General features: G+C 39.5%; 1 protein-coding gene across 2 annotated transcripts; it reads left to right on the top strand.

Moving 5' to 3' along the window:
* Positions 1-22,575: 22,575 nt before the first annotated feature.
* LOC148035837 (serine/threonine-protein kinase Nek3-like) lies at positions 22,576-36,263 on the top strand. Of its 2 annotated transcripts, XM_087677851.1 has the most exons (16): positions 22,576-22,944; positions 23,125-23,291; positions 23,732-24,245; positions 24,328-24,394; positions 24,503-24,568; positions 24,745-24,791; positions 24,890-24,935; positions 25,027-25,107; positions 25,404-25,446; positions 25,580-25,629; positions 25,789-25,870; positions 25,981-26,030; positions 31,863-31,936; positions 32,025-32,076; positions 34,109-34,714; positions 34,840-36,263. In XM_087677851.1, the coding sequence occupies exons 3-16, from the start codon at positions 24,133-24,135 to the stop codon at positions 36,052-36,054; spliced, it is 2,592 nt and encodes an 863-aa protein (XP_087533977.1). In that variant the 5' UTR covers positions 22,576-22,944; positions 23,125-23,291; positions 23,732-24,132; the 3' UTR covers positions 36,055-36,263. The 2 variants fall into 2 exon arrangements, with proteins under 2 accessions (XP_087533977.1, XP_087533978.1); XM_087677852.1 differs by lacking the exon at positions 23,125-23,291.
* The last annotated feature ends 35,826 nt before the right edge of the window (positions 36,264-72,089 follow it).

Raw genomic sequence — 72,089 nt, 5'->3', positions numbered from 1 at the left:
TTCATCATCCAAATATGACCATCCCTTTTGTCTTGCATATCCTTCTACTCTAAGAGAATAGGGTTGGTGTGTAATCACCTTCTCTTCCTCTCCACCATCTCTTTTCCTATGTCTCATTCCTTCTGTCTCATAGCCATATTACACACTAGGCTAAGGCATATGCTCTTTTATTTGCAAAAAGAGATGTCAATAGCTCTTAAAGGTTCATGATTCCTATGGTAGCACCTTGTTTTGCAATGCTTGTATATAGTGCTTTGCTTGATTATTGTGTTGGTATGATAGTGGTTGACCGGTACTCGTTTTGTAGTGTTTGCAAGTATAATAGCACTTGACTTTGATATAATGTTTGATGGAGCACTCAAACAACATCACATCATTGACCACATGTCCAAAGTGACAAGTGAAAAAATGCAATAGGATCAATGATAATCTCCCAAATTCCCAAGTATTCATTCTATAGTAGGAGGCTTAGCTTTTCAAGGGTAACCTAATACCCTAAGAGAATGATGATATTATGGGGATATTGAAAAATGAACCATTAAAAAATCCAATAGAAAAATCTCTACTTACACACCCGCTTATTAAAATGAGTCCATACTAATTGATAAGATGGATTATTGAGTAGGTGCATATGCAAGCACACATTTAAAGATGTGTTATAAGAAGCACATGATGAAATAGTAGGAGGCCATTTCGAGGTTTTGTTATCACAACTTTGGTGGCAATGCTATTCAAAGATGCAACATGATTCATAAAACATTGGGGCTAGTGCTAGTGCACAAAAGTATCCATCCAAGGGTATGAATCAGAGCTAATGCTAGTTCTAGCCTATCAATCCTATGGAAGATAGGGGATTGACTTTGTAGCACAGTATTCCCAAGCATGATACATCATAGTTGCCATAAATTATATGACAAAATGGGTAGAGGCATAAGCTACATAAAAGAATGACATAAGAACAAAAGACAAGCTCCTATAGTAGCAATTGATATCTAAATTTTTGCGCCCAATAGACATCATAAGTAACCAATGAACTCACTTTGTAAATAAGGTAGTAAAGCACATGCTCTCTACATCCTTGATTATTTTCAAGAAGTCAACATCTTAGTACCCAATCAAAAAACCAAGTAGAATAAAAAAATACTACCCTAGCAAACATACTGATAAATGCAATTTGGCTAGGATAACAAGGTAATGGTAGCTTTATGGGCTTACCAACCGCACATAAGGCAACCATGGATCAAACCTCCTTCAGATAGATCTATGACATTGATACTATTCTATCTATAGAATTTTTAATTCCTAGCCTAGATATTACAATACAAGAATACTGGGAAGGAAACAAGGCCTAGATTGAGTGACTCATTGAGTTGGAATAGCTAATTGATACCTAACGTTTAGCCATTCATGCACTAATCATAAAGAAAGGCCACATGAAAGGTTGATTTGACAATGCATGTTAACAAGACTTTGTTAAGGAGGTCTAGGTCTCATCTACTTGCTCAAGGGATTAAGTAGAAGTTAAAATTCGGAGGACTAGGACCCTACTAAGTTCATGCTATTAATCGAACCTAAAATGTGAATCTTGAAACCCTTGATGGGGAAGGGACTTGGGGAAGGGACTAACTGCTTTAACAATAGTTGTATTAAAAAGTAATATCCCCCAAGACATCCTAAACGTAACAATCTCTAGGACTAGCCTATGAAATTAAAGACTAGCACACACAATCGAGTGCATTGTAGTAATGCAGCAAAATAGCCCCACAACAGAATATCAAAGTAGGAGTAGTTGCAATATGAAACATTAGTGATGACACTAATCTATCTTTGACTTGGACTCATTGCCTCATCTAATTTCCTAGTGAATGTTCTTATTGATAAAGGTTCAAAATTTCAATATCTTTTTGGGATCAACTCAGCTAGCCTTCACTCAGTGCCCTTTGACGCTAGATTGAATCCATGTGGAGGTCTTCCTAATTTAGTATTAGGCAAGTGTAATCTAATAATACATAGAGACAACGAGCATATTGATGAATTTTTATGTTCTTTTTAATTGAGAGGACATGGGACATGAAATACTACTAGGACAACCATTAAAGTTTAAAACAGAGTGCCAAGTTGACTATGTCAATGGACTTTATCTTCGGGTATTGTTAGTCATGGAGAAGGAAGGTGAGATGGAGATGGGGAGATAAACTTTATGATGATGGAGTGAAGGTGGACTAGAGGACTATACAACCCTAATACTATGCATGCAAATCACAAAACATGGAATCCATGACCAATTGAAATCAAGAGAGGTTAAGGAATGATACCTATGGTGGTATATGCTGGTGGATTTTCTTCAAAAAAGTTGAAATCAACCTATGCTCCCCCCATCCTTAGTCAATTGGCTAGAGCACCTAGCACCCAAGCTTCTTGTAAGTTCTCCATCCTTCTTAGACTCTCTCTCTCTCTCTCTCTCTCTCTCTCTCTCTCTCTCTCTCTCTCTCTCTCTCTCTCTCTCTCTCAAGTGATTATCAAACCTCTTCTTTCACATATACATCATGTGATTTTTAAATCAATTGTCAATATGCAAAAGCATGCAATCATGGAGCTACAAAAGCATGCAATGGTGGAGATCTAGGCAATTATGCAATCATGAAGATTCCACATGGATATGCAAAAGTGTGAAATTTTAGAGATGATTCCAAGTGCAAGCATAGAGATACTTTGATATAGTGATAGAGGTTTTCTACATGTTTAAAAGACTTAGGCTTTTGCTTCAATATCATCACCTGTAATTCCAACACCTTGCCTTCTCAATATAGTCTAGACAACCCTCCAACCTCCCACCATGTAGCAATCACATGACCACGGTACTTCACTTCCACCCTCCATCAATGTAATTGCACCCCTTTGGTGCCCGGAAGATCTACATACAATAGTGACTGCAGTCCACCTTCCCACTCCAATATGGTGTCCACCACCACTAACGTAGTCTCACTGTGTTCTTCGTCATCCCAACTCAATCCGATGATTCGCGACCAGCTTCTCCCTCGTCAAACTTCTTCCTCTCCATTACCTCAATATATATATACACCTCGAACTACATCTAGCGACCTTTTCTTATTTTTGATTTTTTAATTTTCTTATTTTTGAAAATGGAATTATAGGCCCCTAAAAGAGTATCCACATATATAGAGACAAGGAAGTTCCCTTATGTACAAAAATATTTTGAAAGAGTATCCATAGTAATAGTGACAAGGAGTTTCCACTACAAGATACACGCCTCATACTACCAACATTCAAAGCGACAAAAATATTCATTAAAAAATTACTCCCTTCATCGCTAAATGCGTCGATATTAGTGTCTCCATAAAATCGTCACTACATGTATCGGTATTTGTGTGGCAATTTTCAGTTTTGCAACGCAAATAGCAACGCATATAGTGACGGTTTGTGACACGTATTGCAATGTCACCAATAGCGATGTGTACAATAAATTTGCAATGCTAATAGCGATGATTACAAATTTTTATTTTTATTTTTGTGGAAGGGCATTTTGAGCACTATGTGTTGTATTTATATTCCACAAATGAATTACATGTTAGGTGCACAATGGTCATCAAGATGAGCACAAAGTGTAATTGAATCCACAAGACTGATACATAGAATAAGTACAAGATCGCTGATGAAAACTCATGGCATTATGGCAAGATACAAAGGATGATAACAACATAATACATAGAAGATGCCTACATAAATTATAGGACTAAAAAAGAAGAGGATGTACCCTCCACGAATCCAAGTGCTAGCTATAAATCCTCGCCATCCGAAAGCTCGTCTTGATGCAAAGGAGCATCGAACGGACTCTGTAAAATGAGCAACTACATATCAGTCCACCATACATAATGCATTTTAATAAAAATAGTAACTACGTACAAGAAAGATGATTGACTTACTAGGCCGCTGCATGTATATAGCCTACAATCACAATGCAGTGAGACCATGTCTCTCTACATATCGAGTCTCCAAGGCCGGTGGGATCACGGTTTGCAATGGAGTGCTGCAAAGAAAATAGAATAAACTGTTAGAAACATGATTGTCAGTACAAGTGATATTGCAAGTAAGAAAGTGAGAACAAAATAAAAACTTACAAAGTCCTCTAGATAAGTCCTATGGCCGTCACTTCCAAGATGATGGATGACCCTTGCCTCCAATCGTACCCTCGCTGCCTCCCACTATTATCGCCAATATCCTGGAGAATCTATAGCCTCCTCCCTGAGTCTTTGCCAATCAACTGTGTCTAGCCACTCAGGATTTAAGGTGCTACTCTTGAGTGCCTTGCGTGCGTCCAATCGTCTATGTGACATGTACGCACGCATGCACTCCATCATCTACCCAATGGAAAACCTCTCTGCCACTGCGGTAGGTATTAGAAACTCCTCGTGCAAGGATGCTACTATATAGTTTTACTCCCCTTGGGTATGTTCTTCCAATGGTCCAAGACATTGTGCTAAAAAACTTGTTGGCACAACTCTCTCATGCGAGACATCACCCTTCTCCCCTCATCATTCATGATCATGGCTCCTGTCTTGTCATCTAACGAGGTATACATACCCCTCTGGGGTATGTTTAAGTTGTGTCCTCTCCCACCTATGACCTACGACCTATGACCGCACTCCTAAGGTTTGTCTCTTTTTCTCCAATTCTCTTTCTAGCTCTCTTTTATTTTCCCACTATCACTCTTCTCTTTACTTTACCCTTTTATCCACCTCTCCCTTCACTCTCCGTTTCGTGTTCTCTCCCCCTTCTCTTTCTTTCTCTATTTCTTTTTCTTTGTTGTCCCTCTCTTTACTTCTCTCCGCTCCCTCGTTTTCTCACTCATTCTCCTCTCTCCCTTCTTTTTTTTTCCCCACTATCCTTCTTCTCTTTACTTTACCCTTTTATCCACCTCTCTCTGCACTCTTCGTTTCAGGTTCTCTCCCCCTTCTCTTTCTTTCTCGCATTCTCTTTCTTTGTTGCCCCTCTCTTTGTTTCTCTCCGCTCCCTCGTTGTTTTTTAACTCATTTTCCTCTCTCCCTCCCTTTCTCTCTCTCTCTCTCTCTCTCTCTCTCTCTCTCTCTCTCTCTTTGTTATCTTTCATGTTTATTCTCTCTCTCTCTCTCTCTCTCTCATTCTCTCTTCCTTTTCCTTTATTATTCTCTCTCTCTCATTTCCTCTCTTTCTCCCTCAATGCACCTCATTCTCAAGAAAAACAAACAAAAGAAAAGAAGAAAGAACAAGAACAAAGCAAGAGGAGGCAATGTACTTACCATAAAGGCATGAGGATGGATTCTTCATCTCCTCTCTCTCTCAAACTCTTTATGGCAAAATGTTGTGCTTAGGTTTTCACTATTTTTTTTTTCTCAGAGTGGCGTCGCCACTAATTTGATTGGAAAAACAACTGTTGATATACCCCCATCACTATTTTTTTTTTCTCAGAGTGGCGTCGCCACTAATTTGATTGGAAAAACAACTGTTGATATACCCCCATTCCCTTGTAGTGTTCCTTATGTACAAAAATATTTTGAATGTCCTTGTTGAAGAATGCCATCCTGAAGCTCATGCACTACAAAGGATTAGGCCCAAGGGGAAAAAAACTTACATGCCTGATAAAATTGCATATTAACCAAGTGTTAAAAGACCCACATCTAAAATCACATTTATATCATGTCACAAAAGCACAACTTTTTATGCTAACTTAAACACGATTTACTTGTAATTTTCATGATATTCTAAACACTTGTTTTAATGCACTTTTGCTTGTGATTTTTACATGCTTTCTCACATGACTTTAAATGCATTATATGTGCAAGCAAAAAAGACAAGGAGCTCTTGGTTTCAACATTATGGTTGGAGCCACATGTTTACAATTAACAACTCCCTAGTTTTTGTGTAATGCCCTTCTTACGTACTCTTGGGCATGTCAATTTCATGAATTGTATTCACATATTAAGAAAAGACTACACACATCAATATAGATTGAGATAATTCAATGTACATAATACAAGTGAGTAAAAGTGGTTTGTTTTACTCAAAATGTACAAAAGGTCATGACTATATAACTTTCAACTTTCTATTATGGCTTCAAGTACCTAGCATGCTATCATACATATCAAATGTAATACATTCTATTATCAATCTGATCATCCTCATCCTCATCCTCATCACCTCGAGGGTGTCACCTTATAGAACATGTAATGTACCAAGTGAGTTCAAAAGAAAGGGTATTTTAATTATGTTGACTTAATTTTTTTAAAAATAGAAGGCACTATAAGATACAACCTTACATTGGCGTTCAAAGTGATGTAAATGTTCATTAAAAAAATTGCCCTCGTTGTCGCTAAAAGTGTCAGTATACATGTCTCTACAAAACCATCGCTATCTGCGTTGTAGATAGCAATGCAGATAGCAACGGTTTGCGACATAGATAACAACAGTAGTATTGACACATATAGAGAAATCAAGATGCTAATAGTGATGGTTATTGAGGGAAAAAATTTTGTGGCAAGGCAGCACATATAGCACCATGTGTTATATAATATTTTGCAAAGCAATTACATCTTGGGTACGCAATGGTAATCAAGACGAGTGCAAAAACTACTTAAACCCATAAGACTAATAACTCATAGAATAAGTACAAGACTAGTGATGACAGCCCATAACATTACACGGAACCATGGAGAGAGAGGAGAGCCCAAAGAAACATAAAAATCTATTTGTACTTATCACAAGATATGATTTTATACAAAGGATGATAAGTACATCTAAGGAATAGTACATGAAAGATACATGCATAGATCACAGAGCCAAAAAAGAAGAGGGTGTTTGCTCCACGAATCCAAGTGTGTACTAAAGATCCTCACCATAAAAAAAGCTCATCTTGATGCAAAGGAGCATCGAATGGACTCTGCAAAATGAAATAACTAGACATTAGTCCACCATACATAATGCATTTAAAAAAAGTGACCACAGACAAGAAAGATGATTGACTTACTGGGCCGTCATGTGCATACAATATATGAGTGCAGTGAGACCATGTCTCTTTCCATATTGAGTATCTAAACCTATGGGATTGCGGTTCGTGATGGAGTGCTGCAAAGAAAACAGAATACAATTGTTAGAAACACGATTGTTAGTACAAGTGATATTGCAAATAAAAAAGTGAGAAGAATCAAAAGAAAACTTACAAAGTCCTCCAGATAAGTTCTGTGGGCTGTCACTCCCCAGATGATGCACGGCACCTGCCTCCAATCGTGCCCTCAATGCCTCTCACTGTTGTCGCCATTATCTTAGAGAATATGTAGCTTCCTCCCTAAGTCTCCTTCAATCCTTTGCGTCTAGCCACTCGGGCTTTGAGGCGCCACTCTTGAGTGCCTTGGGTGTGTTCGATCGTCTATGTGACATATATGCACGCATATACTCGATCATCCATCTAGTGAAGAACCTCTCTGTCACGGTAGATACCGGAAAATCCTCATGCAAAGATGCCACTACATAGTCCTTGCTCCCCTTCGGTATATTCTTCTAATGTTCCAAAATGTTGTGCCTAAATACTTGTTGGCACAACTCTCTCATGCAAGATATCACCCTCCTTCCCTCATCGCTCATGATCATAGAACTTGTCTTGTTATCTACGAGGTATCCATATCTTGTTGGGGTATGTCTAAGGTGTGTCCTCTCCCACTTGCGACCACGCTCTTGGGCATAACTAGGAGACCCATGTATATCTGGTGTACCCATGGGGATAGTATCTCTCAAAGTAGCACCCATAGGGATGCTACCTGTGGAAGGCTGAGCAAAATCGAGAGTCACTGGAGTAGATGCCCCTACAAATATGACAAATTCGAGAGATGACAAGTATCCACTAGATTGACAAGACAAAGACATTGCATTGGTGCCTCCACAACACCCACTTAAGCCACCCTCTCTGGAACCTGTACGAGAGAGCAAGGAGTAGCACCCCTCTATGGAACTGACCACAGGCTCATAGCACCCACATCTCTACAACACCCCCCAGAACCACTCCCTCTGTCGGGGGCTAGTCTAGAGCATCAACCTTATCTATTGGAAACTGAAGCATTAGAGCATGATGAAATAGATCTCACAGAATGGCCTGATGATGTCCGAGACATCTCTTGGTCCACCATATCTCTAAATCGGGCCATCTGATCTGGAGACATATGTGTGAATATCTCCCGCAACTTCTCATCGCTCATCCCTTGACTCATCCTGCTCTCCAAGTATAGTCAAAGGTAACCCACACAGATAGGAAATGATGTTAACATAATTAATATAAAGATTTAAGTAAAGCACAATAATACAACTCTAAAAAAAATGATGCTAATTAAAATGCATATTTTGAAGTACCCTTAAATGCGATTCATCAACAAATTGAGTAGGCGGATGCAACAAGTATGATCTAGCCTATGGTCCCACGTCAATCTTCTGGCACAACACCGCATACATTGGAAGGTCTATAGATAGGTCACCTCCACAGAAGGAGGAGTCCACTTCATTCTCAAAGAATTCTTGGCCTCTTGTCTTTCCATTATCGTTACTCGTGTTTGCCTCCTCTACACACTCTAAGCCTGCTTCAATCTCCACCCTCCGCAATATTGACCCCTCCACCTGCATACTCTCCTTATCTATGCTGGGAACATTGCTTTCATCATACACTCTCACACTCCAAGGAGTTGACAGCACAACATACCACCATCGAGGTTGTGAGGGGTTTGGATAGAAACTTACCTATTCAAAATCACATATAAGAGTGATACATTTGTGACTGTTCCATGTCATGAAAAAAATTAAAAAATAGGTCATGCACCTATTCATAATGGGTCGGCAAGACAAACGTATCATATAGATCCCCTCCATATTTTCTTGAAATCTATTTTCAAAAGCCCAGATCAATGATAGACTAATCGAGATGTGGTGGTCGGAAATGGGGTAGAAAAAAGGATGGATATTGCAAAGGAGGAGAAAGTGAATAGTTTTTGTATGTTGCATCATGCATCCATGGAGAAGTGTCTTGCTAGGTACGAGCAAGCCAGGAAAGATTGGGAAAAAGTGCAATTAGAATTTCGACGCAATATGCGCCATCGACCAATTCAATAACTTGAGGGCATGGAGGAAATGCCATGGTTTGTCTATGCGATGGTTACATGGAGCTTTGATCGCAACTTCTCGCGAGGGGTGGAGGTGTCTACTGAGGAATGGGAATTCTCAAGGGGATATAGTTAGAAGGTGACCACATGTTTTATAAGCTATCATATCTAGATTTTATATGCGACAACTGATCTAACCATTTCAATGTATAGTACAAAATCTATAGTGCGGCGTGGTCGCATGAGCGACATTTCCGCATTGAGCGCATCGATAAAATGCGCTCCACAACGAATTGTGGTGTCATGGCAAAGTTCGAGCAAGAGAGCCGACAGTGGGCCATGGATCGAAACACCATTATAGATGAGATGGAGTATTTTGGGAGCTTCCAAAGTGTTATCTCAGCCAATTACTGTAGTTTCTCCATGATCATATTCGATGTACAGTGGTTCAAAATGGTAATATCATGGGATCCAACAAATGGTTGATCTATAAGTGGGTCCAATATGGCAACTTGTAGAAAATCAAGAATCGATGCATTCCATTTGGATTTGACTCCATGTGGACCATTTTCAAATTGTAGCAACTTTGGGCGTTCATTCATGCTGGAGGTCGTCCAAGAAAACCTTTCCTCAGTTCATGAACCTTAGGCAAGAAAGCGGTGTACCCTTGATATACCATCTGCTTCATGCTTTGTGATATTTGGGAGTCTAATTGTGGCTCACACAATGGACATGCATGATACCTTGAGGTAACCAGACTTGTCCCAACACCCCTATTTAGCCAACACAAACTTGAACAAGCTATGTTAAATATCACCAATGACAATGGAAGCCTACTTACCAGAGCACTCCTTGAATCCTGGAAAGTCATGTATGGTCCACATGAGAATGAGTTGTATATTGGCGAGACCGTCAACCATCACACTTGGTCATATCTTCCATGGAGATCCCCTCCTCCCACAAAATCTTGAGCTCATCAACTAATGGACAGAGATATACGTCCATATTCTTGACATCTAAGTACATAACAAGAACAGGGTGGAAAATCTAGAAAATCTAAAGAAAAAGATGGGGCCAAGGCAAAAGCAGAATGGAGAACGAAGGCACACCAATAAAAATTAGGAAACATAAGAAGTGTTAAAAAGTCCTAAATCAAGGAGAGGCGCACAAGAAAAAGTGCAAGTCAATACTTTTGTAAAAGAGTGCAAGGCACACCATGATTTATTTTAAGAGCACAGGCTTTAACCCTTGCAAATTGTAAATGTAGATGGGTTGTAGGAAGGAAGCTAGGAAGATAGGAGAACAATGGGAAAAAGGGCCTAGGCTATGGCCGGCCATGTAAAAAGGGGATGACCGTCCAAAGAGGACTTAGGGCTTTGTATATAAAGTTCAAAAGATGAATGAGAGCCCATTCTTTTGGTGTGTGGCAACAAGAGACTCACCTTATTCTCTTATTCTCTTCTCTTTCTTGCTTGTGTGTGCTTGAGGGAGGGAGTGTAAGAGTGTGAGGGAGTGAGTGTGTGAGGATGAGGGATCAAGGAGGTGAAGCTCTCCATCATCTCCTCTCTTCTTCTCTCCTCTTCTCTTCTCTTCTCTTGTCTCACGTGTGGCTATGGAGGATGGAGCTTGGAGGTGGAGGCTTGAGGATGCTTGAGCTTGCATCAAGAATCATGGAGCTATCGGAGTGCTTGAGAGAGGAAGCAACTCAATCGGGCATCAAGGTAAGCTCACTACACTTGTAGAGAAGGATAACGCATCGGCTATGTGAGAGGTAGCCATTAGTCTCACTTGAAATGCTTGAGCAATAAGTGGTCCGTGGGTCTTGGCGGTTGAACTTGTGCTCGCCTCTACATTTTGGTTTCGTTGTTGTTGGGACCAATGGATTCAAGCTTGAGCGCTTACACTCTTCAAATTGAGCATCGAAGTAAGGGTTTCATCCCTGAACTGGAGCTTGAGATAGATAAGAGGTTTTGGGTCTTTAGTTCGTGCTACAAGTAAGTATTTTTGGTCTTTGATGGTTAGTTTAGTAGGAGAAATTAGTTTAGTACTTTGCTTTTGATTATTGTTGCATTTAGGGTAGGTTAAGGTTAGAAAATCGATTGGAAAAGTGTAGGGTTTGCTACTGTAAAACAGGCCAAACAGAACATAGATCTGTGAAAAAAGGGAGGATGGAGAGTTGAAGGGGGTTGAGGCCGACAAGCGAGGGGGCAAGAGTGGCAAGAACATTGTGAAGGAGGGGTTTAATAGCCAGGAGACTAGGGGGAGCTCATTTGAAACCTTGGTTACTTTTGAGAGAGAGAGAGAGAGAGAGAGAGAGAGAGTTCATTGCATGGACCTGCTTCAATCGCATCGTCGACAAGTTCATTGCCCACTATGGGTATACTCACACCTTCTCCTTCATGTGTAGGTAGGATATGGAGGTGCTCGACTAGTGTGAAGGCGGTTCTGGGCCGAGTCCCAGAATCGGCCCTTGGCCCACTCCCATTTGGCCATTCAGCCCAATTGACTCGGACAGTTGGAAAATCGGCCCTGAGCCCACTCCCATTCGGCCATTTGGCCCAATCAACTTGGACAGTTGGAAACTTGGCCCTCGGCCCCATCCCGTATTTGACCCGTGGCCCACTCCCATTGGGCCATTCGGCCCTCTTGACTCAGATGCCCACTTCTTGGGTTGTTTGAATTAGTCACTCGGACTAACTAGTACTACTCAGCCCGTTCGAATCAGTCATTCGGCCCCTGCAATTCGAACCTATTGGGCCAAGTCTGATTTTTCTAGATTTTTTTGAAAATCGGAGTAGACCACCTAGACACTAGCTATCCGAACATCCGAAGACCATACAGATGCTTGAGAAGCCTTTCTGGCACAAGGAACAAAGGGATCAACGAGACTCGGACATAGAGGCGACACTAGTCAACCATCTAGTGATTCATCCCGACAGCAGCATCGAGTGGAGTCTTAGAGCACTATTGAATCATGACTGAGCGGAAGGAATAGTAGAGAACCTGTAGGAGCTTTTGCTCAATTGCCAAGACCCACAGACCACTTATTGTTTCAAGCGTTCCAAGTCGAGCACTAATAACTACCTCTCACATAGTCGATGTGCCATCCATATCTATGGGTGTAGTGAGCTCACCTGCATGCCGATCGAGTTACCTCCTCTCCCCCCCGCGCACTCCGGTAGCTCCACGATCCAAGTGCAAGCTTCAAGCAAGCTCCATGCTCCAAGCTCCGTAGCTGCAAGCAAGACAAGATAAGAGAAGAGAAGAGAAGAAGAGAGGAGAAGATGGAGAGCTTCTCCTCCCCGGTCCCTCACCCTCACACACTCACTCCCTCACACTCTCACACTCCCTCTCTCAAGCACAAGCTCAAGCAAGCAAGAAGAAGAAGAAGAAGAAGAAGAAGAGGAGAGCCACTTTTGGCCACACACAAGAATGATCTTCTCGTTCATTTTTCAACTTTATATACAAAACCCTAAATCCCTTTTGGGTGGTCATCCCCTTATCCCCTTTTTTACATGGCCGGATGTGGCCTAGGCCTTTTTCCCATTGTCCTCCTATCTTCCTAGATTCCTTCCTACTGCCCATCTACCTTTACAAATTACATGGGTGAGAGCCCGACGCTTTTTAAATTAAACCATGATGCACTTGCACTCTTTTATAAAAGTATTGACTTGCGCTTTTCCTTGTGCGCCTTTTTCCCTTATTTAGGACTTCTGCGCTTCTTGTGTTTCCAGATTTTTCTTGACGCGCCTTCATCTTCTGTTTCACTTTTTCCTTGGCCGTGTCTTGTGCTTTAGATTTTCCAACTTTTCCACCTTGTTCGTTTGAGGGTTAACATAACCCTATAAAGTAGTGGGGATGGCCAAAAACTGGGCATACAAGCCTATTAGGCTAAACCCATGACGAGAGTGATAGAATCATCTAGGCACTTATCTTCTCACTCACTCTGAATTCCAGCCCTCAAAGCACAATTGAGAAAAGTTAAAAGCCTGATTTCTCATAGTGCATAGAAAAGAGCATACATACGCACGCACGCACACATGCATAGAGTGAGGGTAAGTTGAGGATTGATTGTAATTAACAAGGAACACACCCGGACTTAAGAACTTGAAGGACCCCACTAGTAAGAGAAGACCCAAAGATATAGAAAGGAGATCAAATCCCCAAAAGTAGGACCAATCGGAGAACACTGCCAAAAATTTGAACGCACAAGGATGGACAATACTGCGAAAGTGGATTTACTCGATCTTATCGACTTGATTGACAACTTAGTGAAATAGGAAGTCCTAGACATGGAAGAGGGCATCTCATTTCGTAGAAGCAACGAGGAGCTTAACCTAGGAGACTTTCCTAAGGTTGTCTAGCAGTTAGTAAACAAATACAATGCTCAAATCCGGCTAGAGTATTGTAGTAGACCTATAGAGGACATCATAACAGATCTCAAGGAGGAGAGGAAGCTGGCACGTAGGGCTTTGCAAGGCCTGGCCGCGTACAACTAGGATCAGAAAACTAGGAACTTATGCCAAAGCTTAGAAATGTGAGAGATCCAAAGAGTGCTAGCCTTAGTGGGCAGAAATTGGTCAGAGAGCGAGAGAGTGCTAGAAGAAGATCTCACACTGAGCGAGCTCTTGACAAAGAGGTTGCTAGATAACACGACTGTAGAACAAAGCGCTGCAGCATTGGCAACATCACTGCTGATAGGGTTGGGAGTTAACCAAGGCTTTAGGAGCCAATTGAAAATCCCCATGGTAGCAAAGTAGCTAGACAAATGCCAAGCAACCGACGACCCATACAGCTTTGTGGAGCAGTTTGAGCAGGTCTGCGAGGCCAATGGCCTCACTGATCCTACTCAACGCTCCCAAGTCTTTGGACTATGCTTAGGCAGGTGACAAGGGTCGGACACCTAGTACATAAGTCTAGATGCTGCAGAGCATGCCGATTTCAATGGCTTGAAAAATCTCTTCATTAAGAGATTTTCCAAACCTGGGTACTCTGACAACCTACTAGTGCGACTCATGAATGTCAAGCAGAGAGAAGGAGGACATCTGAGATTATGTGACCCATGTGAGGAGCCTCTTCAAAAGAATCCCAATGGGCAAGAGACCAACCAAAAGAGTAGTAACCACGGTGTTCATCAGCGGAATAAGAAGTGAAGAGTTCTACAAAGCCTTGGCTGCTGGCAACTCGAGCTTACAACGAGATGCACTTCAAATATTCCTTGTAAACTAGATTTTCAATGAGTACTAGTGTAAAGTGAGACTATGATGGTGCATGATGGGAAAAGATCTTGCTTGATATAATAAGTATAGGTGCCTTTTCTACAAGATGAATTGGAATTTAAGCATGAACTTCTATATATTTTAAAGGCATTGAAATTATGAATAGGGCTACAAAACAATATGTTTTCACAACATAGAAAGACATGAAAGAATACATATTGTTGGAAGTTAAAGAATGCATAACTGGAATGCATGATGGGCTATCTTTTTTACTGATACAATGGCTGGACTTTTAGCTATATTGAAATTTGAGCTAAAAATAAAAATAACATGATACATGTATATTCTTTGTATATGTTCTAGGTAGACACCAGGTGGTAGCAAAGTTTATGACGCAAGAATATTTATGTGTAGATGACATGACTAAAGTTAAGGTTGATATAAAATATAAAACTATGGATAAAAAGGTGAAACTAGGTGCATTACCCTTGCCTCCAAATAGCGAGGAGATGATTGAGTTAGGTTTTTGTCAGCCATACTTGAGAGAACTGAAAAGGATTGGACATCAGTTTACTACAAAATCTCTCAAAGAGATGAAAATTGGATATGATGATGTCCTTTTACTTGTAAAGGAGCAATGCTTGGTGGATATATTGTCTAGGCATGGAAGAGCTTTTGCATTTCAACCACATGAGATTGGCTGCATGGATCCATGATATAGTTGCAACTATGGTTATTTTCACTATTCGGCATGTGCCATGGAACTTGCGGTGGGAAATTGTAGTTCCAAAGGCTTGTCTGCCTAAATTGATTGATTTATTGAATGAAAAGATTAAGATGGGGATTTTGGAGCCTTCTTCAGCTCTTTACTGTAATCCATGGTTTATAATGCCAAATAAAAATGGGACATTGATATTCATTCATGATATGCATCTGGTGATTTGTTCAAGAGGATCAAAAGAAAGGCATATGGCTATTTTCTAAAGAATGGCTTTCTTTGGAAGCATCCAATGCATAAAAGAGGGACTCCATTGTGAGTAGTGTGTAACAAGACTATTCAACTACACATTATGTGTGAATTTTATGAGAGTCTATGGTTTGGTCATTGAGGAGTCTAAGCTACATTTGAAAAGACCAAAGAGAGATATTGGTGAAATGCCATGTACAAGGGTGCCTTACAGTTTTTTGAGAGGGAGTACATGTCAGATGTATTACTCGATGAGATAACATGATGATTTGCATCCTGCCTACCCTCTCTCTATGCATTACAAATGGATTGTAGATTTGTTGACCATGCCCATGGGATAATGGCAGATGAGATATATTGTGCTTGTAGAAGAGGACCTTACAAATCAAGTTGAAGTTTAGGCTTTGAGGGCAAAAGCTACTAGTGCAATATGCACATCCTTACTAAATAATCTAATATGTCATCATGGATGTGTGGGCAACACTATAACTGATAGAGGAGAGATGGATGTTGATGAGGCTAGAGATTTCTTCTCTAGATTGGGAATCATGCTTGCACGTACATTGGCATATAATCTTGAAGGGAATAGAAAGAGCAAAATAGGTAATCCATGAAATGTTAAGGCATTAGCAAAGGCATGCAAAGAAAACTATAAGAGGGTCATGATTACTATCATATGGTTTATGGGATGATCACATACTCATAGTGCTATGATAGGATATATGCCCACAAAGTTGATTTATAGGGAAACACGGATCATGCCAACAAAGGAGGTAATTGCTACATGGAATGTGCTACCATGGGATGAAGGGATGAGTAGAGAAGGGCTAATAGCTCTAAGGGTTTGCCAGTTGGACAAAAAATAATAGAAACAAGTATTTTTGGATATCTAATATCTTGTAAATGGTCCAAAATTCAAGTCTAAATTGAACTACAAAGTTATAGCCAATCATATGATCCAAATTCCCAAAGATTCATCATTCATTGATTCCTCATAAAAAGGATACCATCTCTGCAATCAAACCCATTCTTTCATTAGATATATATCTACTGTATATATCTTTGCAGTCTTTATTTGCCTCTTATTAGAGTTTAGTCTAGGTCAATTTATAAGGTGGTTTGCATTGTTGTTTTCTTTGGCTTTGCTTTCTTGGGGTTATATGGTCCATTGTAATTACTTGTTTAGCATATTTGTGAGAAGAGACGAAGCATACTTGGTTAGTTATGGCATAGTCTTTATAAAGACAATGCTAATTTGAATGATTTTTTGTTTTATTTTGCATCACTTACACAATTTCAAGTGCTATTCATATTTATTAGGTTGCTTTATAGCTTGCACTACAATTTATGGCATTGCATAGTCAAGTTCAGTTCAACAAAACCTCCCCCTCTCCCTTGCTATGTGATTAACGACATAAAAAAAGTGAATGCCTCAAGGGGTTAGCCTTCATGTTTGAAACATGACTCAATTAATTTCTTCCTCCCTTTTTCACCGTGTGGAAAGAGGATGAATCTCCCTCATGTGGAGGCCCTTACACCTCTCTTTCATCTCCATTCTTGAAAACCAAAATGGGTAGATAGGGATGCACACTTTCTAGTCAAGATTACAATTATTATACATCTGAGGAAACTATCAAGGACAAAGAAAGGTCGAAGTTACCTCTCGTGGAGACCCTTGCCTTCCTCATTCACCTCCTTTCTTGCTAGCCCTCTTTTCCAATACTTAAAATATAGAGAGAAGGGGGTTCAACCTTTCTAAAAAAGTACCAAAATTTTGGATAATACCTAGTGTTGGAAGAGATTATGAAGTCATGTTGATAGGACCTCAGTAATTTGAAGGACATGAAACTCCAACTATTGCAGTGTATGAAAAAGGTGATAGCAAGAGTATTGGGACCATTCCCAATTGATAAAAGTAATGGACCTAAATTACTCCTACTCAATAAGGTTAATCAATGTCAAAGTTCTTTTAGTGTGCCTAATAAGGGCTTATCAATTGCAAGCTTTCTCTTTCTCTTTCTTGATGCATGATTTTCAAGGGTTCCTCTCATTGTCGCATCTTAACTCATAGAGTAGGGTGGATAAAGATGAGGGAGCATTCTAAATGTTTGAGACATTTAAGGAATTTGATGAAAGAAATCCTTTGATTATAATCATAACATGGGCAAGTTATTCTAAAGCTCTTAGGTAAAGATCATAATAATTCACTACTAGGACCTTCCACAATGGTATGAAAAAATGCTATGCCAAGTTTATAACAACGAGGCCACTTGAGGGTTATCTAATGAAGTTAAATTGAAAGGTGATGTAATGAAGTATAAAATACATGTTAAAATATGAGTTAGACTATACGTAAAAGATGATGATGTATGAAGAGTATGGGAGTAAAGTTTGGGAAAGTTCTTGGGGTAGTCAAACCACTCAAAACATAACTATATCAAGTGTAGTTAAGGTCTTACATACAAATTCATTCTATGCTTTTTTGATGCATTTTTAATATCCTTAAGGGAGAAAATGGCTTCAATCTCATGGACTTATAAACCACTCACAAAGTAGAAGAATTTAATAAATGCATCCCTCTATGTGTTTATAGGTCAGAATAACTAATAAACTTTTGGGCTAACCTTATAAGACAAGACCTACTTGTAAATAGTGGTTGTCCCAAGGGCTTTCATAATAGATGTGGTAATGGAACTTCTTATTGTTCCTCTTTTCTCCAAGGAGCCTACCAAGATATGACTATAATCACATTCAATCATTTATGTAATGTTTTGGAGAAATAAAAACCAACAAATCTTCAACTAAATGTGTTCACATGGAACTATGCCTTACATGGAGGATTGGACTTTTAGTTTACTATCAATAATGTACTTGATTAATGGACTTCTTGACAAACTTATGTTGTAACTACCTTTTATCCATTGATAAATACATGCACTTTAAAAGCTCATGTGGGAATTTTCAAGTGCCATAAGCTTTGACACATGTGAGCTTAGCAAGCCTATCAAAGCTTCTCCTTTCCCACTCATATACAATGTTTGATGCTTGTAAGTGGCTCCTACCCTAAGAGACGTGAGATTCATTAGCTCCTTAAAGGCACTCATTTTTTGGCTATATATTTAATGTTAAATGCTTATAAGTGGCCCCTATACCAATAAATAACACACCTTCTTGAAATTTGTTGTGTAGATGGCTACAACCTAACCAACTTTGAATGGCTTCATATATCTAGGTCAAGCATCAAGGTTTCAGTTACTTTTGAACGTATCTATCTATCACTTCTCTTGAATGAAAATAACATGTAGATGTGGTGTAGCAATGAAGACAAAGGAGTTATAGAGAATTTAAATAAACTATGATCCCACAATCACATCCCTTGTTGACTCTCAACAACAAGCATATTACTCTTTGGATTTGAGAAGGGCAATGTATTTGTTACATCATTTACAACTTAATGCTAATGGAAGACCCTTATGACAATGATTTATGAGTCACACATGTGACTCATAAATCATTGTCATAAGGGTTTTCCATTAGCATTGGATTAGGTATTTATTATTAACGCATATCACTTGTGCGGAATAAATGTGTTTGACATGGGTATGTAGACTTCAATTGCAGTTTGATCAACTTGTTGATGTGTTAAAGAAAAAGGAAAATGGTTCATTGGAGCCTACCCAAACCTACCTAACAAAAGAATATGTAAGCTCTTGGATTAGGCGAAGGTCAAGGATTGAAATAAAGCACTTGCCTCTCTAGGTGAGATTAACCTTGAAGCCCACCTATTAACATAAGCTTTTGGTAAGATAACTTGTAAGCTTGCACAAAAGCCTCCTTATAAACAAAAGTAGCAAAGCTTTGTATGCCATGCTCTTGCTAGATTTTTTGTATCCATTTGGAGAAAGGCAAAGGTTCAAGTGGGATGTGCATGATTAAAATACGAAAAGGAATATACTTAGACAATTTAAGATCATATTTTTCTCCCCATTAGATGCTTTACTAAAAAAAAATCAATTGTTCCCATTTGTTGGTTGTGGAGTGAGAAAATGGGGATCTTGTCACTTAATGCATATTTCATCTCAAATCCTTTTGTTACAAGAAATCAAAATAGTCTTAGTGAAAGTCCTAGCATGTGTGGTTCAAGTGGTATCCATTGTTTTGATGCTAAAAGGAGAGATGATTAGAATTCAAATTAAGACAAGAATGGTGATCATTGTTTGAATGTTGGAAGGAGAAGTGATGGGAGTATGAAGCATAAATTTTGAGGGCATATTTCATGTCAACTTAAATTATTCATCTCAAAATGGCCAATAGCAAATAATAGTTTCCACTAATCATGTTTGGTTTTTGGACTTCTAGAGACAATAAACTCATTAAAAATATGCCATTAATAAAATAGGTATATTGATGACTAAACTACAACATGGGCAAGCACTTTCACATTGCCCTTTCCTTGAGTGATGCTAAATTGCTTCTCACATGCATGTAATCTTTCAGTGCTCATATGCACTACCATGCATTTTAATTTTAGTTTCTTCAACATATGAATGCCCAAAGAAGGTGACATACCCATAGACCATGTAAACCTTGTTAGTTTTACAATGCACACCCAAGTGTTGCCTCTTATATGATGGTGTCTTATTAGGCACATGCAATGTACTACAAGGCATCACTAAACAAAAATTGTATTCTAGTTTCCAAAAACAAGAACCAATTTATTTAGAAATAGAAAAATGAAGTCATGTGATGTAAATGAGGACTTCTACTCTAATAAATAGGGCTAAAACTTATTAATGAGTAAATTCCAAATGAATCTACTACCTTGCTTCCCTTAAAAGCTTGTTAATGAGTAAATTCCAAATGAATCTACTACCCTTGCTTCCCTTAAAAACATGGAAGACATTTGTGAAGTTGACTTTTCATATCATGGTTTAATGTGGATTATATGATTTTTGTCTTACGACTAAACAATATTGACACCAAAATGGTAGATGGTAAAATATTTACATCTTAAAAATGTACACAAGTTGTCATTGAGTTTATATTGCTTAAGAAAAAGGCTAGCACTTCAAAGGTTGGGATTTTGGGAGCTCTTGAGCTATTTTAGAGTACAACTTTGGGATTTAAAAAAAGAAAACCAATGAGCGACAGTCTAGTTGGTTGGGCGGGTGTGTGAGTTGTGGAAGTTTGAGGTTCGAATCTCACCATTGGGCAGCTCTATGGTGCACTACTTTCGAGTGAGAAAACAAGGTGATCCCATACATAATTTTCATCAAAAGGCATATAAAACACATTAGAAAAAACTTTGGGATTTTTTTCAAAACATTCATCCAAAATAGAGTGTTTACTATGGCTTTTGACCAGAAGGTCACACAAGGCACTAGACTTTGGAGTATATGATCTAAATTGTAAAAGAGTCTCCCGATGCTTCTATGGGGTATCGTAAGTTTTGCTAACACATAAGATTATTGTTCTAGGCTAGTGTCCATCATCCGTCCTAATTAGTTCCATGGAATAGGGACCTTGAAATTGCAGCATTAATCCCTTATAATATTCACTTGCTCATTTAGATATGTGCTTCTTATTTTTGTTGTATGTGATGACACTTCCTCACATTTCATTAAGTTTTTTGGCCATCCTGTAAAAAAAAGTCATCTTATTTTTGGGGCCACCCTCTTCTCAATAAGCCATTCTAACTTCAAGGGGTGAATCATTTTGGGTTTAAGCTAGCCTAAGAAGTCTACTTTCTTCAAGGTTCCCACACATGCACACATAAGGGTACATAGCTACAATTGAAAATTTGAATATGGTTGTTCCCAAACCCACAAGGAAAACACCGCTTATGCAAACATTGCAAGAATTTAATGCTTCCTTCCTATTGATGAAAAGTAGATATTTGATAATAAGCATAAAGATAATTGGTCGTGTTCCTACAATATTTTCCTGGTTAGCAAGGAAAAACACATTTTTATCCTAAAAGTAATTTATTGCCGTGAACAATCAATCTCCATAAATGTCCTATTTGAATATTAAGACCTCAAACACATATCCTTCTAGCATAAGGCTCAAGGCATGTCTATTTGATTATCCATGTACTTGAATTTTATACATCACCACTCATTAGTTGTCATCATGTTCCTTGTTCTTTGCTACAAATCCTTACATGTGTGTGAATGTCTACTAGAATTGATTGGGAGAGCTAGAGCCCTTAAACAAAGCCAAGCACCAAATGTGTGGTCTTCATAGGAACGGGGGCTATAAGACATGTCTAACTCATTGTCCGTGCTCTTGAATTTTCTCCAAAGCCACTTTGATGTTGCCACCATTTTCTATGTTCTTTGCTAAAGATCCTCACATGATATCAGTTACATGCAACTGTGAGAGCTACTACCCTTAACCAAAGCCAAACATCATTGTGATGTGTGGTTCCTCATAGGACTGGTGTTTATAGTAAATGAACATGTGCATAATGAAGGAAGCCCCCACTTGACATGCATCTTACAACCTGTTTACACCAACATAATGGTTCCCAAAATGAGTTTAAGAATTGGTAAAACAAACCTACTTGAAGGTGTAAGGTAGTTTTCAGTATATAAAGTATAATTTTTAATGCATTGGAATTGATGCCATTGTTATGAAAAACCGATGTTTAATGTAAAATGAATTGTAAAAATTTCAAAAATACTCCCAAAATTTAAAGAAGAAGGTTTAAAACCTTCAAATTTATAAAATGTTTAATTATAATAATGGCAAATACATGTAATTCGATTTAAAATTCTTTAGTTGGAGGTTTTTGTATCTCTAGCAAAAATGTTTTCAGTGAATAGTGAGATTTAGAGCCCGGGGAAAAAAAAACCGAGTTGGAAATTCTTGAAGATCTCCCATGCGCGATCTAGTCGTGAATTTTGTGCAATGATGTTTTCAACCATGGCCTAGGAATGTTGCGAATTTGAGGGCAAATTATAGTGTCATATGGAGACATTCAAATTTGCTGCTGAGTCTGCATCGAGGTTATGAACCACGCTAAGAAGTTCGCATTGATGCTTTGAAACACGCCATGGTGGGAACATGTAGTTACTTTATTAACATTGGTCAATAATGAATCTCCTCAATTATTTAAATTGGTTTGTACTCCATCTTTACCAATTATAATTATAATCAATAATTATTGGTTTGGTTATACACTCTTGACTCTATCTTTACCAATTATATTATAATCAATAATTATTGGTTTGGTGATACACTCTCCACTCTATCTTTGCCAAAGTTGAAAGTTTCCTTGAAGCTTCTTGCCAGCTCAAGCTCAAGGGATCATCAATGGTGGCCATTCGTGTGAGGTATGCTACTGATATGGAAGGTTTCTACTGCATCAGGGATGTCGAATCAGAGAGGGCCTCACAAATAAGCAGCTCGCCATAGCATGAAGATTGTGGCATCAGGAAGGTAAAATCAGAGAAGGCTGAGAAGTATGCAGCTCGCCATAGCAAGAAGCTTATGGCATCAGGAAGGCCAAATCAGAGAGGCTGAGAAATAAGCGAAGCTTATGGCATCAGGAAGGCCAAATCAGAGAGGCTGAGAAATAAGCAGCTCGCCATAGCAAGAAGCTTGTGGCATGGTCCGGAAGGTAAGAGAAGAGGCAACATTTTCTCTCTCTAGAGAGAAAGAGAGAGAGAGAGAGAGAGAGAGCATTACGAAAAAAAAAAGAGAGAGAGAGAGCATTTTCTGGCAGAAGTTAGGACTTCCACATGCTATGCATCATCGTGTACACTCATCAATAAGCATGGATTCTTGTTCATATGTCTAGGCTAGAGGCTACCCCAGCCATGAGCTAGAGAAGACAACTCACGACGACGCAAGACAAAACCAGCAGAGATTCAGTCTATTCTCAGCGTTATCGAAGAAACAACTTCAATGGCCGGCGTCAACCGGAGTGGCAGAAGTGAGATAAGGAAGAAAAGGTTTTCTTAACAGGTCTGACACAGAGAGAGAGAGAGAGAGAGAGAGAGAGAGAGAGAGAGATCATTGTCGTGACTCGTGACTCGTTGTCTTCTTGAATTTGCTGCTTTTCCCCGCGTTCATGTCCTTAAGGATGGTATCATTGTAGAGCTTTTTCGAGAATCCATCTCTTAAGGATTCCCTCGAGTCTCATTTGCCTGCACTCCTTCGGCATCCTTTACTGATGTCGATAATTCCACACTTTTTTACCGCATAGGGTCCCACTTATCATCATCGTCGTCGTCATCATCATCATCATCATCATCATCTACCCGGTTCTTTCTGCAATCCTTGCCCATGCAGCAGACAATGCCTTTTCTTTTGTGCACTGTTATGCATGCGAGACTCTGAAACACCAGGTCCACAAGGACATGTCTTCTGCAAACAGCTAAATTCATTGCATTTTCTTTATTCAGGTCTCTTCGGGCACTTAATTACTGATTATCCGCCATGTCCTGCTTATTCCCCTTGTAAGCTTCGTATCTCTCTGCACCGGGATCATCATTTATCAATCATACCAATCATCGAACTTGGAAAGCAAGCGATTGTTAGAGAATCTTCGGGATTTACGATTCATGGGCCGGATTTCGGGCAAATCAGTCATGGCGTCAAAGAACGTGAAACGGAACGGTTATTGCAGTAGTAAATTGGTTTAATATCCTTGTGTCGGTGATTCCGGGCTATTCTTCGTGGAGGCTTAGATTAGCCGGTAAAGAAGATTTACCTTCTCCAGAGCCCTGTGGCGACGAAGCAGAAGTTTACGACTCCTGTTCAGAAACCGTACTAGCCCTTTCAATGCTCCACGCAACAGAGCAACATGAAGGAACTTGCGTCTTCATCCAAGATGGACCAGTACGAGATCATGGAGCAAATTGGAAGGGGTGCATTTGGCTCTGCTATACTTGTTTATCACAAGCTCGAGAAGAAAAAGTGAGGGTCTTCTCTCTCATGTTCGGTTTTCCACCGACAGCGTTTCATTCATTTCTGCCGCTCTAAGCATGCTCATCTACAGGTATGTACTGAAGAAAATACGCCTTGCACGCCAGACAGATAGATGCCGCAGATCGGCACACCAGGAGGTGCACACGATTTCTTTTATCTTATTCCATCCTTGCATGGACCCAATGTTCCTTCATAATGGAAAGTTTGCTCAAGTTAGCTTAGGTTAACCTTCATTAATGTTACAGATGGCTCTAATATCCAAGGTGGTTCACCCATACATCGTAGAATACAAGGAGTCATGGGTGGAAAAGGTGCAATACTGCATTAACCCCGTTATAGCTGCTGTTCCTTTGTGTATTAAGCATATGCCACAACTTTGTTTAAAAGCAACGCCTTTTCTAGGAGACTTGCCGCTTCATTTGAAGGTTCATACAAATTTGATGTTTTACTGATTCATTGGAGTTAATTCATTTGTTTTTGTATGTAGGGGTGTTATGTATGCATAGTTTTGTCCTATTGTGAAGGAGGAGACATGTAAGTTGGTTTTCCTTGCAGTAGATAGATTTCAAGGTATTTCACGTGGTGGGCTCAAGTGAGTTTGAGTTTTACTTGGTGCACTTTGCTGCTCACAGGGCGGATCTAATTAGAAAATCCAATGGTGTATACTTTTCAGAAGAGGTTTGTTCCCAATCAACATGAGCCATCCTGTTTACAATTTGTTAAGGCTTCCAAGTGTAGCAAAGTCTCAGACTTTTGATAATATCTGCAGAGGCTGTGCAGATGGTTAGCTCAGCTCTTATTGGCGGTAGACCACCTTCATTCAAATCACATACTTCACCGTGACCTGAAGGTAAGTATCTGCCTATCCCTGCTCTCTTGTCCCGTGGTACCTGCACAATTATCATGTCCATGACCTCCAAACGTTGTTTAGGAGCTGCATGACATTATCTCCATACCTGCTTACCATCTAAGGTCTTGTATTTTCATTCATTAGGGTGCTGCTTTTTTATTCATCCATTCCTGAATGAACTGATGAAGGAACTTAAATTTCATCTGACAGAGCAGGAAATCTATTGGCAGTTTTCAAGGCTATTTAGAGTTTTGATATTTGTTTTACAAACTTATGGTGCTGTCTTCTGCTTACAGTGTTCAAACATATTTTTGACAAAGAATCAGGATATAAGGTTAGGTAAGACAGGTGCATCAATGTGTGGGACTGCCTGAAGTGGAATTTCAAGTGAAGCCTTTAAAGATTCAGGAATGCATTTTTTCCACTCTTTATGACAATTTCTGAATATTAGACGTCAGTGGTGTGACTGCAGGGGATTTTGGTTTGGCAAAAATGTTGAAAGCAGATGATCTCACTTCTTCGGTAATTTAACATGTGCTAAGTTCATGATTGTAGAACACCTCTCTCACATCAGAAACAACCATTATTATGTTTTTCTTCTCTCAAATACCGAGCAAAGTTTATTTCTGAAAATATAGCATAGATTATTTGTGCTAATTGTGCAGTGCTATATTGGTGCAGGTAGTGGGAACCCCAAACTATATGTGTCCTGAGCTTCTTGCTGATATTCCTTATGGATTTAAATCAGATATATGGTCACTAGGTGAGTTTGTTCAAGCCAGTAATAAACTCTACACTAAGATTTGTATACTATGACTTGTATGTATCGTGGCTATTTAAATGCTCTGTTAACACCAACACATTTGTATTCAGGATGCTGCATGTATGAAATGATGGCACATAGGCCTGCCTTCAAAGCATTTGTAAGTTATTTCAGTATTTTGTTAAGCCTCAAACTAACTAAAATTTGAGCAACATAGCAACACTCTTTACCTGTAGATGTTACTAATTCACTAACATGTAATTATTGACGCCATTCTTGAATTTGAAATGGTCAAAACAAAGGTTTTCAGAAGTATCCTGCAAGCCTGACTCTCAACATCGGGAGTAGAATGTTGATAGTCCTCTCATGGCCCTTCAGAATGTCAACTCCTATGGCCCGCATGTGTGAACTTTCAAGTACCATAATAAATTTCTGCCTCAGTCTTTCTGTCAACATTTTTTGAGGTCATTCAAGAGCAAATGGGACGTTGGTTTATGGCACATTGTCATTGGTATGGCAGACTGATTCTCCAATTATAGAAGGGCCAACAAGATGGTATAGCACTATGATGGGTGTTGTACTTGAAGGCTAACAGCATGAGCACTTTGGTTGAGATGAGATTGTCTTAACAGTTTCATGCTACATATTGCAGCAATGCAATGTTTGGGATTCTTTAATTCTGGTTCACCCTCTACATGAGCTTGGACACAGATAGTGACTGCATTTAATGGACATAAGGTTGTGCAGGCAGCAGTGCACTGCAAAATCTGGAGTTCGTTGGGGGCAGTTCAGCCACCAGAGGGGAGAGTTGACAGCAGGAATGGTGACTACCATTGACTGATACTGGGCTGGTCGGTCAACTTTGCTGGTTTGGAACGTTTTGTAGCTCCCTATTTTGCAAGTTAGCCATAATTTTAGGCCGTTTGTTTTCAGCCTATTTTTAGGCAGCTCTCATGGGGTTGTATTATCACGATTTTGATTTCTGTTCTCACACCCTAGTACGTTGTGTCTTTCCCTTTTCCATCAGCATTTTTGAATGCCAAAGTTTTTGGGCTTCATCTTGTCATATTCACTTCAGCCTTTGAGTTGTTTCTGCTGTCCTTTGAGAGAGTGATAAAGGCTATGGTGTATCACAACCTATCCAAACTTTTCCCACATTTCAAGATATGTATGCTCATGTTTGTGGTTTCTTTGCTGCATTTTTGTCTGTTATAGGCTACATTTTGCCACAACACTTGTTTGACATCAGTACGGTGGTGTTCATGGTTGCTGGTGGTGGGTTTGAAGTGATGCCTAAAATAGCTATTTGAGCTAGTCGCTGATTGGGAGAGTTACAGCTGCTTTTTATTGGGCTATTCGAAGGTCTTGAAGTGAACACAAAGTTTCCAGCTCATTTAGATCTGATGCTAGCAATCTTTTGAAGTAAAGATGCTAGAGTAGAGAACCTCAAAAATGAGGAAGTTGTACAGGTGATGTTACCCATATTGCAGGCATACATGAAAGCAGAGTTGGCCGACCAACTGCTTGCTCTCTGGAGCACTAAGGGGTGGGTTGTAAAGAAATCACCCTGTTAGAAGAATTTTGAGCCTCTACAGAGAGGGAAGACTCAGAGATGATTAGGGATAGAAGTGGAAACATAAGAAGGAAACTGCAGAGAAGGGTGAAAGAAAGGATAGCATCAAGATCTAGTCAGGCCCCAAGGTGTAGATGGTGATGCTTCTGTTGATGCTCCTTCAACAGGACCAACAGTGCTGCTACATTGTCCTAAGTGTGGGGAACCTCAGAGATGGGTTGCTTACCTTTTGAAGCCGACACTTCACACGAAGAAGCCATGCAGATACTGAGGTGGGAATGTAGGTGAAGCTATTGGCCATGACTTGAAGCCTGAAGGTGAAGGGAATTCCTCCTACCTCAGTGACCACTAACAGTGCAGGGGTTGAAAGGTAACACACTTGGTGGTGGACCTACTTGCAGACTTACGTGGTGTCAACTTGGGCAGGGATGTGCACTGTCCTCTTCAAAAATGTACTTTGGTGGATTATAGGAGATGGTTTAATGCCAAAAGGGAGACCTTTAAGCAATGAGTGAATGAAAACTTTGATAGTTGACTGTTTCTAGAAATATTGGTTAATGTTATCTATGAAGATGCTCGAGGCGGATTGTGTGTATCGTTTTTCCAACAGGGTGTGGGACATCATATACGCCCATAAAAGTGCATGATCGTAGCAGCATGGAGCTGGCTGTCAAGACCTCCGAAGTACAAAAGTAGGCACTCACAAGGGCGATCCTAGACAACAATTGGACGGACAGGAAAGTTTGGCTTAGCAGGGAGGAACCCCCAAGATTTTTGAGACATGAACAGAACTTGAACATGTCGCTTCAAGGCCACAAGACTGGAGATCTAACCACTGACCATCTGACCAACTAGTGGAAAGCAAGAAGAGATTGAAGAGTTCATAGGTTACCACCAGGCAGTGAAACAGTTATGCAAGTGACGCTTTTTATAGTGGCTCAGAACAACACAAGCTCTTCAGATAAAGCTTTTTGGGGAATGAGGTTTTTCCAAGGATCTCATTCAGGATTGCTTGGCAGAGGAACTAAATCTCACCACATCCTTCCTAGGACCCACTGCCATTGATCAGGCTTTTAAATTGAAGCAGAAGAGGTGGCCACTATACCAGCTACATGGGCACGTGGATGTAATTGCATCTCAGTTGAGGGCTTTCAATGTAGTAAGGCTCTTTAAGTGGGCCCACTTTTTCAAGCGAATGTTATTGTAGGCAGTCAGAGCTATGGATCATGGTAGATAGGTGGAAGACGTCGTCGATCATGGTAAGTAGGTGGAAGATGTCCTCCTGTAGGTGATTGAAGCAGAAACATGGGCATGTGGATGTAATTGACATCTTAGTAGAGGCCTTCCAATGTAGTTAGGCTCTTTGAGCAGGGCCACTTTTTCAAGTGAATGTCATCCTAGACCAGTCAGAGCTATGAATCACGGTAGGTGGGTGGAGGACATCCCCTAGGCGAGGTTTATCACTTCTTTTTCTTCTTTTATCATTGCAGACTAGGAGACTGGTGGGTAAGGCAACAATGCCAGTGATCTTACATGTCAGGGTTTGGCGTTTAGGGGTATTCTTCCGTCTCTTCATTGTGATTTTTGAGAGCATGATGGTTTGTTTCATAATGATTTACCCTTTTCTCCATCTGGCCTTAAAGATTTCAACTTAGGTCTTATTCTTTGAGTTGAGCTGCCCTCTCAGGCTCCAAACAAGGTAATGACATTGTTGAGCTCAATGTGCAGATTGAGGAGTTGTTAGGAGGTGATTTTGGTTAGCTCTTCTTCCTCGTGTACCAGTACTGCTTATGAAGAAGGATGGCAGCATGAGCTTGTGTTGGTCACTCAACTAACCAACCATCAAGAATCTGTTTCCTCTACCTGAGATTGATGAGCTGATTGTTGACTTAGCTGGTGTGACCATTTTCAGTGAGCTTGACTTTAAGGTCATGCTCCCACCAAATTTGGATCTCTCAGAGGATGTGCATTCTCCCTTGGGTGTACTGGTGCTGCTCATCAAGTGTATGATGGAAGCATGCATAGGTTTGTGGATTTTGGGTGCTCAACCACCAAAACATGAAGAACCAACTCTCAACCTCATATCAGCAAGCTATTTGACCCATTTGGTGGTGTGGCTATTTCAGCAAGCTCGACCTGAAGTCAGGCTACCAGTAGATTTGGATCTTTTGAATGTTTGGGCCGCCTTTGGCTTGTTTAAGTTTCTGGTCTTAGTTTTGGATTGACAAATGCACTTACTCTCATGGGTGATGGTCAGGATCTTCAGACCACCTCAATGAACCTCATCATTGTTTAAAATGGATGATGTTATGAAGTGTAGCAGGTCTCCAGAATACCTTCAACTATGCCTCCCTTTGGTACAGAAAGCACTGCCAGAAGAAGAGAGTTGCTTTTTTGGTTTTTGGGGAGATAGGAGACACGTCTGACCTGCTGACCCTTTTTTTCGGGGAAGGGGGGGGAGGGGGAAGCAAGTTGTTCAATGGTGAATATTGCTTAGTTGAGGTATGTAATTCAGTGTGTATAATAAGCATGGACCCTGAAGACAGTCATGCCCATAATTATGTGTTTGGCACCAGTCAATGTGCATGAGGTGCAAGCCTTCTTGGGAATCACTGATTCCTATCGGTTCTATGTGGAGCATTGTACACAATTTACTCACCTGCTTATAATGATGATGGGAGGATTTGCATTGACATGTTTGAGTTAGCTGGTGTGACCATTTTCAGTGAGCTTTGACTAAGGTCAAGGCTCCTACCAGATGTGGATCTCTAAGAGCACATGCACTGTCCCTTTGGTGTACTTGTACTGCTCGCCAAGTGGATGGCAGCATACATTGGTGTGTGGATTTTGGGTGCCAACAACCCAAACCTGAAGAACCAACTTCTCTGCCTCATGTTGACAAGCTGCTTGACCAATTGGTACGGGGTGTGGCTATTTAGCAAGCTTGACCTGAAGTCAGGCTACCACTAGATTTTGACCTCTTGAATGTTTTGGGCCACCTTTGGTTTGTTTGGGTTTAGTCTTAACCTTTAGATTGACAATGCACTTGTTCTCATGGGTGATGGTCAGGATATTCAGATCACCCCTTAGGAACCTCGCCATTGTTTAGTGGATGATGTTATGCTGTATAGCAGGTCTCTGGAATACCTTTGACTATGCCTCAGTTTGGTACAGAAAGCACCGCCAGCAGAAGAGAGAGTTGTGTCTGAACTCCCCAGAGTTGGGGCGAGCAAGTTGTTTATTGGTGAATATTGCTTAGCTTGGGCATGTAAATTTTAGTGGTTGTAATCTGCATGGATCCTGAAGACGGTCATGCCTATCATGTCATGTTTGATACCAGGTCATTGTGCATGAGCTGCAAGCCTTCTTGGGAATGACTGTTTCCTATCAGTGCTGTGTGGAGCATTATACACACTTATACTTACCTCCTTATAATAGTGACAGAGGGATTTGTGGCATGGTTGAGTTATCTGGTATGACCATTTTTAGTGAGCTTCAATCTCCCACCAGATTTGTGTTTCATACAGAAAACACTGGCAGAAGAGTAAGTTTTTTTGTGTTTTTCGGGGAGATAAGACACATATGCCTGAATTCCAGGCTGGGGAGGCAGCAAGCTGTTTAACGGTGAATATTGCTTAGTTGGGGCATGTAATTCTGTGGGTGTAATCTGCATGGACTGTGAAGATGGTCATGCCTATCATGACATGTTTGGCACCAGTCAATGTGCATGAGGGGTAAGCTTTCTCTGGGAACGAGTGTTTTCTATCAGCACTATGTGGAACATTACACAATTTTCTGACCTGCTTATAATAGTGACAGAGGGATTTGAAGGGATATGGTCTAAAGACAGGGTGGCTGCCTTTGAGGATCTGAAGGTCATCATTTATCCTTCTTGTCTATTTTTCATTTGCCCAATCTGAATGAGCCTATTCTAGTCATTACAGATGCATGCAGGAAAGCTATCGACTCTGTGTTACCGAAACAGTGACATCACATGGCTTATGAGGTTGACAAGATCAAAGAGAGGGAGCTGTGCAGCTACATGTACGAGGAACTTCTAGCATTGATCTGTGCCTGATGCAAGTGGAAAGTTTACTTGCTTGAGCATGATATTCAGATTAGGACTGATCATCTGGCATAGATACCTCCTCTGATCCAGCCACAGCAGGATATGTCTCGTATGCTATTATGTTGATAGCATTCTTTTTCTCAGTTTTGCTATGAGATTAAGTATATCCTTGACATGGCATCGCATCTTATGTGTCTTTTTCCCTTTGTTAAAGTGGATAGTATTCTTTACTTCAGCTATATGACTTTGAAAATCACTTATTGTTGTTTGTTTTTGTGTACTTTCTGCATAAATGTTAAGGTGAATGGTTATAGGGATTCACATTTTTAAAAACTGGTCTTTTACTGCAGGATATGCAAGGCCTGATCAGCAAGATTGCGAAATCCACACTTGGACCTCTACCGGCAATGTACTCTGCATCCTTGTAAGTGTACTAGAGCAAGGTTCCATGAATTTGGTATTGTAGATTTCAGTTATTGACAAACTTATCATATCATTGATGTGTCTGCCAGGAGGGGGATCATAAAGAGCATGTTGAGAAAAAACCCTGATCATCGACCAACTGTACGTTTTTGCCACCCTTTTCTTCTTCTGCCCTCTTACTCTTGTTTCCCTGTCTACTCCTCCTTCCTTAAGAAACGAAATTTCCAGCCCCTATTGCAAGCATGCATTTCATAAGTTGCAATGAAGTGACAAAAGACGGCTATGTACAGCCAGATATCATGTTTATTTGTGTTCCTCATCATCAACCTTACAAAAAATATGTACAATCAGCTGAAAATGTCAAAGTTAACTGACATCTCAAGAGTGTTGCTGCGATGTGTTTCCAGCTGCTTGGAACTCTGTAATCATACACAAACTAGTGAGGGCAGAGTTCATTGCAGTTGGAACATGTTGTGCAGTGTTATGTACCTGAAACTTCTTAGGTTATCAGTGATGATTCAAAATGATGATATTGGTATGAGAGAGGAGTCGTGGCATACTAAGAATGTTTTGCATGACCAAGTGCTATGACCTGATGGCAGTTATGCAATTCGTCATTTAGCTAGGTAAGTGATTCATAAAGAGTTTAAGGGTCCAGAATTAGGGCTAGCCGATTTGCCTCCCAGAGATATGATTTGAGGCTTAGCACTACTTAAAGCTGCAGCAGTTTATTGGCAATGCTTTGGTCAAATATAACTTTGTAAGTGAAACCCTAGTTGAATGGTACTTTTGTTCTGTCCACTCTGGGCTGGAAGTTTTGTGCTTGATAAGGATTATTGCAGTGCCGTGCGATGCTTTGATATAGGACAGTGGGCAGTTCCGGAGTGATTAGGACATCTCTGGATGGGCTATATAGGTATGTATTTAGGTCTGATTAGCAGGCATAGGTATGTTCCTGTGTATCCGAGCCAACCTCAAAACACAGATAGGTTCATGAGGCAGGGGCCTTGTTTTGAAGTCATATCTCATGTTCTTCTCAAGTCCTGTGCTATTGTGAGTTTGGCTTTGCCTTGCTCCTTTAGCATCGCTGATTTTGGATGTCTATTTTTTGCTAAATTTCTTTCATGATGATGCTCTAGTCATACATTTTACTCCATTTCCTTCTCATTATGTTTGGCCTTTCCACTTGGTTTTTGCAATTTAGTCCAAATCAATCTCACAAGTTAAGCTTTTGTCTCTTGCTCTTCTATACTTTCTCTTTCCATTATGAAAGGCAAGCCTTTGTGATCCAGAAGTTTTTTTGACTGCTTCGTCTGTCAGAAACTTCCTGTTAGAAGCTCTCAAGTGGATATAGCTTTCATAATACTAGTGTGTGAGGAGGCAATAGTGATTTTGTAGCACGACTAGTGATATAGATGAAACAACAAAGCTCTCAAATGGATGTAACTCGCATTGCATAATGCTAGCCTGTGAGGAGGCAGTGGTAATTTGTAGAATGAGCAGATTATTATTATTATAATCAGTAGCATTGGAGTCTAGATGCTTGATGATGCAATGCATAGTCAAGAGAGATCTTAAAGAACTCCATCTTTTGTTAAAATGATATTTTGAAATTTTCAATGGTTATCTTTGTGTGTAAATTGAATCATGTCAGACAGCCTATGCACAGGTAATGGTGTCCCTGGAAGTAGCTGATTGTCTTTATGGTCATGCAACTCGTGGAATAGTTGAAGCATGTCATGATTACTACACAAATCTTGTTTCATGAATTGGCATGATTGCATAAATGAGACCCATCTTAGAATACAGTTTTTCCCTGGAAACCTTGCAGGGTTGAACTTAATGCATAAACATCCTAAAGTGTATGTTTAGCACTACAAGTCTATGCAATGGAGGTTTGCCAGGATTGCACTAAGCATAGCCCACTCACACCATTGTTGCAGCTTTGGCTGTTATAATGCATGATGTAATTTACAATTTGACTCTGTGAATATTTGAATTGGAAATACTTCAATTTAAATCTATTATTCAAGATTTTCAGGTCAGTTTGTTTGCAGCTTGATAAGGTGGCATCAGAAGTTGGCTTCCAACTAACTATCTTTTCGTTACGGTAATAGATTAATCAAATAAAGATTTCGGTGATTTTTATAATCTAGGGATTGCATATTTTCAGGCCTCTGAACTTCTCAGGCACCCTTATTTACAACCTTTTGTCAATCAATGTCGGATGCAAGCTGGCTTTGATGCTGCTCCTGGAAGAATGCAAGGAAACAATATTGAGGATGACATTGGTAACGAGAGCATGTGTAGTAGTCGTATGAGTAGCATGACCAGAAAGAGCAGTCCCGCTAGAAGAGTCAATGATTATAGTGCTCGTAGAATGCCAATGCTGGATTCTGGCAAGTTGCTGGTTGATCTGAACCGTATTGAGCCTTGTGATTGGCCACTATTCCATGATCGAAAAGATATATCCAGATCATCAAGCCAGGGTTACATATTTTCGACCAATGCTACTGGTGACCTCAATAATACGGCATGGATGGAGGAACTAGAAAAACGTTACTTATTGGGTCTTCATGAGGAGAAGACTGACCTCCTTTCCAAAGCCAAGGGTGACACCATGTATACAAAAGCTCATCAAAAACCTACCCCAGCCACACCTGGACGTGTCAGCAAAGGGCCTTCCACCACAGCTAGCCCACGAACACCTAGCAGAGGTGCTGTCACTCCTCGATTGAAATCGGAGTCTGCCAAAAAAAATCAACAAGGGAGGCAATTGGTAATCACCATTCCAGTTTGTGTTCTCTTTTTCACTTGATTCATATGCTAAAGTTTATTTGTTTCAATCAAGGAATCTGTTGTGTCCTTCTCTGATCTAACATTTTTCTTGTTACATTCTGCCAGCTTCCTGGAGGTGAAGCCTCACCTCATGTTATAGTTCGTACAGATGGTCAAGATGAGCGGGTGCAATTAGTTAGGCAGAAAACAGGACTAATAGGGGCAACACGGAGATCCTCCTTGCCATTTCCTGGAAAAGCTACTGGCTTGAATCGTAGAAGCACTTCTCCTACCAATGCAAGAAATGCTTTAGCTTCAGGGAGCCCTAGGATTACCACCCCAAAGTTTGTTCATTCTCCTAATCAGGAAAATTCTCCAGCTGTGCCAGATTCTGCAAGAACATCTTTACACAAGCGGACACCAACAGGGATAGACAGGGCAGCCTCTGATGTGCGGCATCTTATGAATGGTGTTTTGGCCACATCAGCATCTTCCAGACAAGACAGGGCATCATATGGTGCTCACAAAAGGTTGGCGGCAGATCAGTCCCCAGATGTTTCTGTGAACTCTCCGAGGCTTGATCTGATACCTCGCTTCTCTCTTAGTACTTCTGATATGTTGCCAATTGGCATCGGGGAATATCATGAAAGAAAGAGAAGCTTGCAGGGGGCCATTTCTAAACTTCAAGAGGCCATAGAGATGGAAGAGAGTGCCCATGGAAGGTTTAGTACCCAAGAATCAGACCAAGCAACTTCTAGGTCATATGGAGGTTGCAATTTTGAGTACGAGGATAGAACACAAGAGAAAGGGACCATCCAAATCCATGAAAGGGGATCAGTTCCTGCTAAGCCAGTCTATAATGATGTGATACATGTCATACGCCACAGCACGTTCCGATTCGGAACTGATCATGAAGCTCAAGATAACATGGATCCATGTGTTGAGCGGGGTCCCAGTCATCTATATGACCTTCGTGAATCAGAAATGGATACAATGGTCTCTGCATCTACTGTGGGTGCCCATCAGTCTTCATCTGAGCAGCATCATCATCACCATCATCATCGCCAGGGTATGGTGAGTGTTCGAGGGCGGCGAGGGTGCAAGGGTATTGATGTGCGCTCTGATCGTCAGAGAGCAGAAGCTCTAGAGGGCTTGCTAGAACTGAGTGCAGAGCTACTTCAGCAGCAGAGATTCGATGAACTTGCTATTGTGCTCAAGCCATTTGGGCGAGGTAAGGTTTCTCCCCGGGAAACTGCCATATGGTTGAGCAAGAGTCTCAGGGGCATGATGCTGGAGTATGACCAATATCATAGCTCTGGGGATATGACAAACACAGAATGAGCTAACGGATTAAGTGTTACGTTTTCCCCTTGTACCATAGACTTATCTTGTCTAATTGGAATATCATCAATTGTAAAGTCTCTATAAATTCTATTTATGTCAGATGTTTGCTTTGCATGCTCCTCGGAATCAACAGGGAGATACAATGCAATTGGTAAACTACTGCAATTTCGGATTATTTATATCAATTGTCTTAACCTGTGCACTTCCTTGCAGCTTTGATTTGTTCCAGAAGCGATTGCATATAATCCTGAAGAATTTGGGATATAGCAAATCTATTTAAAACAATAAACAGAGATTTTAGTTAAGCACTTAGATAAAAGGCAGCAATAGAATTCACAGCTGCAAGGGATCCCTACTGTCATTTAAATGGGTTACTCGGAGAAATGGACATCTTGTTCTCCAACATGATGTCCCAGTTGGGACACCATCTAGATGTTGCTTGTGACATACTAAATGGGAACTTGTTAGTGTCTGCCAGTCAAATATACTTTCTACGTACTTCACTACAACTATAAGTGGTTATTTCCTAAATGTTTCAGTCCATATGAGCATTCGTGCAGTTAATCCATTATACATAATCAATTAAAAGCTCTCAGTAGTATTGTTTGCAAACTCTCATTCAAGATAGATACCTGGACACTACCCCAAGTTTTCATGAAAGTAGTGCTCAAATATCATTTTATTTGAAGGGATAATAGTGGATCCAGGATGGAGTGATCCTCACTTCGGGAAAAAATGCTAACCAATCAACACTGTTGACAGAAGGGAAAATGGTGGTCCTGTAAAGAAGAAGAAGAAGAAGAAGAAGAAGAAGAAGAAGAAGGGATAATGGTGGATCCAGGATGGAGTGAATGCTAACCAATCAACACAGCTGACAGATGGTCTGTGTAAAAATGCTGCACATATATCTATCTGAAAAATCAGTCTGCATCGTATGCATATTACAAAAAGAACATCCCTGGTTGTTCATTGCCTGCAATTTGGTATTGCGTTCAGCCTCTCATCTTACAGATTTCAATCCTGAGGAGATTTGGGGTGTATACGGTATCAAAGATCAGAGAGTATATTCAAAAGGTAAAGCTGGATTTCAGAAGTGTTGTGTGCAAGCCATCACTTGATTTTTCTTTATTGTCAAACCTCCTTAGCTGATTTATTGCTGCATCAAAATAACTCTGAAAGACACTTTTTTAGGTCCTTTCCGGTTCTCAAGCAAGTCCTTGCAATGGAATAGGGTGCCTTATCCTGCTATGGCAGCTTCTTGAGTTCTGGATATGTAAGATACCTGTGAAACCTCTCTTGCTAATAGTGGAAGCTCAAAGTCAGCTGCTTTCTTTAGCAAACATAAAAAACCAAACACTTTATGGTACTGTATTAAAGAGATGAGAATGTTCACATGTTCCACTGGGGAAACACAAAACTTGCTCAAGGCTCTTAAGGACCACCTTGATGATTGTCCTCGCTTCCTGACTTGACCCCAATGCACTTGCCAAAGGCAACTTCTATGCTATCCCTACTATATCTACAGCTGTTATGGGCCCTTATGTTTGTAACAGACCATTCCCCTTTCATGACCACTCCTCTGATCACTGCCCAATTCCTCCAGGACTTGTTCATATTTCCTTCGTCTCCAAGGAGAGCTTGCCTGCACTTGATGGAGTTGTGAAGCCCTACCTCAAATATTACACTCTCTTTTTAATCTTGCACACCCCAAGAAGAGGTGAGAAGAGTTTTCCTCTTCCTTGAGCAGAAAACAGACTGGGGAGGAGAGACATTGGTGAATTTCCTCCGTTTGTCCTTCATGGGGAGCTTCCTCATTAGGACTCTCCAAAGGAACAGGTTAGTCTGGTTTGAGGGGGTTGCTTTCCAAACCCACGCACATGTGCAACTCCATAAGCCTCTGAATCATTGGGGAATTGCTTCTTCCAATCTTTCCTTGTTTTGAGGATGTACTTCATGTCCACTTCCTACAGTTAGCTCTACCTTCAGCCCTAGTGCAGCAAACTCCCTGCTGCACGCGCCAGAAGGGTAGTGGCTGCAAGTCCTAATGGATGAAGGCCAGCCGTCCTTCCTCCCTAAGATCTCCTGCAGTCACTAGGGCTCCTTGTTTGACAGCTTGTGTGCTCCTCTTGCCTACTCCGTTGGCTTCCCATCCAGCTTGGCAGAGTCCCATATATGGACCCACTGCTGAATTCATTTGTCGAATATGTTTTTTAGCTATATCCTTGGATATCTGGATGGGCACTAGGAGCTTTGGTCATTGTGGTCATAAAGTGACCTAGTACGAATGCATCGTTAAGCCAAAAAGGTGCATTACAAACTTGAAACCTTAATTAGCTCTTTAAAACAGCAACAAAACACAAAATTAACTTTATAAGAGAGTAGCAAAGCGTTTATGTCCCTTAAGCCAACACCCGAACTTTGAGAGGATTCACATTTATAAATAGAAAGCTGCCCAGCCACTTCAGCCTATCCTTGTTTTGTAGATTGCTGATGCCTAGTCTCCACTGCTGTCTACACCCTTCCTTGGCAGATGCTTCAGTTCATAATGCAGTCGTACGTTCATCAGCCTGAGGCGCCCTTCCTGGCAGTTGTTGCCATCTTCTCCACCCTGTTCAAGAGCTGTCTAGCCTTGCATTTGCTGCAGCCAGCTGCCTCCCTATTCAGCCTGCATTGTTCCATTGCTTGACAGTCACCAAAACGGCAACAACTGCAGCATTTATTGAGCTTGCTTCTGCCTACCAGCACATTCTGCTCCTCCAGGAGTAAGTCACCAGCTGTCTACCCTATGTTTTCAGCTGCTGCCCTGGTTTTTGCACCTGTGTGCAGGCTGCCTTGCTGCCACTGCCTCCAATCAACCTAATCCAGACTCTGGATCTGAACTCTCAAAGCCTTGCTACCACGGACGCTGATCAGCCTCATCTAGGCCTGAGAGGAACACAAAACGGTGGCTCATCTCTTTCCTCCTCCATTCTAAGACACAGGAGTTTGAGGTCTTGTATTTGCTCTTGCATGGTATATTTATTGCATTGAGCATTGTTCCAGTCTTCATTCATTCTTGATTTTCTCCGAGTTGATCTTCACCTTGAGTTCTATTGTTATCACTTTGTGTTTTGTCATACACTTGTGTTTATCTTTGGCATTCTAGTATTTCTTCCCATGCACTAGGAACACTTCAGAGTTAGGGCAGTTGATCTTGTTCGTTGGACTTGAGGCCCTATTGGGCACATCATTGTGTGATCATCACTCTTGGACTTTTCACCCGTTGGCTGATGTGCCCGCACATTTGGATGGTGTGGGTTGCTAGTATGGGACACCAGCTTGTGGGACATGGTTGTGTTCCGCCATGCTTCTAGCTCCTAGGCTTGGTGGTGTGGGACACCAACTTGTGGACACGGTTGTCTCGGCATGCTACTAGCTCCTAGGCTTGAGGTGAGCTTCTTTGGCTCCACGGTTGGGGGGATGAGTCTAATGTCCATTCCCTTTATGTTCTTTGACCTCAGTAAGGGTTTTGTCTTGCCTCATGTGCATATTGGATCCTAGAGGAGTGTTTTATTGATATTAGAGTGTCAACATGCTATTTGGTGCTAGATCTGAGTGACATGCACGAAACCGTTGTTTGCTCACTAGGTTGTGATGATCCATGCTTGATAGGCATGCTATTACCTTGTATAGGACGGTATGTGATGCTACTAGAGAGAGGGATGTGCATGGGGGGTTATGTGTTGCAAGTGGTGGATACAACAAGGTATGTTTCTTGCTTGGTACTTATGTTCAGGATACATTGGGGGTAATGCTTTTGTGTAAGTGTTTCCAGTGGTGTTGACCATTGAGGCTTGGGGAGTTGCCACTTTGAGGCCATGGTAGATCATTGTTGGCAACCAAGAGAAGCTTTGATGCATTGATAAGCATGAAAAGCACATGGTTCATTACATTTAATGGATTGACATTATTATTATTGTTCGTGTTATTGTTATTATTAATGTTAATGCTAGCATTAACATTATGCGAATGTTATTGTTAGATTTTAATGTGGTTAATGGTGTCAAGGAGAGAAAATGCGTAAGAACATGTCAAGGAGAGAACACGTTGATGAAGTTGAGGGGAGAGAGGATATCCATTAGAGAGGGAGACAAAGACAGTTGTTGGGGGAATGGTGAAGAGAGATATGATCATTCTCTTGATTGTGCTATGGTGGCTAGGCTGGCTTGGCTACTAGGCATGAAACCAACCTTCCTTTCTACAGAAGAGTGGTGGAACCCTAAAAATGGATTGATTTACATCAATTTATAGCAAGCAATAAATTCATATAATAAATGCATAGTACAACACCACACCTAGGGGTTCTCAAATTGGGTGTGTCTAGTGACCTCGATCAGTTGGCTTGGCCCCTAATCCCTTAGCCTCTTGTATAGTCCCCCACAAATTACTCAGGGTAGATCAAGGATAGGACACACCTAGGGAGTTCGTCTTGCCTATGGTTAGACCTATCACCTTGAGCCACGTGCACGTTTCTTTCTATATTCCATCTTAGTGCCATCATGATCAACCACAAAGAAAGGTAAAAAGGCATTGGGAAAGGACACAATTGTCTTTAATCATTGTAAGTAGTTGTGGCTACTGAAAGACTAAGATATCAAGTTATATTGAAAATTTAACACTTTACTACTTTGGGTCGAATTTCCCTTAGGTTATTGAGACAATTGGATACTTCATTGGCCCCAAAATGTTGGCAGCCCTTGCAATATTTATTTTCACATTATGTTCAAACACTTGTTATTTGACTCAAATCTCGAAGAAGCGTCGAGGCCTACTTGGAATCCAATAGGAATTGCTCTACAAGGTTCTACTCTTCCTCTATAGACCAAGCCAATTCTCGTAACATTTGGAATAGCAAGTCCTATATTACCACCAATATAAAACTCAAAATTTTCCTTGATCCAATGCACACATGAGTACAAATTAGGCCTCAAGCACTTGCATGGACATCACAAATAACCAACAATATAAAGTCCCAAATTGTCCCTTGTTTGATGTATGCAAATAACCCCACTTGAAGACCCAAAATCTCATCTATTCTTGCTGCCCACCACTGACTAAATTTGCACAACCAATCTTTTTCCAAGGCATTGGTAAATACAATTGAAGCTCTAGATGTACCTCTTGCATCTTCAAAAGGGGATTGTCTTTTCAATTCCAATAGTTGCTCAGATTGTCTTGTAAGATCATATTTGGCCCACATGACCTTCAAAAGTTCACTCAAATCATTAATGGTCAACCTGTTATGGTATTATTAAACAATAACCCCACTCAAAATTTTCTTTCTTCTCGATTCATGTAACAACTGCACATGACATTTGCTCTGTGAGACTGAGTGGATTGTGTCCATTATGCAAAGGGCCCATGTGTGGACCATTCAGATCACTTGATGGCACGACTGGATCTTTCAATTCAATACTACCATGAGGCCTTGGATTTTTGCTTGATGAGCATTAAGCACATCCTCGACATACCATGGCTCTTTGATAGATCTTCCTCACTCTTTGTGGATTGTAAATTATGTAATTTTGTTTGAGTTTGATAGATATTTCTTTGTGAACAAGGGTTGTCTTCTTAGGAAACACTATACCTAATTCAATATAACATTAGCCTTGGAATTTAACAAAGATTTTATGATCTAGGTGTTACAAATATATGCTTTTAAAAAATGTTCAATAATCAATATTGCAATGTAATTCTCTTCCGTTGATAATAAGGTTGATAATAATTTTGATGTAAATAAATATTTGGACCTACTCTTGCATGAATTCATTGATGTCTTTTTGTGTAAATTATCCAAAGGAATTCTACCTTCTCACGACACATTAGATCATAAGATAAATACATTGCTTGATAGCTATCCCATCTCGTCTTATAAATTCGACCCAAAAGAGAAGGATGAGATAGCTAGGCAATTACAAGGCTCTCTCGCAAAGGGGTTTATTGAAGTGCATTTCTATGCTGATTATAAATGTCTTAATAAAGCAGCCTTCAAGAGGATTATATATTATCTTAGATGGATGACCTTATTGACCAACTCAGTGGTACATGCTACTTCATTAAGATTGATCTTTGGTCCAAAGATTATTAAATTTGAGTAGCTCATGTTAGGATATCCCAAAATTTTGTTTTATATGTAGTATGAATAAAATATCAATTTTTGGTAATGCCTTTTAGGTTGAAAAGTACTCACTTGACCTTCAAGGCAAGAGTACTTATTTGCAAAGCTATTTAAGTGTGCATTATTTTAGATAGGCTTTCTTTATCTTAGATAATGCTAACTCGATTGATGGTCTTTGGACTTAGATCGAACATGTACAAGTAGTGCTCGATTGGCCTATTCCAAAGACCATTAGAAAGATGAAATCTTTGTAGGTTTCACAATGTTTTTTTAGAAGTTTTTTAAGGACTAAATTAAAATTTCTCAACCCTGGACACATTTGGTCAAGGGTATTTGAAGCTAGAAGAAGCACCTTTATGTTGTTTGGACGAGTGAGATCAATTAATGGTTTCAAATATGGTTGGTTAGAGCATTGTATCAACATTACAAATTATAGATCTGAATTCACCCTATGAGGTTCATATATATGCTAGTGATTATTTTATAGGTGTTGTTCTTTATTAGGATGATCGACTTGTCGTGCTCAAGAGTCATTTGCTCACTGATGCATTAAACACAGTACACCACTCAAAAGAAGGAATTATTCGTGGCCATTCATGCACTTAAAGTTTGGCATCATTATTTGTAGGGTGCCCTATTTATTATTTTGATGTGCCACCATTCGTTGAAATTCATTTGCAATTAGGCCAATCTCTATAGTTGAAAGGCGAGATGAGTAGAGCTAATGGAGGACTTTGAAATTCCTTTGTAATCAACCCTATCTCTGTGGTTAAAAGGAAAGATGAACGAAGCTTATACAGAGTTTATGTAGGACTTTGAAATTCCTTTGTAATCAACCCAATCTCTGTGGTTAAAAGGCAAGATGGAACGAAGCTTATATAGAGCTTATGCAGGACTTTAAAATTCCTTTGTAATCAACCCAATCTCCGTGGTTAAAAGGCAAGATGAACGAATCTTATACAGAGTTTGAAATTTGTTATTCAAAGGGTGCAACCAATATGGTTACTAATGCCTTTAGTTTGATCGCAAAAGTTAATGTCTTGTCTTTCTTTGAGTTTTTGATTGTTTGTATGTTTCTTTCATTTCTTAGTTTGATAGGATTTGGTTATTAGTCTAGGATGGACCAATAGTTGGGATGCTTGAAACCTGGCAACTAAGAAAGATGGTAGGAAACTATTTTATTAAAAAATGACCAATTTTCAAACAAGGAAAAGTTTGTGTGGTCGATGATGGAGATATCCATAAGAAGATTTTGTATGAGTTTCATGATGTGCCAAGCATGGGACACCCTAGGATGTACAAGACTTTGGCCTTAGTTGATAAAAACTCTTTTACGCCACTAGACAATGTCATCTTTCATGTTGCAAAAAATCAACATTATTTGGTGGAAAACATGTTGGACTTTGTTAGTTTCACTTTGTTTTGCTTTGAGTTTAAATTCATTTTCGGTTGGTTTTAATGGACAAACCTCATTGTTTATGAAAGGGTAGTATCTTGTTGAGCTTGGTGTGTGTGTATACGAGAGAGAGAGAGAGAGAGAGAGAGAGAGAGAGAGAGAGAGAGAGAGAGAGAGAGAGAGAGAGAGAGAGAGAGAGAGAGAGAGAGAGAGAGAGAGAGAGAGAGAGAGAGAGAGAGAGAGAGAGAGAGAGAGAGAGATATTTCAAATCCTTGACCTATTAATTCATAGCCTTGGGCTCTTACCAATGGGCTAGCTGCCACACCTTTTTGAAGAAATTATCTGCATTCAATGTGTGAAGAAAGACACATACTATTTTGAGGGTGGGCAGGAGCCTTTACTTGGTACGTAACTGGCCTTATAGTGGTGTCATATCAAAGAGTCTAAACAAGTGAATCTAGAAGTAAAACAAAGTACTAAAAGAAATAAAATTAAATATAAGATCTAAGTCTAGAAAAACTAGAAAACTAAAGATGATGTAGTTTCAACTCTCATCACATGATCCTCCTCGTAGGGTGTTGTAGCCATTACTCTAGTAGCATAAGGGGACTGAATGATCTCAATGGACATCTTTTGTGGTAGGCAATAATGGCTTGTATTTGTCAATGTTGAGGATGGGTAGGTCATAACCTCAAGCGTCGCAATCGGGGATGTGTCATTGGACATAGGGATATGGGTTGATCTAGGGTAATCCCATGTGAGCATGAGCTCACTGGGGTTGAAAAAATGGACACTAGTGGATAAGAAGCCTTGGTGGTGGTCATTAATATGGAAAACTCTATGAGCACTCTTTATCTAGGTGGATATAAATGTATCAACCTCATGTCTCTCAAAAGAGTCCTTGTATTGTGCATTTCAAGTAAGAACAATTTTAGACACTTCTAGTCCTTGTACTCCATGACTTTGTGTAATGGACCAAAACCTTACCAAAATAGGCAATTGTATCTCTCTATGATCTCATAGTTGACAATATAGTGGCATCTGTAATACTCCTCCGACTCTACCATTATCCCACATAACTGCCATATTCGATCCTCTAGCATGGCACCCTCATATCATGTAGTTTCCATATGTAGTTGACAAGATGAGATATGGATTTGACAAATGACACATCAAATGCTATATGAAAGGTATGTATCCATGGAGGAAGACATGCATGTAGTGAATTTGGAGCCCCAAGAGAAACACCAAGGAAACAGGGAAACTAATGCAAGAAAATCTATCTTGTCACACCAACAAGCATGTTCTTCATACTTTAATCAACCACAAAAAAAAAAAAGAACACCAAGAACGACCAATCTTCATGCAATATCATACAATGAACCTCCCACGAATTTATCACAACAAATATTTAATATAATATTCATAGAAACCATAAAAGAAACAAAATAACACAAATGAATGATCAAATTTGAACGGAATTTATCACATAGTATTCATATTTCATCATCTTCATAGTCTTTCTCTCAATCTCTCTCATATAGTTAGTATGTTTCTCATTGAAAATTGGCCAACTCTCATGCACTCTCTCTCTCATATATGCCCTCTTTCAATAGTACATGAGAATAACAAAAAATAACACTCAATAATCCTCTCTTGGTCGTGGATATCCCTCCCAAGAGGTTTGCGTGATATGAAGAGTCACCAGAGCCACTACAACATCCCTTGGGAGTTATCGGTGTCACTGTCACTGCACTCTTCACTCTTTAAGTCTTCATCAGCTGCTTCTTTTGCTGCTTCAAGCTATTCCAATCTTGTATTATTTCTCTTTCAAGATTGCAAAACATTTGCAAGATAAACATCTATTCGCCAAAACACTTACAAAAGCAAATAGACCACATACAGAAGCTCAATAATACACTACAAAATGTCAATAAAGCAACATAAAAACCATACAGCTTAGGCCAAAACCAAATTAATCTATCAAAAACCTTTCAATACACTCTCAATCATTCCTGAAACCATTCATTCACAATCTCAACCTCACAAACATAAAGAAAACAAACCACATCAGAGACAAAATAGACTCTAATAGAACCAAACAAACAATTCACAGAACCTATTAGAACATCATATATCAATCAAAGACCATCATGAGCTTTTTAAACATATTTAATCTAATCCAAAACACTCAAAAACTCAACAAAAACCAATCATTACATCACAAAATCAACCATTCAGCTCATAAAAACAACAAAAATCAGGCAAAAAAAAAGTCAATTTAGCCCTCAACAGATCTCCACACTTAATCAAGGAGTGCTCTTGCGACCTTGGAAAAATAAAGAATACTAAGCCCAAAAACTAGCTTAACACTTCTATCTCTAACAATGATTAATCAATATCCATGAATGAATCTCAACCCCATCAAGCTCCAAAATAACTTGGATCTATAAAAAAAGATTAATGAAAGAAAAATACCTTGAAGCACGAACTAATTCTTAGCTTACAAAATATAACCAAACAAACTACTAAAGGATATAAGAGATTTATCCATTCCAGCTCAAGTCCTAAAAAATTGAGCCATATCAATAAATCAACATTTTCGAATCTTTGCAGAACCATATCACCAAAAGGACACAAATCAAATGCACCCACACACAAACACATAACACATAGAAATCTGAATGACACCCCAATAAGGGAGAAGGAAAAGAGATTCCATTCAAGCTCAACCACCAATTACATCCAAAAAGAAACCATCAATGAATATCTTCTCTTTTAAAGGCCTAATGTTTTCAGAACCTATCCATGGAAAGGGATTCATCCACACATGACTTCGGAGGATTTCGAAAGAATTGCAAATAGCACATCCTCTCCATAATAACAAAATATTCGCTTGGAAGACAAAGAGCATGGAAATACAATATATCCAACTGACGGGGATCAATATCCACATTGATATTAATGCACAATGTTGGTATTGGCTTCTGATCATTATGAGAATGACAATGTATATATGTCAAGTACTAAGCAAAATGAGCAGTTAATCTAACTAAAGGATCAATAGATTGATGATAGATCTGGGAAAACTGCAAATAATTTTGATAAGCTTGTATAGGAGTCTGCCAATCCCCTATCAATGAATCAGTTTGACTCCACCCTCTACGTCTAGGTATCTGCAAATCAAAACAGGAGAACAATATATTACAGAATTTGGGAAATTTTCAAGTCTCAATTTTAAATAAGTGATAAATATTTAACCACATGGCTAAATCTTGATCCATATTTGAAAGTGGGATGTAGGAAGGTAGTTCTTATATAGTATTTAGGGAGACTCCACCGTTAAGTAAGCCAACAAGATATGACCATGTAGTCAAATAATAAAGGTATTGGGGGTTCCCAAAGTGCATGGAAGTTTCCAAACTCTCTAATGTAGTGTTTAAGTAGTTACTAACCAACTGAGGGAGACTAAGAATAAAAGATGTGGATGGAGAAAGAGGAACAAGTGTCAAGGGATGAGGTAAGGGATAGACGAAATCGTAAAAAAAAAGGGTCAAAGATGGAGACTCGGGTAATTTAATTGAAACAAATAAGAAAAGAGTTAAGAAATAAATTAGAAAAGTATAAAGGAGTGTGGTAGACGGTGGAAGATAAGGAGGAGCAGGGGAAAAGACACGATCCACAATGAATGAACAATAAGTAAAAACAAGAATTAGGGAAGCACATTGTGGTTTGAAAATAAGAGTAGAAATAACATGGAGAGTTGATTGAAGTATGGATAAATAAGAATTAAATCTATAGGCCATGTGTTGATAAGAAACATTAGGAAAAAAATGAACTCACAAATGGGCCTTTTAGCCCCCCTCCCCCCTCCTTAAAACAAGAAAAATAGGAGAGAAGAATAGTAAAATAATCCTCTTCTCTCTCCACTTTTGCGATCTCGTTTTGCCTTTTTTATATTATTCACAAAGGATATACTTAGATTCCTTCTCTCTCCTCATTCAAGAAGTCTTTTTCAACCAAATATATTAAAAAAGAAGTTACTTACGAGAGTGTGGTGCTTCGTTTTCAATGCAAAATGATTAGTAGATATGAGATAATTGATTTTTAAATTGAAAACAAGAAAAATAAAATTTTGAAAGTTCCTTTTAGGATATTTTGGGGATTTTTTATATTCTAGCTTTTGGTTTTTAAAAAAAACCAATTGGTCAAATTTCGTGTTTTTTGGAAATATTTTTGGAGGTAAAATAGAAAATTTTAAAATACGAAAAAGTCTTGGACATCCCTACTCTCTGAGCTATTTTCCCCCATATCTATACTCTCTCATGGCTCTATTGTGAGCTCTTCTCTGTGTTTATGCAATCTTCATTAACAGAGTGAATTACTTACACCCTCCTTTCCCTTGGCACATTTGTGTGCCTCTCTGTGCATCTCCGCTCTACCTCCTGTGATAACCAAGTAGGCTCTCCGTTTCTATTAATAAGTAAAATGAATATAGGAAAGAAGGAGCTGCATATTGAGGTAGAGATTGAATATGCCCATTACTCAAAAGAACCCAGCATACCAATGTCAACCCTCAAGTTCTATAGAGTTATAGGTAAATGGGATTGAAACATGTGGACTTGTGGGTTGATGGGGGGAATCTACCCAATTGATCCCTTAAACAATAGACCTCCAACTTTCTCAAGAACCACAATTTTGTTGAAGTATGTGTGCAAGGGTGAAAATGGGTCACTTACACTAGGCGGCTCAATGATCAGGTGTTCAAAGTATTTACAACTTGCCAAGCAACCATAAAAAATTGTCATGATATGATCGTTGCATATCAACTTCATATACAATAGCTCATAGGACAAGTGATACATCTGAATGACACTATAATTCAACAAAATAATCAAATTATTACAATGCAGAACACAATCCATGACATTGGTATCTCATATGAGGAGGCAGAGGCACAATTGGACGACCTGAGAAAGATCAACATCAAGCTAACACATGAGCACAAACGAAAGAAGAAGCCAATCAATGAGTTGATTGTGAATAGCGGCTAGTGGAAGCAACGTATCAAAGCATGAAAGGTGGCTTAGAATGAGAACCTAGGTGAAGGTGAGCTTGGATCATGTATTAGTAGATTGCTGAAGGCAAGTACATTGGAAAATGCTTTGAGCAATCCTAAGTTTAAGGCTATGAAGGAAAAGGTGATTGAGTGCACATTGAAAGATGTGTCAAATGAGTTCTTAGCTATGGATGCACAATCCATTTATGATAGGGCCGGTATTAGACCAATGACTTACTCAAAGATATTCAAAGGTGTGAAGGTTGGGTTTGGTCGTGTGCTGAAAAGAAATAGAATCGTGCCTCTTCCTCAACCTTCATTGTTAATAGAGACCCAACGACAACTTAATGCACAGGTTTTGGAGCTGATAGGAGATCCCATGATTGTTCAATTCGTGGAAACACTAAAGGTTGGGACCAAAAATGCATATGAGGTGAAGTTCACCGAACTCAGCAATTACTATTTAGATTTATACAAGATGCAGTCGGCAATGGTAATGTACTACAATATGTCTATTGAGGAATGTAATGGTAAATTGCAGTTTATAATAAAATTGGATGAAAGTGAGGTCGTCAAAGGAGTAAAGCTTGAAAGAGTTAGTGTAACTTTGATGAATAGAGCTTTACAATTCAACAAGAACAGCCCATGGAACTTTAGTGTTCAATCAGAGTGCCATGTGTGGTGGCTCAGTGCATTTAAGTTCCTCAGGAAACATTTGAGGTTCTCTTTACACACACAAGCATTCCAAACATCATCGATTGTTAAGAACATGGTGAGATGCTCTCGGTTGAAGGGTATGGTCAATACTTGGTTGAATGGCATCTTTTAGGAGACTTGAAAACTTTAAAATGCATATGTGGAATCTCCAATGGTGCAAATACAAAGAATCTATGCCTATATTTCTTGACAAAGAGGGTGGAAAGAAGAATTGGCAAAGAGTGACAAGTGGTGCACTGACACGCAATAGAGAAGATCCCACTTGGAAGCCCATCTTCAACGTTCCATTGGATCGTATTCACATTTGTTCATTGCATGATTTTGTTAGGAATCATGGAGAAACTTGTATATGAATACATTTTCTTTGCTTATAAGATGCAACCAGAAAAAGAAGCCATTACAACGTGTAGGAATGTGGAGTGACTACTATCAGAAATTGGGCTACAAAAGCATCAAGTGACAATTGAAAAAGATGAGAAGAGATTAGGAAAATCTGGTAACTTGCCAAAAAAGGCTTGCTTTGGAGGAGCAAAGGCTAGGAAGTTTCTTTAAGCACCCATCAATGAGGAAGGGAATGTCATGGTTTGTAGGCTGCAAGACTACGATGGGTGGAAAAAGTTGCATTCTATAGTTCCCGATCGAAGTAATGGAGGAAAAACAAGGTTGGCCAAAGCTAAGGTTTGGATTAGTCTTAACAAATTGGCTCCCTTACTTCACAAGATGGTGTTTAATAGTGAAGATAAGCAAGAATTTATTGATACTGTACATAGCTTCTATGAAAACATGGTGGAAGCATGGGGCAAAAGCTCTATCACGCATTACATGGTGCGTTTTAAGTCAATATTTTAAAATTGTATGAATTGTATAAACTATTGAGCATAGTTTTACTCATGTGTGATATGTGTCTTTGTAGCATATCCTTGAGGCACATGGGCCATACTTTGTAGAAAAGGGAAACATCAGAGTTTGGTCCACACAAGGAATGGAAAATTCACATTGGATAGCATGTGGTGCATACAAAAGAAATATTGATCATGGTGGAGGGGTGAATGGTAGCAATCCAATGATCCAATTGCTATCTTGGTGGTATAGGTTTATCGTAGCGAATGAAGCCAAACTCTCACAAAAGAGAGCAAATAAAAGTGCTAATGAATCGGCTGTAGACATGATGGAATCACGGGGTGTCACTAAAAGAGTGCGTTATGAAGCATCAAGTGTCAAAGAAAACCATGCCAAGTGGCTAGAAACAAGGCTTCGAGAAGGCAACAAATGGGTTAAAAAGAGCTAAGATGGTAAGATGAATAATGTGTTTAGTGTGAACGCAATCCATTGTTTAAGAGAGAAAGAGAGAGTGTGCATCTATGTGAATGAGTCTTATAGTTTAGGGTTATCTAAAAGAGGGCTACTATAATATTGTCTTTTGACATGCAAATCACTTGGCAATTATGGGATATGATTTCGTAATGTCTATGATAAGTAGAGCCATGCCTATTATATTTATTGGATAAAGCAACTCATGGACCTTTGTATGAAGGAGGGAAATTTTATATTTGCCCACTTAAATGACTTTTATTTTATTTTCAACCACTTGCCTTTGTAGGGGGTTGAATTTAAGGACAATCTTCCTCCCTTATTCTTGTTGGTTACATTGCTTGAGCCATAGGACAGATTTCGTACTACTCTATGTACAAATATACCTGCTGGTGGGATAAAATTATGGGATATATAGGGTAAACTCTTGAATGAAGAGGTTAATAGAAAGAATATAGATGCTCTCCGCATCTCTCATGCTTTGACAGCCACCAAAGGTAATAATGGTAGGAGCAATAATGACCACTGTGGAAGAGACTCTTAGAACTCTTATCCTCAGTCACGTGAAAATTCTCATAGTAAGTCCTATGGGCCATAAGTCCACATTGACTTGTCATTATTGTGGGAAGTATGGTCATATTTGGCTTCAATGCCATAAAATGTGTGATGACAAGTGCAAGAAAAAGAGAGGATAAAGTATAGGAAAAGAGTGATGATCACAGTGCTGTCCCTAGCAAGTGTCCAGTGCCAAGATTGAAGAAATCAATGCCATGTAAAATGTCTCTAATGATGACTATATAGTTGCAACTTCTTCTCTTGATGTTTCATAGTTGATCGATATCTCATCCACCTATACTCAGTATTGGCTGATTGATTTAGGGGCTTCATTTCATGTTGCCCCTCATTTAGAATGGTTCCACTCTTACCACGACATGACAAGATCTATCAGATTGGGTAATAACTTGGCATCGGATATTATTGGTATTGGAGATTTTCAACTATATTTTTCTTTAGGAAATATATTTACTTTTCATGATGTATGCCATAATTAGGCTTTGACTAAAATCCTACTTTCAACTGGACAGTTGGATGATGCAAGTTATGCTATCTCTTTTGGTGATTCCTCATAGAAGCTTACCCGAAAGAGTCTTGTCCTGGCACGAGGTGCCAAGTTTGGAATTTTTTATCCCTTACTTATTTTTAGGTCTATCAGACCATATTTTGGTAGTGGCTACAGTACCACATGTATTGTTATGGCATCACCACCTTGAGAATATATCACTAAAGGCAATGAAAATGCTTACTCATTTGCAATATTTTATACCCCTTGATTATAAGTGTTTTGATTCTTGTGATCATTGTCTTTTTGGCTAGTAGACCCATAGTTCACATAAGAAGTTTGTCATTACGCACATGGGTGTGCGCTAGCTCTTGTTCATTTTGATGTTTATGGACCTATGCTTTGTAAGTCTTTAAGTGGGACAAATTATTTTGTTACTTTCATTGATGATTACTTGTATAAGGTCTAAGCATACCCTATAAGTAGAAATCTAAAGTCTTGGCAACATTTTAGTATTGGCTTGCTTTTATTGTGGCACTTTTGGACTAAGACAATTACTATTGTTGTATATTTGATTAATCGATCCCCATGCAATGTTGTTGAATATTAGGTTGCAAAGGAGATGTGGTTTAATAAATTTCTATCATATGCTCATTTGTGTATCTTTGGTTGTGACTCTTTTTGCCATGTTTCCAAGGACAAGTACAATAAGCTAGATCCTAAGTCTACGAAATGCATCTTTCTTAGTTATAGAGATATAGGTGAGATGGGTTATTGCCTTTGGGATCTGTGGGCTTGAAAGGTCATCCATAGCCATGATGTTATTTCTCATGAGGAGAAAATGTACAAGCAGCTTGAGTCGATCGGTGAGGTTTGTAGGGTGATATTTTAGGAGGAGCCTCCTATTAGTATACAACCAGCTAGTGCTTAGAGAGTGACAAAATGATTGTAGATTTATATAACTCATCCAATATAGCCCAATTCTCTACATCAAAGAGTTCAGGCTTTATATCCTCATGTCTCAATGGCTTAATTTGCAATTTCTACACTATAACCTGCCAAATTTATGCCTTCTAATAGTTGTAATTTGTGCCATCCAACTTCTCAATGTTAGCACTGCCATTTGATTCACCAGCCATATTGCAAGAGATGAAAGCACAATATCCAAGACAAACATGCTATGATAAATGATAGCAAACAACCCCAAAATAACAACCAAATCAAAGGTTAAGTAAGAGAAACTACCAAAATAGTGAGTTATCCACAAACTATAATTAAGAAATTGTAAAATCCAAGTGACTACCCTCAAGTGGAATGCATAAAACTGAAATGATAGGCTACTGTAATAAGCTACAATAGTATTGCGAACGACCAACTATGAGAAACCAAGAAAGAAAGACCAAGAACAACTAGAAATGAAATTGTCACAATTGTAGTGTATTAGTAAATCAAACATGCAATTGGCATAGATATCATGCACATAGAAGAACATTTGGGTAAAGAGAAGAGAACTGCCAAATGCATAACCCAGTCAACAAAGCTCAATACATAATCCAGAAGCATATAAATATAAATGAAAATACAACAATAGACATAAGTGCTAGGTCTAAAGTAAGTAATTAAGTCAGCCCACTGTACGATAACTGCTTCCAATCATGTACATGAAGTAAGTGTCACACGGTCTCGGTGAAAGTAAGATCAAGCTCAAATGTAGAAATACAAAGCTCTATGTAACATCTAAAGTAGCATAGGTAGCTCCCATCGAAATAAAATCAAATTACAAATGAGCAATGTAAACTCAAAACATCAAGTACATGACATCAGTGTATCCAAGATACATGAAACTCAAGCTGGAGCATAAAACCCAATAGATTTTGCAAGCCTGTAAACTACTAAGCTACTAAAGTAACTAATCCATGTAATCACAACCAAGATTATTGTAAGGAATCCCAAGTCTCAGCTCAAAATTATGCCATAGCATATTAGGAAGTATACATAACAATGGAAGTAGTGGTACATCGACATAGTATCTCATAAAGCATCAATGAGCATTAGGCATAAGCTTTCTACTAATAAATGATTGCTATCCTATTATAAAAACAATAAAATGACAATGAAATTTGAGCTATTTTAAGCTCAAATTAGTCCCAAAAGCATAACCATACCATTTGGATACCAAAATAGCATCCTTGAAGCATCAAATCAAATATACATTATGGAATTTACTGTTTGCTATTCAAACTAGAGCTATTCTATTTTATATGAAACAATGAATAGAAAACTACACATAATCAACTCTAGGAGTACCAAAATCTATAGCCCTTTTCACCCTCTTTATTTCTAGCTATAGAACTCCTAAATTTGATACTGTATAGAAAAGTTATGACCAAAATATGATAGTGCTATCAAGCTACCATAGATGTCCATGACTTCTATATCAAGCTCTATATCCATTCAAAATAGATAAAATGGCTACTTCTCAACTTAATAAGCACTCAATAAGGCTCAGCTAAGCCTTGGGAAGCTCCTCAATAGGTGTGGAACAAGCTAGAACAAGTTGAAAGAAGGAAAGACTCAATGTACACCTTGAGTGAAAGAAACAATGGCTACTATGAAACCTTGAGTTAAAGCTTTGAATCTAGGCTAAATCAAAGGATGAAGGAGATCCTCTAATGGTTGGCTCTTATACCAATTGAAAAGTAGAGCCCGAGTGGAAGCACAGAAGTAGAAGCAAGAGCTATGGCGGGAGGAGCAAGAGAACAAGAGCGAGAGAAACACCATATATGGGAACAACATTCACAATGTGTGACCGACCTTCCCTTACTCAAATATCACAGAAAGAAAAAAGAATAAAGTGATAGTGATGGGTGCTTACTACCTGCAATATACAAGTTTATGTAACCCAACTCACCAATTTGTCCAAGTTAAGCTAGTTGAACCTTAAGATACCCTAGAGGAGACTACTCAAACTTACCTCTAGATCAATCCTACTAAACCTGACACTCCTTATGACCTCTAGCCTTTGCTAGTATGTTAGCCACTAAGTATTATGGGTGGCTGCTCATTTGACAAATAAAGTCAATTTCTTTGAAAAAAAATGTCTACTCTAATTTGATGCCATATTCACTACTTATACCAATATATTTTCCATGATTGATTTAGGCATTGTTGACAATGAATCGATACAAGTTGCTTCAAAATGGCATCCCAATTTTTTGGAAGAGAGTGAAGATCTCTACCACAATAGCCTCTTTTGGTTCAAGATGAATATGTTAAGACCCTCCCCTCAAAAGAAATTATAGTCATGTCGACTTATTCTCTCTTGTGCTTTTGTGACCAAAATTAGTGAATAGTCAGTACTTGATCAACTTGAGTGAAATTGCAATTTCTTGAGTTCATTCTTACAAAAGTGGTTTTCTCATCAACTTGACATTGCTTGTGATGATATTCATATTATGAAAATGCTTGAACAGTAATGTACAATCAATATACTTCCATGTGATCCAACTTACTATGAGACCACTTCATTATGATCTCTCATCCTAGCTTAGAACTTGGGCTTGCCATAAGAATTGAAATATGAGCCATTGATTGACAAGATTTTCATTGAAGAGGAATTACATATAGCCAGACGCTTTGTAGGACATTCCTTGCTTATTAGTGATTTGATTACTTACCTTCATGGATTAGCTAAAACCAACTAACTTAGATGCTTTTGCTAAATTGAAATACAATCCATACATCTATAATTGGTGGATTTCCAAAACTACAAAATACTAACCCTTGTATATTACTAACCCTAGCTAATTTGTACATATTTATTTCTTTAGCTCAATCTATTACATTGACAAGAGCCAAAGACCCTTTAAATTTTGGGACAATGCTTAATCTTATGTGAGGTCAAGATCTAAGGTAGGTGCATTAGCTTTTGTTTTAGGTATAGTGGCATAGAGCAACAAAGTTATCATTGATTTTTTCTATCTATCTTTTGCCTTTACACCCTTGTGTGGTCCTCTCAAAGTTTCACCAAGTGAATACAAGCAAATAATAGTTAATATAATAATCTAATGCAAATTGTGTTTGAAACCAACATAATCAACATTAGTAGCTTTATCCAAAGATTCAAAGCTTTGGTAACATCACAACAACAAGATCATTTGAGAGACTCCAACAGGAGAAAGAAAAATTAGCTACCCCTCCACAATGCTGTTCTCAAATTTTTCATTGAAGTCGTCCATTGATTGCAACATACAATGGTCATCTACTTCATGTGGAGGAGTTGTGAATTATTTCATCAACCATCACATAATTCTTCTATCAATAGTTCATCAACCATCACTTCATCAATAATAAGGCAAAGGGCTTTATTGGGCAATACGTGCTCAAAAACTTGAGACCATTGGACAAACCTATTATTTTAGGAGCTTAAACACACAATATCCTTGGGCTTTCTCTCACCTAGCCACTTGCATGTGGATCGAGATCCATTGTATTCAACATCGTAAAGAATACCTCCAACCATGAAGGTCACACATGAAAGGTCCATGACTCAAGCAAGTGCTCCTTTGCTCCTCAACCCTCCGTGGCCCTCATCATACAAGAAGAAAGCATGAACATGGTATGAGAGAGTGCTTGAGAAGAGGAAAGAGACTTCACTCCCTTGGTCCCTCATCTCACACTCTCACTCTTTGTTTTTCAATCTCACACTCCATCACTCTCTCTCTCATAAGGACAAACACAAGCGAGCAAGTACTAGAAGTTTGCACATACATGAATAGCTTGTCTATTCATTCTCATTCTTTTCGTACACTTTCTAAGGGTTAGGGTTTTCCTGCCCCTCTTGGGCATCCATGTTGAGATGGAAAGCTCAACACATGTGGACATTGATGATGGACTACCTGGTTAGATAGGTTTACACTTTTACATTTAGCACATTGATGGTCATTATGATCCTCACATGGCCATTGACTTATTACTTATTATATTTGGTTCATTACACCCGCCTATGTCTGGCATAATTATAGCACCAATCGATTAGTATAGTCAATTATGTATTTTTTGATTTAGTATATGCAACTTTTCTTTATGTTGTAACTTATCTATACTTTGTGTATATTGTATTGTGTGTCAAAGAAGAAGAAGAAAATAGCAAGAAAATATTATGGTCTCTATCTCTCTTCTTGTGTTCTTGAGTAAGCTTCCTCTTGTATATATAGTGTCTTTGGCACAATAGCTCAAGAAAGTCTCCTCACCATGTGATTCATGACATGGTATTAGAGCGACACCACTGAGACAAGTTGGTTTTGAAGGATAAAGTGAAGGAGAAAAAGCAAGGAGTTGAGAAGCAAGCAACGAGTAAGAATATCTTCTATTCTTCCACTCTTTCTCTAGGATAGTGCCTATGGAGGCACGGAAGCAGGACAAAGCGAAAATCTCAAATTTCTATGAGATTTGGTATACAAGCAAATTATTGTATATTCTATAGATATGCCCTTTAGACCTTTATATTGCTTTTCTGACCATCTAAGGCTGTTTTGGGTCCCATTTAGACTCACAAGGTTACAATAGTTTCAAGATATATTGTGATTTCAATTGTGTCAACCAAAAGTGGGTGCATAAGTTATAGATTTTGAATCTATAAGTTTTGAGGTGTTTTCATGAAAGAAAACACAAGTTTAATCTACTACTAATAGGTTGTAGATTACATTTACTATTGAGTAAGCAATGAAAAAGGCTACTTGTTTTGAAAGGTTGCACAATACTTGCTTGTTATTTTGTATCAATTTTGTGATAATGGTAAAGAACAATGAAGGCCCCATCATTGAGAGCTGGATAAGAACAACCATCCATCATGGAAGTTTTGTGTGATAAACTTCTTTAGTGAAAAAGGCCTCTATGAGTTTGTTTTACGTGAAGAAAAGGAGCCAGAGCTAAGTAATCCTGTGGTTGTAGAAGAATTAAAGGCATGGAAAGAATGGAATGTAAAAGGCAAAAATGTGATGTATTTGCTATCTGCAGTCATTGATAATACTATACTGGGATATATTGAAAATGCAAAAACTTCATATGTAGCTTGGACAATTTTTGAGAACCTATTTTTTATAAATACAAAGGCATAGATGATTCAATTCAAGCAAGAGTTGAATACTTTGAAGAAAGGGAAGATGTATGTAAATGAGTATGTTTTAAAAATGAGAAGCATTTATATATACCTTAGCAGCTATTGATGCAATGCCCAACAATGATGATTTAGTCTCATCTACTTTGGATGGCCTGAATAATGAGAAGGCTTGGAAATCATTTGTCACTTTTTTTGTATGTACAGAAGCCATTTCTAGTTTTTTATGAGTTGGTCTCTCCCATAATCACTGAAGAGATCAACGTGTAGGGTAAATTATCTAAAAGAAGTGGTGAATATATCCAAGCATTTTACTCAAGTTCATGAAGGAGACATGGTAGATTCTCTTCAAGACGCTATGGTATGGGACCTACCAACAATGAGAACCAACAAAATATGTTAAATCAACAATTTAGTGAAATAATACAAGCTTCAGGAAGCTATGAAAACTTTAGAGACAAGGGGAGCTCTAGAGGAAGAGGTGGATGGAAAACAAAGGTTCTGGCAATTTTTCTTTTATTTGTCATTATTGTGGCAAAAGAGGTCACATTGCATCCTAACGTCATGCATGCATTTTTGTTTTCTTTTTCTTCTTCTCTCTTTTTTTTTGAATAATATAAAATTATGCAATGAGGCTTTCAACCTTTGAAAATAGATAGGGGAATGTTATAATTTGAGGACTAAGAATAAAATCAATACTATAAGGATGATTGATCCATAAGCCTCAATGCTAGAGATCTTGTTGTTATGATGAAGAGGTGCACTTGAATTTCATCACCGATCATTGTTCTTCATGTTGAAATAGTAGATAGTTTTAGGTGAAAGGTGAGAAGGATCAAAGCTTGCACAAGAGAGCTATACCGGAAGAGCTAGAGCAAGAGAGAGAGAGATTCACAATGTGGGAACTCCAATAGTCGCAATGTGTGACTGGCCTTCCCTTTATTCATCTGTCATTAAAAGAATAAAGAATAAAGTGAGAGTGATGTGCACTCGTCGCCTGCAACGTGCAGGCGTGGGTACTATCAGTGTAGTAATACACGGGTGGCTAGGCGGAGGTGCCTTTACCCCCAACAACCTCCCACTTAAAGGTGAATTTTCTCCAATGAGGAGTGAAAAAGAAAAAGAAAAGATAGTACAACATGTACACATGTACAACAGGATGAGGAAAGACATCATCTCATCCCACGCCCATCAATCTCCTAAGGAAGGTAAAGTGCTCCATAGAGAGGCTTTTGGTGAGTAGATCTGTAGGATTCTGGTCAATCAAGATCTTCACAAGGTCAACAGACTTTTCCTCAACGACCCCATGTATGAAGTGATACCTCACCTCAATGTGTTTCATCTTTGCATGGAAGATTGAATTCTTGGCTAACTGAATAGCACTCATAGGCTATCATGGCATACATAAGACTGCCCACTGCGGATGCATAGGGAATCTTGGCCATCTTGGCCCTCTGCTCATATGTCTGTGGACAATCGGCTTGTGATACCTTCACATAAGAAGGCAATGGACATACAATAGGCTTCACGTCCTGCATGTGAAAATGCTCAAGAACTTTATAAATGTACTCCCTATATGACAAGTAGAGGAGTCCCTGATACCTGTCGCATCTAATGTGCATACCAAGTATGTGAGAGGCCTTTCCTAGATCCTTCATCTCAAAGATTCATCACATAAAGTACCAAAATAAGAAAAGATCCATCGCGGGCTTTATTTGTGTACAAGTACGGATCCATAGCACTACGACTGTAGCCCTGTGTGACTGCATAAAAGCATCAAACTTATGGTACCATTCCCTAGGTGCATGCTTCAAGACATAAAGACTTTTTCTTCAACCTACACACTAGATGTTCCCTACCAAGTTGTGCAAAGCCCTTAGGCTACTCCATGTAAATCTCATCATGCAAATCCCCATGTAAAAATGCCGTCTTGACATCTGTTTGATACAAGTCCAAGTCAAGTTGTGCGAATAAGGCCAAAACCAAGCAAAGGGTGGTCATCTTAACCATAGGAGAAAAAACTTCATCAAAGTCAACTCCATGCTTGTGTTTAAAACCCTTTGCTACCAATCTAGCCTTGTATGCCAGCTTGGGGTGTCCAGGGGTACTTTTCAACTTGTACACCCACTTGCATGGCAAAGCCTTCTTGCCAGTAGGCAAGGAAACCAAATCCCAAGTCATATTCTTATGCAAGGAGTCTATCTCAGACTACATAACCCTCTCCCAGGAGTGACTCTCACCCCTGCGCATAGCCTCGTCATAGGTGAGAGGCTCTCCTACATCTGTAACCAAGACATAGTGCATGGAGGGCTCAAATATGTCAGGTGGGCATCTATCTCTAGTAGAATGCCGCAATGTAGGCTTTGCTGCCTATTCAACATTTTGTCCAATACCTTGTCCATGAGCATCTACTGCTATTGCAGGCTGTCTAGCTAGCTGTACGGGAGCTTGTGGCTCCTCTTGAAATATAACCCTGCATATCTCCATGACTCTCTCAAGCTGCCTATGCATCTTTTCTTCATGGAAGACTATATCATGGCTGCGGATGACTTTCTACGCCTGCAGATCCCATAGATGGCAACCCATCTCTCTTGCATATCCATAACCAAGGAATATGCATTTAACAATCTTAGGATCTAGCTTGTTACGCTTGTCCTTGGTGACATGGCAGAATGCCTCACATCCAAAGACACATAAATGCGCATAAGAGGGAGGCTTTCCTGTCCATACCTCCTCTGCAACCTGAAAATCAATGCCACTATAGGACGTTCTATTAATGATATTCACGACAGTCATAACTGCCTTAGCCCAAAAGTGCTAGGGTAGGCTTGCATGGCTAAGCATACTGCGAATCCTTTCCTGGATGGTCCTATTCATCCACTTAGGGGGCAATCAACTAATGCTTAATACCTCTCTTATTGCATAACTGCTCAAAAGCACGTGAGACATACTCACCCCCATTATCTATCCTTAGGCATTTCAGACTATGCCCAGACTGGTTTTCTGCCACAAAGCAAGCCATCTCTTAAAAATAGCCAATACATCGGGCTTTTGCTTTATGGGATAATGCCATACTTTATGTGAAAAATCATCTATGAAAGTAACAAAATACTTTGCACCACCCATAGACTGATAGGGCATGGGGCCATAGACATCACAATGAACCAAAGCCAAGGGCTCACTCATGTGTGACATACCATACTTCTTATGCATAGACCTAGTCTACCGACCATAAAGACAATGATCATAATGATCAAAATGAGAATAATCAAGGGGTGGTAAGTATTGGAAACTAGAAAGCATTTTCATTCCCTTAATGGACATGTGCCCCAAACGGGTATGCTAAAGAGATACATGAGGTAAAGACCCCACAAACAAGGCATGATCAACTGTAGATCGAGAAACAACTAAGGGGTAGAGGCTGCCAGCCTTAGCACCTCTTGCAAACACAAGCTTGCCACGAGTAATCTTCCATGTAGAGTCTCCAAAAGATACATGATATCCTACGTCATCAAGTTGTCCATCGGACATGAGACTGTGTGTCAATGCAGATACATGACATACATCGTGCATAACAAAACTACTGCCAGAAGGAAATTGCAACCTCTAACATCACTAATGTCGACAATCTCAAGAGACCTATCATTACCCAAGCGCATAGAACCTGAAATAGAACTGTGTGAATGGAACCACTCTTGGCAAGGTGTCACATGAAAGGATGCACCTGAGTCTAAGAGCCAATACTGTGCATACATAGAGTGTATCTCTATCATCTGCGAAGCACTAGATGAAGCTGCTGTAAGGATATAATCCCCATCACTATCCTTGGGCTGCATAACATTGATCTCTTCAATTTTAACACTTGACTTAGTAGGTACTATGTTGTGATCAGAGACTTTTCTTGCAGTTTCTCTTTCCCCTTGTGTTTGTGCCTTTCATTGTGCAATTCATGACACTGTGACCTTATGTGGTCTTTCATCCCATAATGATGACAAGTCAGATTTGCATTTCTCCCACGAGACTTATTGCGTGACTTGCAACGTGACTTGGATCAAGATTTTTGTGAATCCCGTCTAGGCCATTACCATGGTCATTCTTTGCATTTCCATCATGTTGGCCTCTAATTGTCAAAGCATGAGACACATGAGAGGCATTCAAATTCTTACGGTTTGCCTCTTCTTGCTCTCCACTCAACCTCAGTGGCTTTATCTACGATTTCTGCACCAATACTTGCCAAACTTGGCTCTTCCAATAGGCATAATTCATACCATCAAGCTTAGTGATGTTGAAGATAGCACTGTCAGTGGAAGAAGATGCCATACTGCAAGCTGAAACAATGTAGATAGTTCAAAATTACTTGTTGTAAACTGTAAAAAATGACAAAAAAATCACTAAAACCAAGGTAAAATGGCGAGAAACGAGCTTTTAATGATGCTGCCCACCAAGTACCATCAAAAGTACATCAAACCATGATGATTCAGCATGAAAAATATATGACAGTCCGAAGATATATGCTTGTTATAATTTATGACAATAGTGTACAATGAGAGCTGACAGTAGGCAAAACCCAATATTCAAAGCCAATCATTGATTGTCAATGCAAAACCAACATCAAGTGGGCATAAACAAGAATGTAACAGTCAAAATGACATGAGCCAACACCCAAGCATGTCAAACAAAGTCCATCAGTAAAGTCGGTATACCCCCAATCAACAGGGAAAAATGTACATACCAATGGCAAGACCTGACGTTGTCTGCTCAATGAATACAAAGCCAAATCAGCCCAAGTACATCTACACAAACCAAGATATATCAACCATACATCATCCACGAGGAGATCTCGATCTCAAAGATCCAAAAGCTCAATATGCATAGCCTGCACATTGCTCAATGTCTAATAAGCATACAAAGATACTCCCACTAGCACAAAAGCCATAACTGTCAAGCAAATAAGCTCAAACAAAGCATGTAAGAGCACTAATGATGGAGTATCCAAGATCATACATCAGTAAGACATCTAGAGTATATGAGCGGTCAAGTATCCAATGATAGCATCCAATGTCATGAAGAAAATCCCAATCAATCTCTAACGAGCCAAAGCAAGACCAAAATAAGCTCCAGAATATCCAAAGTCAAGCCCAAACGAAGCAGTAGCATTCAAGTCCAAACAATGTAACTAGCATGTGTAAGCATAGCATGTACCAACGGGTCATACATAGACCATAGATATAATCTCTATCACAAAGCATGCTAGTGTAGACCAATGTCAAGTAAATGCCAACCAATATGGAGCTCAAACAAGGCTCAAAATACATTTTGGAACCATCCAAAGCACTTTCCAACCTTTATTTGTATCCCGATAGTCATATGAAACACCTGGGAAGCACCTGTGACGACCAATAGGCAAAGTATAAAGTGACAAAATAAGCTTTAGACCTAGAGTGTACAATAGTGATTTACTATGTAAAACTGAGTATTTGAGGCCACTAAATCAGCTCCAAATGATGGCCAATCAATAGGCATGCATTTCCCTAACATTTGAGGACCATTCGGGACCGATCGGGCATCAGATGTCAATGCCAACCAAGCATGAACATAAAGTGTTGATGTAACACTATTTGTGGCCACTTTTAGACTATGGAAAATAGTCTTGAACTGAGGTAAATTAGTCCACAAATCAACGCCAATGATAACCACCAATGCCGAGCATCAAGGGGGTGTTCCCAAGTGCCAAATGAAGTGTTTTCAAGCTACAAATGAGTGCCAAGGGAGGGCTGAAGTAAAAAAAATGAATTTTGCAGGTCTTCAAGATGACCCAAATAAGGCTGATATTGTTGGATATATTGTTGGTCCACGTGGTATTAATGGAGTGGAAGGGGCCTCAAGTAGGGCCTAAAGCAGGCTTACACAAAGCCTTGTCAAGCCTAATCAGGCAAGAGCCAATATATGAAATGGGGGAGCTCCAATGGTTGGAGTTCTGGCTGCCCCTTCCTGCTATACCCTACAAACTAAAATAAACACTCAAAATAATGCTTCAATAGCTTTGAAGGAATGCCTTGAGGGTGTCCAAATGGGCTGGGTAGGTGCTCAAAGGAGTCAGATATGGCTATCAAGAGTGAGAACCACTGGTGTAGGGATTCGAATGAATGTTGAAGGAGTCAAGACCAAGATCGAATGCTCAAGAAACCATGCTTTGATACCAGCTGAAAGGTGAGAAGGATTGAAGCTTGCACGGGAGAGCTATGGCGGGAGAGCTAGAGCAAGAGAGAGAGAGACTTACAATGTGGAAACTCCAACAGTCACAATGTGTGACCGGCCTTCCCTTTATTCATCTGTCACTAAAATAATAAAGAATAAAGTGACTGTGACGAGCACCCGCTCCTTGCAGCGTCCATGCGCGAGTACTGTCAGTGTAGTAATACATAGGCGGCTAGGCAGAGGCGTCTTTACTCCCAACATTAGGTAGTAGGTGGAGTCATTTTTTCTTGACAAAATCAGCTTCTTGTTTGTCAAATTTCTTCTTGTGTGCTTGCGGGGTGTGTTAAGAGTTATCAATATCCTTGTCTTTAGCCTTATTGTGTTTTGGAGTGCTTATGTTGTTGATAAGATACTGCTTTATTATTGTTTTCTTGAGCGTCACCTTTGTCACCTTTTTATCTGTACTCACTTGAATTGAGATCACATGCACTAGAATTCAACAAAATTATCTTTTTGAAAAAAATTGAGAATCTTACCAACTAGTAAGTGGTTGCTTCGCTTGCTCCCTCCTTTCACAAAAAAAATGTTGCAATGCTTCTAAGCATTATAGGGATACTAATCTTGTAGTGTGCATGTATTTTTTATTTTATTTATTTTTTACTTTTTAAATTTTAACAATAAATAAAGATACAAAATTATAATGTACAGGTGAGTAAGTCATGTAAAGGGTACTTTGCCAAGGTATGAGCCATTGATAGAAGACAAGATTGTATTGAAGTGTAGCATATGTGTCAAAAAGTTTTGGTATTTTTTCAAATAGGGTTAGATATGATGCAACATCAAGTACAATAGTTTCTTGATCTAATCTAGTCGCAACATGGAACTCTTCTTCTACAAGGATTTTGTCACGAGGGAGGGAAGGTAGAGAGGTCCAACTAGTGTGACTCCTCGTATAGTGGCAAGTACTCAAAGGGAATTCAAAGATATATATGTTGGATCAATTTGGGATTTCCATATAGCTCATCTTTGGTTTGAAATGAAAATGAACTAACTTTTGATTTTAGCCATTGAGACTCTCATAGTATACCATACTTACTTGAATGAGCTTCCAATCTCTCACCCTCCTTTCTATTCTAGTGCTAGTATTTTCTAGATGGTTTGGAGGCCCAATGCATTACAAAATGTGGGGGGAAAATGGCATTCTTGAGATTCCTCATCTCTGATAAGTTTTAGAAGGTGTTCCTACTCTTCCCTAGTTGCTCAGATAGGATTCCAACATCAAATTGGGCATAAGTAGGAAACATGTTTTTATCACTCAATTACTTAAGGCAGGAATTGGGTAATTTTTGATGCAATGTCCTTTAATTATCTTAGTGTTAAGTTAGGTTTTAGTTGAGATAGAGGCTTTGGTCAGGTTGAGCATGACTTGAAAGATATTGAATCACTTGGGCTCGTTGGTTATGTGCTAGTATCACTCTTTTCCAAGGAATTAGGAGTATGCTCCTTGGAAAAGTTGGTGGGTTTGGGAAGTGCAACTGTTGTGTTTTTACATCTTGATGGAAAGAAATAATTACTAAATCAATGGATTTGGTATTGGTAGCAGTTGAGGGTAATTGTTGTTTTAGATCTTGGGTTTGTTTTGGAAGGACTCATGGGATTAAGGAGTTCATGTGTATCTTTGGTCCCTTATGAACGTGTCTTTAAGGACTATGATTCTTCCCCTTTAGAGTCTCTTTTAAGGGTTCCTTTAGGAGGTATGGACTCTTGGCCTAGATGTTCATGCTTATACTCCTTTATCCTCTTACTGTGAGGGAAGATCGTGGGCAATTCACTCTACTTTGCATCCTTAGATGAAGGAATGGGTTGCACTAGGACAACATCAAGATATAGATTAGATTTTGTGTCACACAGCTGTAGGTTAAACCACTTGAAGAGGTTGGGGTTGTACTAAAGTGTAGCATAGCTATCAAGGATTATTGGGTCTTGGTAAAGGAAAAATGCATATGCACTGATATCAAGTACCATGCTTCCTACTCTTGGCCTACTAGCCATGTGTAGCTCTACTTCTACAAGGAGTTTATTATACCAAGGATGTTGTTGAGGGTAGTGGCTGAAAGCTCAATATTGTGGATAGTTGATAGCATTCATAGGGATGTAGGGGTGACATATGTGGGATCAAGCATGGAGATCCAAAGAGATTTCCTTTGCTTGATCATTATGATTATTTGATGGCCAATTTTAGCCGCCTAATTGCAACTAGAATGCCATTTGTGCTCAAATATACCTTGTCATTCCCCTTTCTACTCTATTGCCTCTAGTTTTCCTTTGTTCCTCTCACAAAGGGCAGTGTAGAAAGATGGAATCAAGTGCAACTCTCTACCTATGGCTTTTGGCATACCTTTCATGACTTCTTTAGCAATGGCCATGTAATGGGTGCGGATTGTTGTTGATTGTTCCATGTTAATGGCTTTTCTAAGAGCTTTATGTACTCTTTCATTACTTTCCTAATGTCAATGTAAATATATGCATATGTGAGTGATGTCAATTCATAATATAGCTAGACTTTAACACCATTTTTGGCTCATTAGTTTGTTGCACTATCTCTTAAGTCATTACCTCAAGAGATTTCTTCTTGTGATTGGGCTTTAAGTGCTCTGGAGGTTCTTTATGTGATGAATACATTTTTTGAAACATCATTCTTGCAAGTGGACTATTCCTCTATGGATGTGGCCAATGTTGTTAGTTGAGATCCTAATTTGGAAGTAATAGTGGTTGAGTCAATGGACTAGCTACTTTTGTTGGTCAAGGTTGGTTGCTTGGTCAAATCCTTAGTCTAGTAGGGAGTGTCAATGTCCTTGGATAGCTTTCATGGGTTTATTTACCTAGGTTGAGCAGCTGCATGAAGGTGTTGCTACTAGGCTTTTTGTTTCTACTTGGGTGAAGATGATGTAGGAGCTTTTGGACTCCTAAGTGGGTTATCATAGCCTCTAGTGGTTGCTTGTCTTTCCTAGATGGTCTTAGGTTCTCCTTCTTTGAGAATTCCTTCTCAACTAGAGTGGCACCTTGCTCCCTCTTTTGAAGTTGATTGCTCATTAACTATTATTAATCTCTCCTCAGATTTGGCAATAATATCAAGTGATTGTGCTACATTTATATTGAGCCAAGTTTCCTTTTTATGAGATGTAAAGTATTGTTTTTTGGTTTTTATATTAGTTGTTTCAATCTCTCTTCTAGTTTTTTTCCTTGACCTAGAGCTTTTTTTGGGCTTCTCTTGCATTTCCTTGCATTCGTTGAGATTTGCTAGGCATTGGATGATAAAGGTGGTAAGGTAGGGGGTTTGGGTGACCAAATCCATTGATCTGAATAATACCCTTGAGGAATTTGTGTTTATAGTAGTATCCTCAAGACCTTTGCCTCCTTTTTCATGGAGGTATTTTCTTGAAATTGTATTGGAGTTGTTAGATGCTTTAATTTTCTCACTAGGACTAGGGAACTTTGCACTCATGGATATCTACCTTCGATCTTGTGCATTTAGTTGTTCTCTAAGAACTTCATGACTCTCTCCACTTGAGTTTTGTACTAGCTCAATAATAGGTTGCTTGGACCTCCTATACGCATCAAAGGAACTTAGGTTAGTGCAACATGCATTCCCTTAATGCATATGCACCTAGGTATACTAAGAAATTAGGTGTGCTAAGAAAGTGCAAGTACAAGCATTCATATAATCCATGCTGAGGGAAAAATGTGCACTAACTTAAGGTGCAAGGGTAAGGTGTTTAGTGTGTGGGCATGCTAAGTGCCCTAAGATGCACCTAAATATCTATGTACTTGTGCCTAACCTGTGTGTACTAACGTGGGATGTACCTAAGTGTATACATGGTCAACTACAAACATGCGTGCATAGAACCAAGGGGAGGCTAATGCACTTAAGTGCACTAGTCATGTTGCTCTCATGCTGGTGTGTGCTCATGAGCTCTTAAGGTGCACTAAACTAGTGCACAAATGTATACATGTGTGAATGATCATGAAAGCTTAGTGTTCCCTAATGCATTCATGGTGGCACTTTAGTGTGTGTGATGTGTCTCAGTGGGTGTAGTAATGAGTTGTCAATGTTCATGTGCAAGGTATAATGCACAAGGTACACCTAGGTGGGCTCATAGTGCACTATTGCACTAGGTATAGTTACTGCATAGGTGCACTATGTGAGTGCATATGAAAGGGTCCTATGTGTAAAGAGGTGTCAATGTTCATGTGCAAGGTATAATGCACAAGGTACGCCTAGGTGGGCTCATAGTGCACTATTGCACTAGGTATAGTTACTGCACAAGTGCACTATGTGAGTGCATATGAATGGGTCCTATGTGCAAAGAGGTGTGCTAGTGCATAGTGTGCACTAGTGTAGTGCATGTGTACCCATGCACTTATGTGCACTTGAATGCATACAAGTATCCTATTGTGTATATGAATGCACCTAAGGGTAGAGTGAGTGCATTAGGTGTAGTGTGCTTAGTTATAAGCTTAAACACATGCATGATGAGAGAGTACTAGGTTTTGTGGGCACTATGATAATGCAAATGCAATTGTGTGTGTAACTAGCATACAAGGGTGTGTGTAGGGATGTTTTATGCATATGTGTATGCACCATGCACCATGCAATGCTCTATGAATGCAATGTGTGTGTGTGTGTGTGTGCATGTGAGGCTAACATGCAGTGATGTGAGTGTGGGTATATGTATGTGTGAGTGTGGTGTGTGATGTGCACATATGCCTATAAATATGTCTATGTGTGGGGTTGTTGTGTGCCTGTGAAATGGTCCATGAGCATGTGTGTATGGATCTGTGTGCACATACGTGTGCACCTGCACATGTCAATGTACACATGTGGGGGGTCTACATGTAGGGAAATTGTGCATGCGCATGTTTGCAAGGGTATTGTGCAATGCCCTAAGTGCTAGTACCTATGTGATATTACCTATGTGGACTTGCACAATTGTACAAGCACGTGTGGGAGAGTACGTGCAAGTGACGATGTGTGTAGGGGTCCTAGGTGCAAGGGGTTGTGTGCATGTGCATGTGTAATAGTTTATGTGCACGTGTGCTTGTGCAAGTGCAAGGATCTATGTGCAAGTACATGCATGCATGTGCAAGAGTACAAGGATTGTGTGGAAATGTCTATGTATAGGTATCTATGTGCAACAATATCTTGTGTATGTGCCTTTGTGTGTGTGCCTAAGCATGTGTACATGGCTCTATATGCACATGCATAAAGGCTATGTGCACATGTGTTGGCCTATGTGCAAGTGACTATGTGCATGGGATAGGGTGTTATGTACATGCAAATGATTTGTGTGCATGTATGTTGGTCTATGTGCACATGTCAAGGTGTGTGTGCAAGGTTAGTGAGTGTGAGTATCTACATGTACATATATAGATGTGTGATGTGAGACTATGTGCGCATCTTGTGTATGTGTAGTGTGCATATATGCACATGTCTATGTGTGTATATGGTGCGTGTCTATGTGTGTAGGGTGTAATATTGGATGTAAGATGCAGTGTGAATTCATGTGTGTGTAAGGTGTGTGCCTTCATGTGTATATATGTGTGTCAATGTATGTGGATGTGTAGCATGTAGCATGCATGTATGGGCATCGATAGGATGTGTGCGTGTGATGTGTCTTTAAGTGTTGTGAGTGATGTGTGCCACATGTGTGTGTAGCATGTATGGGGTATGTGTCTATGTCTAGTCTAGTGTGGTGTGTGTGACTAGTATGTCTCATGCGGTGTGTGTATGAGTGTGTCTACATGAATGTAGTGTGTGTGGTATGTGGTGCATTTAGTGGGTGAGGTATGTGTGTAAGTTAGTGCACATTGGGGGGGTGGGCCCTGGGGGTGAAATAGTGTTGTGAGGTTAGTGTGTGGTGTGGGTGTGTGCAACTTGTGTGTGTTGTGTGTATTTAGTGTGTACTTGTGTGTGTTGTGTGTATTTAGTGTGTACTTGTGTATTTGTGCATATTTAGTGTTTATGTCTAGTCTAGTGTGGTGTGTGTGCCTAGTATGTTTCATGCAATGTGTGTCTATGTGAATGTAGTGTGTGGTATGTGGTGCATTTAGTGGGTGAGGTATGTGTGTGAGTTAGTGCACATAGGGGGGTGAGTTAGTGTAGTGAGATTAGTATGTGGTGTGCATGTGTGCAACTTGTGTGTGTTGTGTGTATTTAGTGTATACTTGTGTATATTTAGTGTGTGATGTCTATGTGTGTGTGTGTGTGTGTGTCTAGTCTAGTGTGGTGTGTGTGTCTAGTATGTCTCATGTGGTGTGTGTCTAGTCTAGTGTGTGTGTGTGTGTGTGTGTAGTCTAGTGTGGTGTGTGTGTCTAGTATGTCTCATGTGGTGTGTGTATGTGTGTGTCTACGTGAATGTAGTGTGTGTGGTATGTGGTGCATTTAGTGGGTGAGGTATGTGTGTGTGTTAGTGCACATTGGGGGAGGGGGGTGTAGTTAGTGTGTGGTATGCATGTGTGCAACTTGTGTGTATTTAGTGTATACTTGTGTATATTGTGTGTATTTAGTGTATGATGTGTATGAGATTATATGTGTGTACTTTAAGTGTGTGTGGTGATGTGTAGATCTAGATGGACTATAGGTCACTACCGCCCCACACACAACAAGCAGCACTTTTACACCAACAGACATTAATCTGCTAAATCAAGGTGGTCCAAATGGACGTGCTGCTCACCCAATGCTCTATCTCATGTGTGCTCTTCTTGCCCTACTATCATACACCCTTGGCCTTGTTGGCTATTGATTACAATGTGGCCTAAGTAGATTTGGGTACCCTACTCAAACTCACTAATGCTAGTGGAGAACTCGCCCTTCCCTTTGGTGGTGGTTTCTGCCTTCTTCAATTGGCCTAATAGGGCTAAGGGGACATTGCCTAGGCATTATCTTTTTTGGTGGTGGATGGGTAGGAGAGACATTGTTGACTTGTAGCAAAAGGAAATGTGGTGCAAGTCTGAGACTCGAGGGCAGCACTGGTGATGCATTTTGTGGTAGGACTAACAACAAACCATGGTTCGGGGGTCCAATGGCAGGCAAGGCTCTACTGTGTGTAGTGAGCGGCCTTCTTGAGTTGGGGCTGCTAGGATCAAGAGAAGGGTTGTTGTTGAGGTTTGGCCTTGTAGCTTGTCTGTCAAGGCCACTGTAAAGGCAATAGCTTGGAGCTAGAGAGGGTGGAGTAGTGAGAGATAAGAGAGGGTAGAGAGTATCAAGTCCTTGGGAAAAGAAGTAGAGACTATTGCCACTGGCAGGTCAAGTGAAGGGAGAAGCTCGAGTAAGAGCACAAGCAAGCTAAAACACCTTAGGTGTGAGCTATGGAAAATAGAGCAAGAGCGCAAGAAAGAGAGACTCTCAAGATGTGAAAACTCTAATAGTCACAATGTATGAATACCTCCCTTATTCTATTAGTCACTGGAAGAATAAAAAATGAAGTTACATTGATGGGCACTTGCCACTTGTAGTGTATGGGTACTATCAGTGTAGTGAATACTCGAGTGGTGTAGGCATAGGTTCCTTTACCCCCAATAACCTCCCACTTAAAGGCGAATGTGCCTCTACTGAGAAGAGAACAAGAAAAAAGTGACAAAGCACAAATGTACATAAAGTACAATATGATAATAAAAGACGTCGCCCCATCCAATGCCTATCATCTTCTTAAGGAAAAACACTCCACTAAGAGACTTTTAGTGAGCATATCTACAAGATTTTGATTAGTTGAGATCTTGAGATGCTTGATGGACTCTCCTCAACAACATCTCTGATAAAGTGATAATGTACCTCAATATGCTTTGTCTTTGCATGGAACATCAAATTCATCTTTGCATGGAACACCAGATTCGTGGCCAACTAAATAGCACTCATAAAATCTGAATGTAGTGTAGGGATCACATCAGTAGTAATGCCAATGTCTACAAGTAGATGTCCTAACCAGAGAACCTCCTTGTAAGCCTTAGTGGTTGCAA

Source organism: Lygodium microphyllum, chromosome 5 (assembly GCF_053477565.2).
Source record: "Lygodium microphyllum isolate KBCC chromosome 5, Lygodium_microphyllum_v1.1.10, whole genome shotgun sequence".
Taxonomy (NCBI): domain Eukaryota; kingdom Viridiplantae; phylum Streptophyta; class Polypodiopsida; order Schizaeales; family Lygodiaceae; genus Lygodium; species Lygodium microphyllum.
This window is presented reverse-complemented; position numbering and strand designations above follow the sequence as displayed.

What these genes read in the sequence shown, in the direction of transcription:
- LOC148035837 (XM_087677852.1), top strand. Translation starts at nt 24,133, where the DNA reads ATGAAGGAACTTGCGTCTTCATCCAAGATGGACCAGTACGAGATCATG. An exon ending in CACAAGCTCGAGAAGAAAAA is followed by an intron (nt 24,246 to 24,327) that starts GTGAGGGTCTTC and finishes GCTCATCTACAG; the next exon opens with GTATGTACTGAAGAAAATAC. An exon ending in ATCAACAAGGGAGGCAATTG is followed by an intron (nt 34,715 to 34,839) that starts GTAATCACCATT and finishes ACATTCTGCCAG; the next exon opens with CTTCCTGGAGGTGAAGCCTC.